The 72,089-nt window shown below is 41.7% G+C and overlaps 1 protein-coding gene and 1 long non-coding RNA gene across 2 annotated transcripts; one reads left to right on the top strand and one right to left on the bottom strand.

The window, feature by feature from the left end:
- Positions 1–15,623: 15,623 nt before the first annotated feature.
- On the bottom strand, positions 15,624–23,085 carry LOC115079375. Its single transcript, XR_003853269.1, has 4 exons — positions 22,977–23,085; positions 21,859–21,904; positions 18,615–19,064; positions 15,624–15,773 (listed from the first exon to the last, which is right to left on the bottom strand). It is a non-coding gene; the product is annotated as an uncharacterized LOC115079375 (long non-coding RNA).
- A 1,677-nt stretch (positions 23,086–24,762) lies between these two features.
- RCN1 (reticulocalbin 1) lies at positions 24,763–44,526 on the top strand. The gene is made up of 6 exons (XM_029582896.1): positions 24,763–25,143; positions 27,702–27,895; positions 28,672–28,850; positions 30,034–30,094; positions 41,939–42,138; positions 43,708–44,526. The coding sequence occupies exons 1-6, from the start codon at positions 24,923–24,925 to the stop codon at positions 43,813–43,815; spliced, it is 963 nt and encodes a 320-aa protein (XP_029438756.1). The 5' UTR covers positions 24,763–24,922; the 3' UTR covers positions 43,816–44,526.
- The last annotated feature ends 27,563 nt before the right edge of the window (positions 44,527–72,089 follow it).

A 72,089-nucleotide genomic window follows, 5' to 3' on the forward strand; every position in this document is an offset into this window, starting at 1 on the left:
TCTGGGTTGAGAGGGACTTTCAGAAGGCTTGACTCCCATTTTGTGGTCAGAGGCAGTACCGCCTCTCTCTCAGCCACTGGAAGTCCTCAAACACTGGAACATTTGGACCTGGAAATTATTTTTTTCATTCAACAAAGAATTACCAGACCTAAGGTTTTGAGAGGATACACAAATCATTATTTATCTCCCTGCAAATTCCAGCTCCTCTATATCTGGAACAGGGAAGCATTCCATGTTCTAGAACGTCCTTCTCCATGTAATCCTTTGCTCTTTAGTTCACAAAGAGGACTTTGTTTCCTGCAAGGTGTAATTCTTGGCAGGTATGAATGAGCTCTCTTCCCTCACAGCTGGCTAATCCTCTACACTACAATGTCCCTCATCCCACACACAGATAGGGCATTTACTTCTCCTGAAAAGTTAATTCAGCTAAAAACTGGAAGAGTTCTGTTTTGCAAAATGATTTGTGCAAGAAAAGTCAAGGCTGGCAACAAAAATGTAAAAAAAAACAAAAAAAAAAACACCTCATAAAAGTTAATACAATAAAGTATCTGCAATCAGATCTCTTAGGAGCTGATGAATGAAAGAATGTGAGCCAGCAGAGAGGAAGAAAAGCAACTGCTGCCTTCGGTTTCTGTCTTTGGGTTCAGCCCGGTGTCAGGTCTCATTACTGTCACCGCAGAACTTGTGGGTGTCTCAGAGCTAGGATCACATCCCATTGCCTCCACCTCTCCCATGAATGGAATGCACTCTAACAGCTGTATAATGCTGCACACCAAACTCCAGTGTGCATCAGCTGACAGCTTGCCATACACTTTGCCTCTGTTCTTAGACACCACCAGCTCTGAGGAGGAGGAGGAAGAAGAGCACCCAGCCCCTCCTGCTGGAGCAGCAGGTGTGCCAGCTGCAGATGTTCAGCAGCCACCACCACCACCACCTCTCCAGTGGCACAACAGCTATACTCCACACACCCCCAACTGGCGACCCCAGGCCTCAGCCTCAACAGGCTCATTTTCCTCTCCCCTTCCTTGTAGGGCCTTATTTCCTTTTTGCCTCTGGACATTTGAAGGCAAATCCTGAGACTGTCAGCCATTGCTGGGTGAGGGAGGCAAGCATCTCACAGGGCAGCTTCCCTCGGATTTAGGCCTGCACCCTATGGCTGCAGAGATGGCCTCTAAGGCTGGAGCACCAGCTCCAAGCCCACAGGCCCAGGACCTAGTGGCTATAGGGTCTGTAGTTCAGAGGAAGGTGGAGGATGTCCATGAGCTGCGCAATGACTTCAAGAGGCTGGTGGATGTGGTAGAGAATGTCGCCCAGGCTCAAGAGGGCTTCTCGGACCTCAGCTTCCTAGGCCTATCAGGAGCTCTCCTGAAAAGTTTCCTGGGCATTTTCATTTATGTAAATAGTTTTGCCCCAAGCTGTTCCCACCCCATTCCATTTTTGTTTTGCATTTGCATTTTTTTTAATCTTCAATATTTTTATAAAAGTTATTTTAAAAATTAACCTTTGTGTGTATCTTCTTATGCCTGCTAAGTACCACGTCATCCCAAAATCTAGCCCCGTTAAGGACAGCCTACTGCTGTCCTCCCTCTGAAACCCCACACATGTAGCTAGGTTTGCAGCTCTTTCCTCTAACCTCCAGGGATGGATTTAGGATTTTATTGTCCCTACTACCCCCCCCCCCCCACCCCCCACTACCTCTAGTAAGGGTCTGTTTTAAGGTAAGAGTGGTTGTTTTCTGTTGAATGAGATTCAGCAGAGCTGGAAGGCAGCAAATCTTAGCCACTCTGTTGCCCCTAAATGTTTGCCACTCTAGGCACAGGCATAATGGGTGCCTATTGAGAAATCTATGGCTGCTAACCTCTGTCCTCCACTCATCTACCCTTACAACTGCCTCAGTTTCTCACCAGGTTATTTGGCTCAGCATTCTATATCTAGCTCCACTGAATGTCCCTGCTGTAATGGGAACAATACATTATAGCTGTAAATCAACACTTAGGTCTTACCTCTTCAAAATGCCAGAGATATGAGTGTGGCCCAACCACAAACAATGTTATAGCCTATAGAAGGAAACTTCTAGCCTGGTTCATTACTACTAACATTACAAAATGAGGAGACAAGGAGCTGAAATGTAGTGGCCCTCTCATCAACAGCAAACCTCCCAGCACAGAAGAGGTGTCATATAGATGTGCAGGTAGGAGCTCCTTTCAACAGAAGCTGTCTGCATCAAGGTCTAATCATACACCTCTATCTTCCAAAAGCTGGTTATGTCAATGAAAGTAATAGGGCACAAATTCAGACTCACCCCATGGCGTTGAAAGCCAACCTGGAGTTCAACAGGTGGCTGATATAACTACACGACTCCTTCTCCGTCCATCACCGTGCCACCACGTATAACTCAGGAAGCCCCACATGCCAATGGAGGACAGATTATCAATACAGAGGCACCCCCCCCCCCCCCCCTATCTTCTGCAAGACATGTAGGAAAAAGGAGTATTTGAGGATTTTCACATTAAAACTCCCAGCTGTGAGCTGTGAGGGACTCCAAGATGTAACCATTACCTCTTCCCCTCACCCATCTATAACCCTTATAATGGAGAAGGACCCACATAAAGCTTCCCTGAAACAGGATCAGAACTGTCAGTTCCCTCAGCTGCTTCCCATCCACACACAAATTACAATAAATGGAGTGTGTAGGGCAGATATAGCAAAGGAGACCCTCTCTAGAAGCAAGCTCCCAGAAGTCTTCTTCTATTTGGGGCTCATACAGTACGAAAGATGAGCATTTAGTAGTGATGGAAGGGCCTCACCCTATTGGACTAAATACCAGCTATAGAGGTGAAAAGCTAAAGCCAATAAAAGATAGGAAAAGGCTTCAGATAATTAATTAATGAATCATCCACAGTTGCCTTGATTATCAGCTAACTATACACACAGATTATCTGGAAAAAATATGCATACACCATTTATAAAAAAGACACTGTACGCGTGCATGTAATATAAATGTACACGTGTACAACTTTCATGCAAAAAAAATACATTCTATAATAGTACATGTGTAAAACCTGCCCCTCTACATGCATTTATGATACCTTTATGTGCAAATGTGGGTATATAAGGGCAGGTCTCATAGCCTATCTTCCTAACTGTACCATATCTTGGAGGAAAGGACCTCTACTTAGGAAGTCTAACCTACATCCATGGGAGGTGGATGTTCTTGTCAAGGAAGGTCCACAGCATCTTGTATGGGAAGGAGTCCAGGAAAATGGGATCCTACTGTAAAGAGTAGTCCTAAGAGAAAATCTGCCATAGACTGAGTGCTGTCTTCCACAATAACAGAAGTGTGCAATACCTTACTCACAAGTGGCGAGTCCTTAAACTCGAGATCTATGACAAACAGGCCAGAATGAGGGCAGAGGGGCCTGCCAGCCAGATAACCAAGCAGAATGCAGGGGCTTGAGCACCATATCAGAAGCTGAAGTGAGCGAGATTGGTGAGCTGGACACCTCACGCTCTCAAAGGCAACAAGGTGAGCAGTCTTTATAAGAAAGGCATATAAGATTCTTGCATATAGTAGCTATTATAAAGTTTCTAACTATATATATAGTAAATATGCTGTATATGTATATAGTCTTACAAAACGACTGAGGGCATAATGTTTCCAGCAGACTTTGCTGGTGTTGAAGAACAGCACAAGAACTAAAGATAATGCATAGAGGCAGTTTAAGAGAAATGTCCTTAGCCAGAATGCAATGAAAAAAAGTGTAATATGGAAAAAGTCTACAAATAATCTTCTGGAATTTACAAACTTGCATCCCACTGAAGAAGCCCGCTTCAGCGGGTGAAACAAGAATGGGACTTTTGATCCGTTTATTAATGTGACTTCAGAACATAACATAACATACAGATATAGAAGCTGATGAGTCTCCAATAATTTACAGACCTTGAAACCTAGGGGCATATGTTTCAATTGTGGTTTTAGAATTTGTTGTGTTTGGCAGTCCATGGGCCTGCCCCGCGGACTGCTGCATTTACCTCCAGCCCCGAGCTCAGGGGAACACACTCTGATGCTGGGGAAAATCCCTGAATGGGTGCCCGGCAGGCCGTCGCATTCAGCCTGCTTACGATGCCGCTGCTCTCCCAGGGTCCTCCTAAAGCACACACGTGCCCAATGCTAACACATTTAAATGCCTCACAGAGACCCCACGGAGGATGATTTCACTAACAAAGGCCTATAAAAGGCCACTGCAGCAGCTCCTCCTTCCCTCAGCAACAGGTCCACTACTGTTAGTAGATTGAGTTGCCTCAGCATTCCTGGTCTTCATCTCATCAGTTCCTGGTCTCCTGCGTTCCTGTCCCAGTGGTCCTTGTTTTTGTCTTATGGCCATTTCTTCTATCTCCTTTCCTGCTCATCTGTTCTGCTCCTCGCCTCCTTGCCTGTCTAGCCGTCCCACCTTCCCTTAAATGGATCTCCAGTTTTGATTTTGGCCTGCCTTGGAATCTGCTTGACCTCCACCTGCCACTGACCACTGCCTGATCCTCGACTACGTTTGAACCACTGCCTGCTCTCCGACTATGTCTGAACTCCACCTGCCTGTTACCTGACCATCTTTTCAGATATCCAGTTCGTCAGCAGAGGCCCCTGCCTAAGACCTGCCAGCCCCAGCACCAGAGGGCTTAACCTAAGGGGAACGAGGGCTGGTATAGATGAAGATCCAGCTGGGCCTCCATCTTATCCAATTCCACCAGCCAACAATGGGGGCCTGCAGGTTGCACCAACTGCACCTCAGTCCAAGGGTCCACACCCACAACAGGTTTCAAGGATGGGATTTTTTTGATCCGCTTATCACTATGATTTCAGCTGCAAGTTCCTTAGAAGATTGTGGTTCATTCCTTCACATTTTTTTCTTTTTAGAGATATTTTTGTAATTTCTGAATATGCATGTAAGCTGCTGAGGTTGTGGTTTTAAGTTTAATCGTAATGTTTAAGGGAAAGGCTGGTTTTATGTGAGTGTATATGTATGGGTATGTTTGTGCATGAATGGTATGATTAAGGGTTTTAGGGGGTTTAAATTGTAAAAAATATTAAAATTAATTGAATAAAGGAATAAGGTGTGTTAAAGAAGTGAATGGGATTCAATTTGTTAATTTTTGTGTCCAAATATATATCTATATTTATCTATCTATAGATATAGATATGTTTACATATTTTCAGATAGTCAATTGATCCAAAAGGCTAATAGCTCTTGCAGCCATGAACAACAACTAGCTGTCAGTTCTCTTTCTGTTCATGCTTGTAGGTAAAAAAAAAATTCCATAAGGGTAGCTTTAACACCCAAAGGAATGCTAGACAAGAAGTTTCTGAAGGCTATAGTCAGTAGTGATACTTTGTGTACTTTACCTTCTTGCAGGCAATGCCACCAAAGAGATTCTGACTGGCCAGGATCTAATGGCATTAGAAGCCAAGGCAGCATGCACAAGTGCTGCAGGACAGTCCTGAGGAATAGAGTGAATTAGAAGAGCAGGGGTCTGCAGAGTCTGCAGCTGATAGATGAAGAGCAAACCCAGGTTTTGTTGCGGGTATGAGCCCTTGCCAACCTGTAGAAAACCATCTACTCTGGATGTTTTGGGACAAAATGTTGATAAGGGGAAAGGAAGAGAAAGGGAACAGGTTGGGTCTTCTATAAGAGCTGATGACGAGGTGCCTTGCACTCCAGTTGAGAGCCACATGCTGCGCCACACTGACAGAGTGACAGACCTGCTGGTAGGCCTGTTAAGACATTCATGGCCTCAAGGAAGTGGTACGGGAAGAGATGCAGGGTGTAATATAGGTGATGCAGGGTATGGCCAGATGCTGTGGGAGGAATTGTAGTCCATGACTTCTGTCTGGAGGGAGATGCTCCAGCAGATGCCTCCACATCAGCTGCAGCCAACATGGAATGTTCCTTGGATGCCACAGAGTCCCTGGATACAGCATCCCTCTGCATTTGCGCCACCACCATCATGATTTGTTCCTGCTCCTATGTGTCCAACACCACCAGTGATCCTGGCTCCTATGGCTTCACCATCTTGAAGGATGCCTCCTCCACCAATGCCTCCACCTCCTCTGAGAAAGGCTACGCCCCCCTTAGATGACACAGGAGGGGACATCCCCCTCTTCTGATATGTCTTCATTATGTACACCAGCTGTGGCCAGGCCTTCACCTTCTGGCCACCCAAACATCAGCTTTTGGGAACCCCTCTCACCTTCATAGCCCTCGTGCAGTTATCACCTCTTGCCGCTGCCTTCAGTGTCTGTAGCCTCCGATGGCAAAGAAGCCCCAGACTTAGGCAGCCCAAGGGACCAGAGCCATCCCCCAAAACAAGAGGATGGCCCAGGAAAATAATAATTTGTTTGCTATGCACATATCACCTTTGTCTTGTAAATAAATGCACCTTCACCTTTGAAAATTTCTATGTATCAGAGTGTTCCTTTCCTCTTTCGCCTGCTGGTGAGTCTGGCAATGTATCCCCAACAATTCCTCCTCACTCAGGTTGTATGCCTCCTCATCCTCTTCTATTTTCATCATTGGGCCCAGTAAAATGATCATCTTGTCCCTCTGGAAGAAGCAGGTCTCAGAATTTGGCCAAGTTATGAACCATGCAGCATGCTAGAATGATCACACAGACCTTTGTTGGGGTTGTAGAGATGACATCCCCCTGTTCTGTCCAGGCAGTGGAAATGTGTTTTGAATACACCAAAAGTACTCTCATTGACTGTCCAGGTCTGCTGGTGGGCCTCAATGTAGTGGATATCTGCTGCAGTCTATGGATATGTCAGCAGGATTTTGAACCAGGGTTTGAATGAATATCCTCTAGCTCCTCTAGGGAAGAAGGCAGAGAAGATCCGAATGAGATATTTCAAGGTGGTGGGCAGTGAGGCTGTCCCTTGGAAGAAGCTGGAGCAGGCTTCCTAGAGACAGAGGGAGAGAAAAAGCAGAAGTTAGTTGCTGAATAGTTGAAGTGAGAGCAGCATACCTACCTAGCAGCCAACCCCAAACGAGGAAACCTTCTTGGAAGTGGTCATGAATTCTTGACTGAGAGAGAACGTAGACATTATGGAAGGATCCTGGAAACCTGGGCAATACATCTATGATGATCCCTTTTGGCATTGCAGATCACCTGCATTTTGAGGGAGTGAATGCCCTTGCGGCTGCATAAATTCACCTCATTTCCCACAGGTTTCCATTATAGAGACACACAAGTGCAATCAATAAGCCCTGTAACTTAGGGGGAAGCATGCACTGGTAGAAAACACTCATAATTTGTTGTTGTTGCTGTCTTCTCTAAGGGAAAGATATATAGTGATGTGTTTTCCTGAGATTTGCAACCAGAAACCGATCAAAAGGTATGGGGATGGCTGACTGGTTTTATTCTAGCTATGACCCCTAGCGGAGTCTGGAAGGTGCTGGTGGCAAAAATATCTAGGACCGTAGTGACCTTGAAGTGTTTTGGCAAGTTCTGGCTTCTCTGAGTGGAAGGGTGCAGGTCCTGCTCTAACTGCTGGCAGAGGTACAATATGATTTCCTTGTTGAACCTGAATCCGCACAAGACTTTCTCCCCATACAGATCCAAAACCTGTGCCCTGGTCTTCAATAGTCTCTGTAAGGGTACCTCCTCCTCCTCTGTTCTCTTTCCCTACTCAAATGTTGCACCATGAGTATCCATAAGTTTATAAAACTCATCTTCATTGTCAGTTCATCTCCCCAGTCAGCCCCACTCATCAGACACACATACACACTCTCTCTCGGAAATGCTGTGCCATTCAGGGCAAGGTTTCCCAAAAGAACAGAAGCAAACCTAGTATCAGACAGAAGTACATACCTGACAACTCCCCCCTTCCCCCCCACCCACTCTCAAGCTTCTCCTAGCTAGCTGCCCTGTCTACTCATCGGGAAAAGTCAGAATGCCGAACACCTGTTCCAAAAAGACAAAGGAAGTTTGAATTCGGCCCGTTAAACAGAAGGTGCAAAAACTCTAGCACATTCTTGACGTTCGCACGTACGTTTTTTTATAAAATAGCAAAGTACATGTGAATATCCAACCGTGCCCTGACATGCCCCAAATATGCCCCTCTTTGTTCACGCATTGTTTCCTGCGTGAATACCTGACTACATGCATTCTTGGCGTGTTTCAAAAAACACTTGTACATGGATATGTCGAACATATGTGCATGCAAGGTATTTTTACATGTGAAATCTCTTTGAAAATGTACTCAGTTGTCTAAGAACATTTTTAACAACCAAATCACAGTTTCAGCTTCCCAGGTCTTAAAAGAAGAGGAAATGACGTTCATATACCTTTTGAAATATAGTTCAAATGCTCAGAGGCCATCAGACTATAGTTTGCTATTCTAAGATTCTAAGTGGGACACTTGAACTCTGTGCAAAATGTACTAAAGTATCTAGAAAAAAGGCCTGGGGAGTAGAAGACAATAAGAGGCACTGAAAACTATCCCCCAGTGTAATAGGCAATGTGTAATAGGAGCTGAGGGTAAAAGCTGTATTATTGAACCTTCACCCTGCCCAGCATTGTCCTTTCATAAGTCACCTAACACAGGGCTCAGCCATAAGTCAGAAATGAGACCTCCATCATATGTTTATAAATACACTAACAATAGCACTTTCCTTCCTCATAAATCTTCACTAAAATATGGAAGAACAAGACAGCGAGGCCTGTAAAACAATAATAAATTCTCCACTTCCAAGCCTTGACTAGTGGCCCGTTCATTTCTAGGGTTGGTTTTCAAACATTGCTTCCTTCACTCATACCCCCTCATTTAAAATCCATTTTAATTTAAAGATGCTCTGCGCAGACCTAGAGGTGCATTTACTCATCCTAGTTATACATCATGGAGCAGGGAAAAGAAAATTGTTTAATCTAGAGATACAGTTCAATATGGTGACCAGCGAAGAGCGGAGTAATTACCAGATCAGCTGCAGTAAAAATGCAGTCAGGCTGCTCTGTGACCTATCAGCTCCTAATCTGCATAGTGAAGTATAGCTTCATAACTATAAATTGCTGACTTAATTAAAACCAGGACCTTTCTGTCATTTAATTACAGGGAGAAAGGTTATTGCTTAAATGCAATTTTCCAAATGTGATTTCTTAACAGTTATTAAGTGCTTCAACATCATTTATTGTTTCAGATTTTTCAATTTGAAAATAGTTCCTGTGACAGAAGTAATGACTTTGTGGAAAACTCAATCTAGATGGAGCCAAGCAGACTCATTTGTTTCTCGTAAGTGGAGCAGACAGAAAACTCGAAAATGTCACAGGAGGGTACCCTGATTGCTCTCACTTTACGGGAGTAATTAAAAACCAAGACGTTTTATTAAAGGTGGAGTGTATAGGGTTATGACAATTTCAAAGCTTTTTTCCTACTGAAATCTTGTGGTTGCATTTTCAACTCTATTAGGAGTGGGATGGACTAATAATTAATAATTTATCCTACGCCAGTACACTGCACAGGGTCCACTCATGTATGAATTCTACAAATCTGATCTTTATCCACAGGGAAAATTTTAATTTAAAGTAAATAGACTCTAAGGTAATTTATCTGTAGAAAATGAATATTTTTACTGTTAGCAATTGCACAAGGTCAAAATTATATTTTAAATGATATTTAAGTATTTTTAATTATCACCATTACCTAAAATCAGAATGTCCGGTTCCCAGAGACATTCAGGAAAGAATGTGAGAATCTCCTGTCACCTGCCTGGAATCTGGAGATCCAAGCTGACTTTTCTCAGATATCCAGAGATAGGTTTGACCTGGTTCAGATCTATTCAATCTCTGTTCAAATACTGATTTAGACAGATTAATTTGGATTTCTACAGACATTCACACATTCAATGTATCTGAAGTAATTGAAGAAAGTCTGAATTTGTGAACATTTGCTTCCAAACGCATGGAAAAAGTCTCTGATCTTGGAAACCAAAAACTGTCTTCTGGTGTTGCTTATTTATACAATAAATATAAGATGATCTTCAGGGTTGCTAAATCATGAAAACGTTTTTTTTTACTGATAGTCTGCCATACTTTTACTGGACAACCAAACTTTTTTACTGATTTGTTTTTCTGTTGCCATTTTGTTCACTGCCGAGTTTACTGTGCCAAGATTCAGTCTTTTATGCACTGAGAGGTAATCCCCAGCTTCCGAGTATGGCGGCCTTGCAGAGAGTGAGCCCACGGCACCAGAGATACGAGCCTCGCTGCGCGTGATATTTTTTACTGACAAGAAATTAATTACATGGATGTGTCATTTTTTTGTGCGGTAATGCTGCTGTGCTTTATGAAGGGCGATACATAAAATTCTCAGCTAGTATTCCAACCCCGTGCAAATGAAACAACTGCCTACATGACTTAGCAAGTTGGTCTCTTTTCATGGCTCTTTGCACTTGTTGTTGCTAAGCGTTCAATGTGATTGGTGTACAGTTCACACTTATCAGAACAAAGTGCAAGAATGGCTGAGGGAAATACACAAGTTGGCCAATTGCTTCAGAATTTGCTCTGATTATTTATAACTTGATGTCTATATGTCTGCAAGGTTCAAAGGTCAACCGAACAGAGCTCTGGTAACATGGACTTGGAATTACAATGAATTCTATTTTTTCTTGCTTTCGCATGAGTAAAATGGTGTCCACAATGTAAATAATGGTCCACTGGTCATAAAACTCACCATACCTCATACATTTTTATGAAATTAACTCTTTTTTTGTATAATTATTTGTAGAACATACCACAATAGGCTTGCAACAATGCCAAAGCCCCTTTAATTGGAAAGTCCACTTTACTTTATTTTATTATTTTTCAAAAACTTGTAAAATCTTTTGTTATGTACTCCTTCAACAGAGCAATCCACAAAATGTCCCAATAATTCAATAGATTTTCTGGTCTTCTAAAGAGCAACACCAACAACAGTATTTATCTTGTCATCAAATATTGATCCATCCCAACATGATATCATGTCTTTGCAACTGTACAACAATCTCTGAATCCAAAAGTTCACCGCAATTTTATTGTATTTCTATTGTAGCCTTAATATGTCATTATTTCTACGTTAAATAGTTTAACTGTATATATAATATTTATTTATTACTATGTTAAATTGTCATTGGTTATATTGTTCCAACTGTTCTATGGTTCCATGTAAAGCCCCTTTCTCTTTTGGGCAGTTCATCGTTTTATGTAAACCGGAGTGATTTGTAGTTCTTACAAGAACTTCAGTCTATAAAAATTAAAAATAAATAAATAAAATAAATGTTTTGATAGCACCATCTGCTTCAGGGGGTATATTCTTATATCTGCTAAAAAAAATTTCGATTTCAAAACAGGATGAGTTCAACTATACTTTAAGGTCATTTCCACATTTGAGATATATATATATATGTATATATATATATATATATATGTAAGTGAAAAGACCCTGGCTTATCTGCAAGTTAGGCCTGCTTCATACACCAAGTGATAGCCTGATTCATAGTCCTAGTGCTGTTGAGGGCCCAGCTTTATCTTTTACGCAAATGTAGAGCAAGAAAAAAAGCAAAACTCCCTTGTGTGTCAGTTTGCTGCACAGTTTTGAAATGAACATCTTTTGTACAAAAATATTAATTTCCCGCAATTTCTGGAAAGGAAAAGCATTCTACAAAAAAATTGTGTAATCACTTTTGCAAAAAAGTGCCATAGAACATTTTCTCAATTCTTAAATGTACCTCTTTTTAATAAAAGTCCTACAGCACTTGCTCTAGAGGTTTTTCTTGCACAAATTTAATTTTATGGGGATTTTGTTTCCTGAATTTGCAGAAAAATAAATCCTTTGGCATAGGATGCACAATTTTCCTCCAACCTAAACCTGGCTTTTTTAGGGCCTGCTTTACTAAATGATATTTCCCATATTGAGGACAGTTTTGAAGTGGATCTGTGTTATAATGGATTAATGTAGCTAGAGGGGCTCATTTGAAAATGTGGAAAAGCAAGCTGTGATTGCTTGAGCCAGAAAAGGGTGGAGTTAGGGCAGGTACAGTAAGCTACACGTAAGTATTTCATTTTTAAATTCCCACATGTACTTTATACTTGCTCTAAAGCAGTTTCAACATCCTTGCGCAGTGCTTGCCAAAACTGAATTTTCAAAGGGAAATGCTGCAGAGATCTGCCTTTGAAAATTAAGCCTACAGATACTTTCATGGAAAAATGCACCATAATTATTTTTACTTCATTTGCAAATGCCAAAGTCAACCAGATGTTGGCTTTCTGCTCATCTATGCAGTCTTCTTAAGAAATAATAGAAATAAAGATGATTTGGGGTGTGCGGATATAATAATACATTGGACTTTAATAAACTGTGGTAGAGTAGGGATTTCCTATTATTTATTGTTATATTCTGGGGGAATATGCCCTTGTTGTTTCTGCAATTGTATTTTGAAAAGTTTAAATGTGAAGAAATGAAAAAAGAAATAAAGGTCACAAGCAAGTCAGAGGAGATACCATTTAAGTGAGTCCTAATCAATTTAATGCTTTCATTCTGAATTAATTTCTGTGTATCTCAGTACACTAACACAACACGGACACTAATCTATATAGAATAAGAAAGGCTAATCTCCATGTCATGGGTAGAAATAACAACTGCTTACTGCTGAGTTCCTTCACTAGTGGAATGTGTCTCAAGAGAGACAAATGACATGCAAGATGAAATTGGGGAGAAGAGTTAAACTGGTGAATGAAAGAAAAAAAAGTAATAAACTAGAGAGAAGAGTTATACTGCTGAGTGACAGAAACACATATAATAAACCCGAGAGAAGAGTAACAATGGTGAGTGACAGAAACAGATATAATAAACTGCAGAAGGATTATACTGGTGAGTGACAGAAACAGATGTAATAAAATGAGGCGAAAAGGGTTACACTAGCAATTGAGAGAAAGAGTTGTAATAAATTGAACAGAAATTGCAACAGTGGTTGCAGAGATAGATGTAATAAACTGCAGAGAAGGTTTACAGTGGTGAATGAAAGAAACAGATGTAATAAACTAGAGAGAATGGTTACACTGGTAAGTGACAAACAGATGTAATAAACTGCAGTGAAGAGTTACAGTGGTGAATGACAGAAACAGATGTAATAAACTAGAGAGAATGGTTAGACTGGAATGTGACAGAAACAGATGTAATAAATTGCAGAGAAGAATTATACTCATGAGTGACAGAAACAGATGTAATAAACTGCAGAGAAGCTTTACAGTGTTGAGTGACAGAAACAGATGTAATAAACTAGAGAGAAGGATTACACTGGTGAGTGACAGAAACAGATGTAATAAACTGCAGAGAAGGTTTACAGTGTTGAGTGACAAAAACAGATATAGTAAACTAGAAAGAAAGATTACACTGGTGAGTGACAGAAATAGATGGAATAAACTGCAGTGAAGGGATATACTGGTGAGTACAGAAACAGATGTAATAAACTAGAGAGAAGAGTTACAGTGGTGAGTGAGAGAAACAGATGTAATAAACTGCAGAGAAAGACTACACTGGTGAGTGACAGAAACTGTTATAATAAGCCAGAGTGAAGGATTACACTGGTGAGGGCCATAAGGAAATTAAATAAACCAGAGAGAAGGGTTACGCTGGTGATTGACAACTGCAGAGAAGGATTACAGAGGTGATCGACAGAAACAGATGTAATAGACCACAGAGAAGGGTTTCACTAGTGAAAGAGAGAAACAGATGTAATACACTGCACAGAAGAGTTATACTGGTGACAGAAACAGATGTAATAAACTAGAAAGAAGGATTACACTGGTGATTGACAGACATAGATGAAATAAACTGCAGAGATGGTTTAACGTGTTGAGTGACAGAAATAGATGTAATAAACTAGAAAGAAGGATTACATTGGTGATTGACAGAAAAAGATGTAAAACTGCAGAGAAGGAGTATACTGATGAGTGACAGAAACAGGTGTAATAAACCAGTGAAGGTTTATTACACCTGTGAATGACAGAAACATATGTAATAAACTGCAGTGAAGGGTTACACTGGTGAGTGACAGAAACAGATGTAATAAACTGCAGAGAGAAGTGTTACCCTGGTGATTGACAACTGCAGAGCATTACAGAGGTGATTGACAGAAACAGATGTAATAAACTAGAAAGAAGGGTTACACTGGTAAGTGACAGAAACAGATGTAATAAACTGCAGTGAAGGGTTACACTGGTGACAGAAACAGATGCAATAAACTAGAAAGAAGGGTTACACTGGTGAGTGAAACAGATGTAATAAACTGCAGAGAAGGGATATACTGGTGAGTGACAGAAACAGATGTAATAAACCACAGAGAAGGACTGCACTGGTGGGCAAGGGAAATAAGATGTAATACACTGCACAGAAGGGTTACACTGGTGAGTGAGAGATACAGATGTAATAAACTGTAGAGAGAAGGATTAGACTGGTGAGTGTGCAAAACAGATGTAATAAACTGCAGAAAGAATGGTTACACTGGTGAGAGAGAAACAGATGACTAAATCAGAGAGAAGGGTACACTGCTAAGTGCTGCTTGATGAAAAAATGTATGGGGTAATTTTCAGACTGTTGGCTTTGGGACCAAGTCTGATGGTATTTTTGACCTGCGGAGTTATCATACATACAAAGTATCCCTGGACACATGGACATCTGTGCCTGCTTTTAAGTGGAGGTGGGTTTTCATAGAAAAGTTGAAAATGTGATCTACATGCACTATTTTCGGATCCTATTCAAAACACTTCCTGTCCATGGGAACGCAACCTACATGCAGTTTATTGCTTCACCTTTCTCATTTTTCAGGAAAGGAAATGTTCATATAGTCAGTTTAAATATAGAAATTGCTATTTATCCATGTAATTTTGAACTTGGCCTCCTGCATATAAATATATTCACTTGGTTCTCCAAAGTTGATATCTGGATGAATGCAGGGCAGAATGACACCAAGAGAGCTGAAAAGATGGATGGAGGAAGCCCTAGCACTTAGAGCAAATAGCCCTGAAATCAGAAAACTTGGGAGCAATACCATCTCAACCTGTCAGAAAGATCTCAACTCTCCCCATGCTCACAGTGGAAGCCTACAAGGGAAGCGGCTTGGCTGCTGCAGCTTCATAAGAGCATAAGACTTTGCCATACTGGGTCAGTACAAAGGTCCATCAAGCCCAGATTCCTGTTTCCAACAGTAGTCAATCCAGGTCACAAGTACCTGGCAGGATTCCTAAGTTCAACAGATTCCATGCTGCTTATCCCAGGTTTATGGACTTTGCAATTTCTGAAAGCATAAACAACCCAGTCACATTTACCCTTTCCAATCCACTCATTATTTTATAGACCTCTATCATATCATACCCTCAGTTGTCTCTTCTCTTTAGCCTTTCCTCATATGGGAATCGTTCCATCCACTCTATCATCTGGGTCACCATTCTCTGTACCTTTCCTAATTCTGCGATATCTTTTTTGAGATGCAGTGACCAGAACTGGACAGTATTCAGAATTTACAGAATGTACATGAAAAACGACACATGTACAATGACCAAAGTTTACAAACTTAATTGCACAAGAAACTTACACTTGTGTTTTCTTGTCGGTGTCACTTTTTTCCTGAATGGCTGGGACCAGGCTGCTTCTGAATAAAGGAAGTTTTCTGATAAAGCAGTTTTGGACAATGGACGTTTTCTAGATAATGCAGCACATGAAGCCAAGCCATGTTCAGATAATAGAAGTTTTTCTGGATAACAAAACACAAAGTCCATTAATTTTTTTTTCAGATAATGAGACTTTATGGATAAATTTAACTTTGTCTATAAGGTGCTCTGCTGTAGGATTCAGTAAATTCAGTTGTTAATGGACTTGCAATTTTAGAGCAGAGCAATGGAAAGATTTCTCTCAGGGGTGGACTGCCCTCCCACTGAAATGACACACACACAGGGATCCTTGTCATGGTCCCTGGAAAGAAAATTATTAGCTCACTTCCCATTGCTCTGTTGGGTGATTTTAGCAGTTTAGACCTTTTCATTTTGGTTAAAGAATAATGTAAAAGTTGATGGCGACTCTGATCTATTTTTGTCTGCAAGATTTTGCTTAGAAACTTTGCAAGCTTAACATTCTTAAGTGCATGTCACTGCCAGCATTGTCTCTTGTCACAATCCTAATTATATGTTCTGATAAGAAAATTTCATTAGTGTCTGCACAGTCCCTTCCTTACCTTTGAAGCATTGTCTCTTACCAAAAGGATTAGCTGTATTTTACGTCATATCACTTGACTGTTTGACAGCCCCTGTGAGTGAGCTAAGCTGTGACAAACAATTCTATTACATTTAAATTGCTCAAAATTAAGGGATATTTATTTTTACAAATATTAAAGGTTGTTTAAAATGTAAACTGACTTCATTTTATTAGTGGATGCCACAATGTGCTAATTTAAAATGACTGCACAACCTTATTTGAATAAATTACCAACTTATTGCCAGTAATGAGGGACATTTTCCTAAGTTTACTCTTGACTGTTTGTGCGAGTATATGAAGAAAAAACACAAACTTCTGAATGTTGTGGAAGACTACAGCATCTCTTTATTTTAATGGGCGCCAGACTGCTGGTTCTTATAACAGGAAACCGGTTTTTATCAAGACAAGATGCACACTGAGAGAAATATTCATTTTAGAATTTGATATGAGCAGTCTGTATGCCAAGAAATTTTTGTATCCCGAGGCGCACTATGGGTAATCACTACTATGACTAGGCTAGTGATTACCTGCTTGCTAAATTTCACAGAAAATCTGGTCCATAGAGAAATTTTGTGACACACGAGCTTCCCTGCTTTTGCAGATGCCATAAACTGACAATTTGGAAAGAAGTACGAGGGGAAGGGAATTTTCAGAGGCAGCTAGCATTTTCCCTTTAAAGATGTACCAGTCAGTGTGGCACAAGGAAAACCAAGAGGAAGGAGGCATGGCATTTCAAAAGTGTCTGCGGACAGTTTGAAAGTTGCCCCTTGAAGGCAGATAAAAGACCAACTGGCTTTATCAGGTCTGCCCAGTTATTCCTGTCACACTGTGCAAAGACCTATACTGGCTGCCAGCCCTAGAGGTAAGCACTTGTCAGGACACTTTCTATTCTCTTCCATCTTGGGGAGATGAGCATATGATTCGCTATTTAGTGCAGACTCAGCACCCTTCCCTTTACAGATTTTCCAACAAATGTTTGTAACAATCTAAACAGCTAGCTTGCACAATAACTTAAGGGCAAAAACATCAATTAATGAGCAAAGACCAAAAAATGTGTGAATAATGAAAATACTCTAAATAAGCCCAAGGTGACTAAATATACACATTTTTGACAAGTTTGAATCATTTAAATCAGTGGTTCCCAAACCTGTCCTGGGGGACTCCCAGCTAGTCAGGTCTTCAGGATATCCACAATGAATATGCATGAGATAAATTTGCATGCACTGCCCCCATAGCTTGGCAAGTTTATTCATTCTGGATTTCCAGAAAATCTGACTGGCTGTGGGTCCTCCAGGACAGGTTAGGGAACCACTGAGAATAATCATATCCCTCAAGAAATTAGTCATTAAATAACTCCAGCCACTGGCGATAACAGCAAGTGAAAAAGGTTTATGTTCATAGAAAGCTCACATCGCACAGCGATAGCTGGGATATGAGTGGACCAAATATTCTAATCGTGATCTTATAAAAAAAAACAAAACACCATGTGCATAGACAGCTCCAGAACACTTTAACAGGAGGCCAAAAAATAGTTAGAAAGGGTCTTTGTATATTGATAGTATATACTGTAACTGTTCTTATTATAATTGGTGTAATGTTTTATTAAATCATGCTCTGCTGAGATCTTATTTAAAACAGTGGAATATAAATGACAATAAATAAATAGTCAAATAGTAATCAAAACTTCATATAATAAAAATGTCCATGAATGACTTAGCTCACAGAAGCTGGCCATATCTCTTGATCAATGTATTTATATTCAAGACAGGGGTAAAAAAATCTGTTTTAGCATTGACCAATGTTTTAAGGCACACGATTATTTAATTATCCAGACTTCTCAAAATGTATATATTTCTTTTTAGTCACTTTGGACCTATTTAATCTAGATAGCTACCAATACTAGTGTGTCTGAACACCCAGTCTCCTGGGTGGCTTTTCGGGACTTTATCCCATCGCCTTTAACCTGTTGTACTGGCCGGACCGGACTCGGGGAGTTGTAGCTTTACTTATATATTTGCAAACCATGGGAACAATTTAAAAACCCCGCACAGGGCTTGCAGTCCAGTGGGTAAGTTAGATCTATGGGACTGCAAATTTGCTTTCGAAGGGAAAACCACCATCTGGCCGTGTGAGTGGAGACTCCATTTTCAGCCCCCCAACATTCACGTCTATCTGCAAAAACTATGCATTTATTTATTTTAAATGACTATCTGCCTTGCCAATGGTTGTATACATGGGAGCTCCACATGTTCTCTGTCTGCCTTGAACTTGCTCCTCCCTGTCTCTGCCTCCTCTTTTGGAATTGTAAACGTGTCCATGCTACGAACAGCAAGAGTACTTTTACCTGCGTATGTGTAGGGAGGGTCCATGGGTAAATTTCCGTTTACCCGCAGGAATCTCTTTAAAAGTTGTCATCTCAATTGGTGATAATAATTGAGTGTCATATTTCATTTCTCCACATGGCAGTCACGACTCCACTCTTAGGGTTTGTTCTGGATTCTGCACAGTCTAAGCGTCTGATTCCCTGAGCTTTCATCTTGTGATGCAGAATGAGGGGAAACATCTTACTAAATCAGGTCCCAAGTCCAGTTAATTATTACCATGCAGACTGCCACATGGACTGAATGCAGTAAATCTCTATTTTTCTCTTCCTGAGTGTCTTCTCCTGAGAATTTTGACAGCTCTCTGGATTGCATTGCAGCGGTGATGGATCCTCCTTTTACCTCGTGTACCTCTGCTGTCAGTATCATGAGTCTGGCGCAGGTCAGTTATAAAGTTACACTTCTTCAGGAAGCTGGAAAAATGAATATAGCCATGTGTTCAGTCTAGTTTCCTGCAGGGAAAGTAGCTTTCTAAGTTCACTGTGTCTGCCTCACCCCATCTGCTCCAAATAAGTTTTGAACTGTTTATTAATAAAATATATTCTGCATCATGGGTAAAACCAATGAAAGCAGTGTACAATAATTTCACTCATAATTAAAATACACAGAACATACAATCGCTTTTGCCCCTTTGTCCTTAATTATTCAGAAATACAGCTTCCAGACCCTAATCGTTTTTTAATGCATAAGACGCCACCACCACTGCCACCACTAGCTACCCAAGAATCCCAGTCCAGCCCATACTGCCAAACTTCACCTTAGGTCCCACATAATGGAGTGTCTAATGACCTCCGTGCCCCCTTCCCTCACACTTTTCATGTGCACTCACTCCCCCAAGAGAGTCTGGGCCACCAGATTAACCTGGTCTTGGGCTTGGGTGAGTCACTGGGTGCAGGCTGATGGATGGGGGGGGGGGTTCAGGGGAGCTGTTAAGGACAGCAGTCAGGCATGCTCATCTCCTTCCCCCCCCCATCCCTGATAGCCCTCATGGGCTTTCAAATAAGGTGGAGGTGGTCCCGGCTGCTGATTCGTGTAGGGAGGGAGGTGGCTGGTCTCCGGAGCATTGTGCCAAGTAGGGGACGCGTAGGCATGCTTCCCCGTTTCCTCCCAGCTTGGCAGGTTTATTTGTTTTGGTGGGTACCCGAGCCAGTATTCATAATTTGGGGCACACCTGTTTCTGTTGGGTAAGGCTACCTGGGTTTCGGGCTGATGTTGGTGCAGGGCCAGCAGATTCTACACCTGGAGGCAGCAGCCAAAAGGGCCGGTTAAGGGAACCCCGTTGGATATTGGGAAGGTGGGGGGGGGGGGGGGGTTCAATTTAGTTCGGTGTGCCAGGAGGTGGCAGCTGAGTGCCATCAAATTCATTTTGAGGATTTTTTTTCGCCAGCTCTGTTTCTAAATAAAGCTGCAGTCTTTTGTTTTTCCCATTCAGTATTTGGTAAATTTATTTGTGCAATGAGGACGCGAGGGCAGGGAAGTGAGGGATCCGTGCGCCTACGTTAATTTTTTCCTATTAGGGAAATAAGCCAGTTCAGTTCAGTTCAATTGGAAGCTCAAGGAGATCAGAGCATTCAGTGATGTCACCCAGCATTTTTAAAGCTGGCCTGCCATCCGTTACTGCCTGTGGCCTCCAGCTGATTCCATTTCTTGACCAGTTTACAAGAGAATTGACTACCTCTGCTGTTTAATGACATAAAGAAATTCACATAATGAAAGTTGCTATAACCTCGTGCATATATAATATCCTCGTTCTGTGCAACTATACCTAGGCATATTTTGCATACAGTAGCCAAAGTTGAAGGATTGATGACTGGCCCTGAGGCTCCCAGATTTCATTGTGCTAATTCAAGCCCTTTGAACATTTGTACCAAAGAAGGAAACTCAGTATCCTGAAACTTTCCCATTCCACTAGCAACAGCGACCTTGTGATATTAAATATGTACTTTTTGCTGACTGTGAGTTCTTGCAGCATTTTTATTGTTAAAAGCGAAAAATGCCCAGCGTTGCTTGGAAGTCTTGGTAGTTGTAATAATATATAATAGAAGGGCTAGGGGGCACTCCATGAAGTTAGCAAGTAGAACATTTAAAAGAAATCAGAGAACATTCTTTTTCACTCAATGAACAATTAAGCTCTGGAATTTGTTGCCAGAGGATGTGGTTAGTGAAGTAGGTGTAGCTTGGTTTAAAAAAGGTTTGGATAAGTTCTCGGAAAAGTCCATTAACTGCTATTAATCAAGCTGACTCAGGGAATAGCCACTATTATTACTGGCATTAATAGCATGGGATCTACTTAATGTTTTGGATACTTGCCAAGTACTTGTAACCTGGATTAGCCACTGTTGGAAACAGGATGCTGGGCTTGATGGTCCCTTGGTCTGACCCAGTATGGTTTGTGTGTGTGACAGTGCTTTATAAACAAAGCATAATGTCTTTACATAGTACACCGTCCAGGCACCATCTGGTGGCCACAGACAGACATGTCAGTGTGAGTGACTGACCGACTCAAGCCTTTTATATATAAAAATAGAAGAATCTCTTAAAATATTTTTTGGTTTTCTCTTTTATTACTTCTGATGAAATGCCCCAACATCAAATCGGAATAAAAGGCTCCAGTCCAGCAGACCCAGTCATATTTCTGATCTGACTCCCACTTTCGTGTATTACGACAAGCTCCTCTGACTGACAGGAACATGATTGTTAAAACAGAAAGAATAGGAAAAAACACAAAATGAAAGAAAGGTGGAACATCAATGTAAACTGCCTTTCAATAGCAGTGGCCAAGCATTATGTTAGACTTTAGGCCTGCAAGCACTAAGCTAAACTTTGTTTCTAATTTATATGCCCAGCAGGTGGAGCTAATGTAATGAAAGCTTCTGTGGAACGAGTACTGCCGAGGTGCATTTACAGCTGCCATCCATGGGCATCATGCATTGGATGCTCGTGGTGCCTGCATTATTGCAAAGGCCTTGGCTGTTTTTCCCTGCGCTGATTTGCAGAGGGGAAGTATGAGTGATTTTCCCTTTCAGACTTGCCTAGGGAAGATTTGCACTTCCTTTTTATGCAGATGCTTTTCCCCTGACAAACAAAGCACATAGCTTGAAAATCCCAAATTATGCACATTGTAGCCTCCTCGAACTAATCCTGCCTCTCATGCCACCTACTTTTCCTGTGAGTGTAATTTGGCACATTGTCGATCTCCATACTTACATTTATCCAGGGAAAGGGTGGTAAATGTTCAGACAGCTGATTTACCCTATGAGCAAAAACGTATCATAGATCAATGCAAAAGACTTTTACATACAAAGATCTGCATCTTTGTCCCTGTAGCACAGAAACATAGAAACATACTACACACTGGCCCATTTAGTCTGCCAAGTTTTTTTTCCTGGGTCACAATTTGAGATCAAAAGCTTTTAAGATACTTTGAGGCTGGATCCATTATTGAAAGTTTATTTTCTCTTTAAACCTCTTAATACATTCTCTTCACCCTGAACTGCATACCCTCCTCTTCCAACCTATTAATGCTCTATGGATTTGATATGCTTATTTCTGATATTGTTCAAATTGTTTTTTATTGTTGCACAACTGCTAAGAAAATGTATAACGTTCACATTGTTTTTTTCTGTTACACAACTGCTAAGAAAAATGTATATTTTTGTAAACCGTTATGATGGCTCTACCGAATTACGGTATATAAAACTCAACAAATAAATAAATAGCACACAAGCTCCCTTTCTCTCTTTCACTCACATACTTACATACACACACGCTCCATCTCTCTCACTCACCCTGCCTAATGATTAAACCACCCCTGAAATAAATACCAACATATCTTCTGCTTTATACGAGGCAGGGATTTATGCATTTAACATCTAGCCTAGCCTTTGATTTCAACTTCTCTCCCATCCCAGGAACGCAAAATTAGAAAAGTACAGCCTAAACACATACTGGCTGGATTGTGCTTCCAAGAAGACATTAGGGCAGGGGTAGGCAATCCCGTCATCAAGGGCCGCAAACCGTTGGGTTTCCAGGATATCTCTAATGAATATGCAAGAGAGAGATTTGAATGCACTCTGCCTCAGTTGTATGCATGTTCATTAGGGATATCCTGCAAAAGCGACGGACTTACAGCCCTCGAGAACCAGAATTGCGCACCCTTGTATTAGGACAACCTGGACAGAGAGACAGTTACAACTCTAAACAGTGGTGAAATCACTGCATCGAGCTTCCATGAAGGCTGGAGTTATCTGCATGGAGGACCCTGGTTGAAACCCAAACTTTAAAAAGCATGAGGAAACTGGAGTTTGTACAGCAGCATCACTAACCTTGTTGGCTGTGAGGGATTGTGACAAAACTTGGTAATAAGACATAGAAGGGGACCTGTGTGCTGGCTTAAGTATTGCTCTTTTAAAAAGCAATGTTGAAGGTGGAAAGGCCTAAAATGGCCTCCTAGTGGAGATGGAGAAAGCCAGTGTTGTATTTATGTCAAATTTACAAAGCATATTTCCAAAATAAAACTCAAAACAGTGTACATAGCAAAATAACAGAGTACAATATAACTTAAGAACGGAAAACCCCCTTAAACCTGCAAGTTTTTTCACCTCACTCAGTGTTCCCTTTTCCAGATCATTTATAAATATGCTAAATAGCACTGATCCCAGTACAAAACCCTGGGAAAATCCACTAACGACTTTCTCAATTTAGAAAACTGACAATTTAGTCTTTTATCCAGTTGCCAATCCACAATTGGACACTGCTACTAATCCCATGACCTCCCAATTTTCAGAGGAATCTTTTATGAGGGACTTTGTCAAATGCCTTTTGAAAATCCAAACACACTATATCAACCGGCTCACCTTTATCCAAATGCTTATTTACACCTTCAAAAAAATCTAGTAAATTTATAAGCAAGACTTCCCTTTGCAAAAATCGGGTTGACTCTCTCTCCTGGAAAATACAAAACAACATTGGAAAGATGGCTGGATATTTGGAGACAGGAGATGACCAGTGGCATACAGAATTAATGTAGTAAATATTTATTTATATCTATATTCTGCCAATTCTAAAACAAGCATGTAACAACTTGAATGCAGCAATCTAGCCATATATAATAATAATGTGCAAACGGCTATCGGTATAGAAGAAACTCTAAAACTCTAATAAAACATCAAAATAACAGGGAGTGATCAAAACAGGTTCTGTACAACCCAGTATTGCTCCATAAAAAAGTTAAACCCAACAAGATCAGAAACAATCCAAATAAATTCAATAAAAGGATTCAATAATACTGCTGGACAAAAAAAAATCATCATCCAATTACCCTAAGAGCAAGGTAAAAGAGTCAGGCTTTATTAGCCTTACAAAAAGGCAAATATTGCATTTATTGCACAGAGCGGCAGTTGCTACCCTTAAGAAAAACATGGGGTAACCTGCGCGGCACGGCAGATACTCTTATCGTAAAACGCTTACTGGGAAGACTGAGTGGTCCATGTGGTCCTTTTCTGTTATCATCACTATCTAACTATGCTCAACATACCCAGGTCCCGAGCCTTCACGTCCAGATCCTAGTGCCAGAAAAAGTCTTGCACCGCTAACAATCTGAAGTCACTCAGATCGGTTCCCAAATAACATTCTGAAAATAAGCGTGGCTATCTTAATCAATAGAAACACGGCTTGCTGCCTCCAATACCACTCGGTGATGGAGGCTCGATAGTATTAGGAGCGTCTATAATACCAAACGGGGCCAAGGGGAGAAGCTGTCTTACAGCGGCTCCGTTTTTATCACACGAGAAACTGTCTTGGGGGCTTAATATTCAAACCCTAGGCACAGCGCGGAAGGGAGCTCTTCAGATGCTAACTTTAGTGCGGAGGGATACATTGGAGCGTGAAGGATGGGCGGGACGTGGTGCGAGAGCAGGGGGCTAGGCGGCTGCAGACTTAGGTCAGGTACTGCCCTCCCTTCTCTATGGGAAGCTGGTGCCACGTGGCGCCGCCTCCCCGCCCCCGTCTGAGCGAGAGGAGCGGCCCGGGCAGCGCTCGGGGCTGGAAGGCAAGGGATTGGTGCGCGGACGCCCCGCCCTCCGCCGGTGCCACGCCGCGTGCGGCGGGGAGTTAAAGGTCCCCCGGGAGGGAGGGAGCGAGGCAGAGCTCAGATGAGCAGGAGGGGCGGGGATCGCAGGCTGTGTCAGACCCCCCCCCCCCGCCCCCTTTTACACGCAGGCTCCGCTTTGCGGCTTGAAGAGTGCCCGTGCCCGGGGTATTGCAGAGGAGAATGGACCCGCAGGCGGTGCTGTGTTTGGTGCTGCTCTGGGCCGGGGGACTCTCCTGCAAGCCCATGCTCCGCAAAGAGAGGGTCCGGCCGGAGTCTGAGCTCAGCCAGAGGCTTCACGACGACAACGGCAGCTTCCTGTACGACCACGAGGCCTTCCTGGGCAAGGAGGAGGCCAAGAGCTTCGAGCAGCTGACGCCGGAGGAGAGCAGAGGGAAGCTGGGGTAAGATCCAGCACCAGCAAAGCCCCAGCGATGCCTTGTGCTGCAGCCTCCTCCTGTCCCTGGGAGCTGAGTCTCTGTGAATGCAACTGCAGGATTTCACGTCTTTGCTGTCTAATCTTAAATCAAAAACCTATCACATTTAGCATGTGACTTTATTCAACTTTGGAGTTCATTACAGTTCATCCAGGACCCAAGTTCTCATTGATACCTTGGAGGTATTTAAAAGTCTGTTTCATTGGTCCCCTATCCAGCCCTTCCTCAAGGGTTCGCATGTTTAGCTCCTCAAGTCTGACCCCATATGCTTTAGAATGAAGACCACTGACCATTTTAGTAACTATCTTCTGGACTGATTCAAACTGGTCTACATCCTTTTGATATTCAGAACTGTAAATTCCTCTCCCTATGTAGCCAAGCTTCTTTCTGGCTTTTGCCATTGCTTTAGCCACCTGTTTGTATCTGCTCATCGTAAGGTGGCCAATCACCCAAAGATCCCGTTCTTTTGTGCTTAAAAAAAGTCATCTCCAATACTGTACCTCTCAATTGGGTTTTTGCAGCCCAAATGCATAACTTCATTTTTTAGTATTAAATCTTAGCTGCCAGACCTTAAACCATTCCTCGAGCTTTGCTAGATCCCTCCTCGTGTTTTCCACTCCACGCTGTTACAGATTTTGGAATCATTGGCAAAATGACAAACCTGACTAGACTTCTGTTATGTCGCTCACAAAAATGTTGAAAAGAACTGATCTGAGGCAAACTGGTAGTAACAACTCCCTTCTCTGAGAAAACTCCATTTACTTCCAATTCAGCCAGTTTCAAACCCTGTCTGTCACTCTAGTTTCCATAACAAGGGCGCACAATTTATTTATAAGTCTTCTGTGCAGAACTGTGTCAGAGGCCTTGCAGAAATCCAAGAGCACTACATCTAATGCTTTCCCTTGCTCCAAGTCTCTGCTCACCCAGTCAAAGAAATTAATCTGATTCATCTGACATAATTTGAGCATATGCACTATATGGGGAGCCATATATAACTCAGTATGCACAAGTACACCCAAGATACAAATATGTTTGAGAAATCATATCACAAGTGTCTGAATACCTTATTTGACTTTGACAGTAGACACCAAAAAAATAAATAAATAAATGAAGAAATACCTAAATTTAAAAATGAAAGAAAAAAAAATCCATACTGTATTGTTTCAGAGATTACCTTCAAACAATGCAGAAGGACTGGCTTGATTGAAATAAATATTTCCCCTTACTACTCCCATAAATAAAAATGTAAAATGCTTTTGTCACTTCTGTGATGATGACACAGATTCACTCCATTACCAGTCACATTGTGAAAGAACACAAAACCCTGCGACAAATTCACGTAGAATCTACATAGAAAACCTATTATACCAAAACAGCACTAACTCCCACAACTCAAATAGCAACAATTACATATAAACTGCACATATCACACCTGGCTCTCAAACTCCTATCTCTCCTAGTGGAAAAAAATAGAATAAGCAGGGCTATCACAAATCCCCACACTGAGCAGTACTGGCTTTCCGAGGCAGCATGTTTGCCACGGGGCTGATCTGCCAGCATCGGAGGTGAGTGAGGTGGCTCACAGGGCCGCTGAGCACAACACTTCCCCCCTGCGAAGACCATCTCTGAACGTGGAGAATTACAAGAAATAAAATTTTGTCTCTACCCACTTGGGAGGGTAATTCTCCGTTAAAACACCCTGCTTTAACTCTGTGTGAGAATTGTACAGGAACAATCTTATCGTGAAGGAGGGTCTCTGGAAGAAATGCTTAAAAATCAGAATGTAGCCAAGGAAAAATCCCTGCCAGGGTGTGTGTGTATGTCTGTGTGTGCAAGCAAGGCCAGCCTCTTCCCCTGACTCCTTCTGCCTGAGGATTTTTGCTAACAAGGGAATAAGGAGCCCCTTCCTACCTGCTGTATATGGAGCAGAAGATACTTTCCATAAGTTGCATCAGGGGGAGGGCTAGCTTCTTAGAATAGCAATGAATGCCACAGAGATAGGGAAGATGCAGCTTCAGCGCCTACCTAGTGCCAGGAAATTCTGCAATGCCCATCCAGCAGTGCCAGTGTGTGTGTGTGACCATTCGCTTATTCCATGCTGGATTTTGTTTTAAGTAAATAAGTTCTTTTCCTTTACTACCAGTGAATACTAGCTATATCTTCTCCAGAAGTAACATTATTATATGTATGTTTTATATTTTTATGATGTCGTGTGTATATTATGTCTCTTTTTTTTTTTGTGCATGTTTACACTGTGCCTTTCCATGATCCTTTGTGAATGTGAGCAGGTTCTACATTTTTAAAAATACTGGGAATATTGTGCAAAAAGAATGTCTCGCGTGTCTCATAGAAAACAAACTAGTGTTTTACACTGAGCTTGTGCGGCACGTTGAAGTCCCTTCTGCTTTCCCTTGCAATCCCCTCTAAAATTGATGCAGATTTTGCCTCCCTTCTCCATCTGGCAGACGAGCAGATATTCCATTCATAGTACTAGAACAGGTTCTTATCCGTATTTCTTATTCCAGGACAATTGTGGACAGGATAGATGATGACGGAGATGGGTTTGTTTCCGTGGAAGAGCTAGCCACCTGGATCAAGCGGGTTCAGAAGCGATACATCTTTGAAAACGTGGTTAAACTCTGGAAAGACTATGATCTCAATAAGGATAATAAAATTTCCTGGGACGAGTACAAAGAATCCACATACGGATATTATCTGGGTGAGATGACTTGTGAGGTTCTGAGGGTTTTTGAACCTTGTGGTGAAGGCCACGAGCTTTGCGCAGTGAAAGCCAAGGGATATCCAGAGAAAGTTGTCAGGAGAGAAGCTGGGGGAGAGGAGAGGGGGGCAGCTGTTGTCACACCTAAAATTAGCGCTCTGCCTGTCCCTCTCATTCTTATTCCTCCTGCCGTCACCCTTGTGTCTGGAGTCGGCAAAGGCTTCTAAAGCAAGCTGGCAGAACCTGAATGTCATCCTTCCCTTCCCAAAACCGTTTCAGGTTTGCATCTTGCTTGGTGCCACGCTGTAACATTGACACCGGGCTGGCACACTAGGTATGCACACTGTAAATAGTGGTACAGTAGTGCCACGTTGTAATATTAAGGCACAAGGCTGTGCACATTGTACTTGGTGGTGCAACAACTGGCACTGGTACTTGGCTGATTGTTCATGCTGCACATTAAACACAACTTACTAGTTTCATCAGCAAGGCCAGAGGAAAACAAATGATGTGTTTTCAAAACGTGAGACACTTGTATGTTCACAGAAAACTTGATTTCAGTTTGTTCCTGTGAATAAGAAACAAACCTGTAAAGTGTTTGTTTTTTCTTCTGCATCTTGGTTGAGGAATATTTGTGTTTCAAGCAGCTCTGTGCTCTGAAGGTGCGTCTGCTCCTGTATCTCTCTTGTATCGCCTGCAGTTTCTCTGTCCTATGAGTGCTTCCCAGAGGTGTGACTCGGATGTGTGACTTAACACACATCTTCTTTTATGTCCAGCCAACCCGGAAGAATTTCAAGATGCTTCTGATCAATTCAGCTTTAAGAAAATGTTACCCCGTGATGAAAGGAGATTTAAAACAGCTGACCTGGATGGAGACCATGCCACGAGCAGAGACGAGTTCACGGCTTTCCTTCACCCAGAGGAATTTGAGCACATGAAAGACATTGTTGTGTTGGTGAGGAAAAGATAAGCTGTTTTGTTTTATTTTACCTAGTGACTCCTAAAATACAGAATGTCGGGGCACCGTTGCCGGTTATATGGGTGATCCCCAGGGCAGGAACGGGCTGTGCAGGACCGGATCTTCTGCCTGACCGGCCACCTCCCTCTTGGTTTGAGCCTTTAAATTCTGGTGGCTTGCAGGACTTCACTGGAAGAGTCAAATGTGTATATATATGCATTCAGTCAGTATTACTCATGAAATGTATTATAAATGCTTACGACCAACCTATAAATGAAATCATAAAGATGTACATATGTGGCCAGTATTTTACACACTAGTATGGTATATAGAAATATATAAATTTACTGCTGAAGACCAGGCTGAAAGCGGTTAACAAAATAAACAAAAATGCTATGAAAATAAAAACAACCAACAGACATACCCTATAAGATCATGGCATGGGTTATTCTCAGCCTAACTATTTTAAGAAAATTCAAAAGCATATTTATGTTCAATTATTGCCCACCAACTCAAATGCCAGCTGAAAAAAGTAAGCTTTTAGCAGTTTCTTGAAGCTCTTAGATCACTCCCATCAGATGCAGTTGCTCTGGAAGGCTTCAGTATCAGGAGACCTGACAGCTTGCATGGATGGCCTTCTGATGGATTTAAAAATACTTGTGCACTACTGTTTAAATGATTGCACTGAGGTGCAATGTGATTCCGGTATATGCAACGTGATATCTGATATATGCAATTAGCATATGGTTTAAAGCTGGGAGGGGTAGGGGGCATAACATCCACATGATAAATCAAATACTACTGGAAGATTTGTTATCTGAGAAATATTGCTTCAATTCTTTGAATTCTTAATAGTCCAGACAAAAGTTCTGGATACGGTGGATAAATCGAATGCCTACGTGTTCTTTGTTTCACCCCGATTATCAGGTCCTGTACGCTCACGGCTAGAGCTATGCATGGATTTAGTGCAACGCTAGCAAGTATTTTTCTTGGGATTAGTGCGGCACTGATGGGGAAGAAATATCTGCGGAGGAGTTTGATGCCGCCGTTGGTAGCTCTGTGATATGGAGGGTGTTCTGTGAAAAGAGCCTTCTTTTCATTTTTAATCTGATTAATCAGGGAATAGTGGGTGGTGGACATGTGAGTATCAATTGAATTTCTGGACATTTTTCTTTTCTAGGAAACCCTGGAAGACATCGATAAGAATGAAGACGGGTTTGTGGATCAAGATGAATATATCGGTCAGTGCTAGCTTCCTTTGGCTACTTCAGTGCAGTGCTGGTCAGGAGATCCTGCCTTCTGACACCATCTCTGACCGGTTAGGTCTAAAATGGGAGAGGGTTCAGGAGGGCCAGGTTTCTCACAGGACCACTTCCACATTCTTTCATGTTTTGTACGTGGTTACTTGCCTTTCTGCCAAAGCTGCACAAGGCAGGGCATGGTAAAAACAAATTACATATAAGGTAACACAGCAAGCATCAGTCAACTAAATTTAAAATCTAAATTAATAGAAAGTCAACTGAACATATCTTAAGCATACATCATAAAAATATTTAAAATTAAAAAAAACTCAACAAATTAAAACTTAATTTAAAAACTACATTACATGAAAATAAAATCTAAAAAACATGGCTAAAATAGAACATAAACTCATCTGGAAGCCTGATCAAATAACTGGGTTTTAATTAATTCCCGCAACGCTGGGTAATTGGCTGTCTGGCAGGCCTCCGGTGGGATTGATTTCCAGTTTACAAGAGACTGCAAGTTGCCTGGTACAGGAAAGTGCACCCTTGGAGGATGAAGGAGAACATAAAACGGGGAATATGGATTTAGTGAACTCCTTCAAATAACAAAGGATAAAATACTGAACTCGATTCTTTGGGAAACTGGCAGCCAATGGAAGCCTTATAAAAGGGAAGCGATACGTCCTTGCAGCTGTATTCTGCGTGAACTTAAGTCAAATACTTCTGACTAATAAGCCATAATATAGGGAACCACAGTAGTCAGTTTTAGAGGTAATCTGAGAATGAAAGACCATTTCTAAATCCCTTCTATGAAGGAGAGGGTGCAACTGTCAAATGATCCTAAGATGGATAGAAAGTAAGGGACGGATTTTAAAAGGGTTACGCGCATAAGTGCCACGCGTAACCCTTAAAAAATCTCCCTGTGCGCTCCGAGCCTATTTTGCATAGGCTCGGCGGCGTGCGCAAGCCCCGGGACGTGTGTAAGTCCCGGGGCTTTGCTAGGGGGGGCGTGTCGGGGGGGGCGGCGCGATGTTCAGGGTGTTCCGGGGGGCGTGGTGCCGGCCCGGGGGTGTTCCGGGGGCGTGGCCGAGGCCTCCGGACCACTCCCCGGGTCGGGTGATGACACGATAAAGGTAGGGGGGGTTTAGATAGGGCTGGGGGAGGGGAAGGTGGGGGGAGGCGGAGGGAACGGGCAGCACGCGCAAGGCTTGGCGCGTCTATGATAAAGGTAGGGGGGGGTTTAGATAGGGCTGGGGGGGGGGGTGGGTTAGGGAGGGGAAGGTGGGGGGAGGGAATGGGCAGCATGCGCAAGGCTTGGCACGTCTACGCGCGTATCTATTGAAATCCGGCGTACTTTTGTTTGCGCCTGGTGTGCGAACAAAAGTACACGCTCATGCTTTTTTTAAAAATGTACCCCTAAGTTTTTAAAAATGAATGCCTGTAATCAGTAGCCAAGTGGCTGCGCTGGAATAAACTTCACTTGAATCCCTCTAAAGTCCAAGCTGTGACAGAAAATTGCATGGTTTTCCCATTACTAGGCGGAGTGAAAATGTGACCTAAGGAGGTAGGTCAAAGTCTACAGAACGCCTAACTTAATGGGGAAAGGAATTATCAGAAGCCATGAAAAATGATTATAATCATCCTCTAGTGAATGTCATTTGCTAAAAAAATAGTATTCTATGCTAAACTAGTTAATAGCTTGTCCCAGGAGCTGGAGATAGATATTAAAAAGAAGCAGGAACAATATTAAGCTCTGTAGATACCCATAAACATTGGGAATGAATCTAAATCTCAAAGAATGCTGTACTGCGTACCATGCAGTATTTCAAGGTTGAGACTGAATTGATTCCCCTTCTGCAATTTGTGACAGGTTGCTTTTATATGCCTATTATTGACTTGATTAATCCACATTATTTCTTTTGCCTCTGGTGGGTAAATATCAAAGCAAATCCAAATAGCTGCTGTTGTAGATATTTGACATCCAAAAAAATATATATACTGAAAAATGATGCTCAAGGCACACAGGATAGAGCCACCATTAATGTCCTCCATTGCACCCAGAGGTGCTAGAGAAGCCGTTCACTCACATATCTGTCCAGGTCTTTTCTTGGACCTCTCATATCCAAATAGCATTACTTCTGCTCCAGGCTGGCATAAGTTCAGACCATTTATGGGAGTGGTTTTTTACATTTTAATGCATTTGGAGAAAATAGAAACACTAGCTACAACAAACCTCATTTACTTTTATTACTTAAAACACTTTTATCCATCTCCCCACCTAGTTTTAAACACTAAACTAAACTTTGCTATGCAAAAGATCTTTTTAGTGGGTCAGTGCCACTTTCTTCTAGGGGGTCACAGTGCTATCCCTTTTTATAAACTGCTATAGCCTGCCCTAACTCCCAGAGTCCCCTACACAACATATTCTCATTGTCTTTTATCCCATTCTTATTACAACTTTATTACCTCTCACTTGTACCTCCTGAATGTTCTACGTGCATATATGCAAATCCTTTTTCACACACTATAGAAATCCATGGCAATACAGATGTGTAGAAGCAGAGAGAGATCTGGACACGTAGACACTAAAGTCATACAGTAGTTCTTCATTAGCAAGCATAGATCACTCCCTATGACTTCTGGTAGACCTGCTTAGTCTTATCAATTTGTGATCACACAGGTTAATGTAGCTTTAGATCAGTTACACCCCTCTTCCACACAGCAGAAGCAAGCTCACGTACAATTAAGCATTCATTATTTTTCAGTGGGGGAGTGGCCTGGCAGAAGCAGCAAGCTGAGAACCAGGGCAGCCAGATCCCACTGCTGCTGCTTCTGACCTACAGTAGCTCACCAGCCATGAAAGGTGGAATATAAATATTAAATTAAATGATACACAACATTTTATAAAGGAATTGACACTTGCATGGTAGAAGTAGTTTAAACATAAAACATGTCTTTTATAGAGGTAAAATAAAAAACATCCTTAGCTGCTTCATGGCTATAAGTGAAGGTAGGGAGCCGAGAGTGTGGCTTGGATGCTCTCCTCCCTTCCATATTCTTCTGGAGCCGGGGAAGTGAAGCTGGTGGGGTCCTCTTCTCTTGCTGCTATTCCTGTATGTGGTGTGATGGCACAGAAAGAGAAATTGCATTCAGTAAGAGGAATGTGTTTAAAACTTTCCTTAACCCTTACATAAGCATGTGCAATACTCATCTTTAATACCCCAATCTTCAGATAAAGCCGAAAAGCAGACAGGGCAAAGGAGTAGCTGAGAGAAGGGAAAAGGCAACACGAGAGATTCGAGAAATGAAAGCAGACCATGGCATCATTGTAATCACGCATGCCTGTCACAATAGATAAAATGAAAGCTACCTATTTTTTTACGCAACTCACAATTAAGCTCTGGAATTCGTTGCCTGAGGATATGGTGAAAGCTATTTAGTATAGCTGCATTTAAAAAAATTCCTGGATGAAAAGTCCATTAACAATTATTAAGGTAGAGTTGCAGAAATCCACTTCTTATTCTTGGGATAAGCAGCTTGGAACCTATCTACCTCTTGGGATCCTGCCAAGTACTTGTGACCTGGCTTGCCGACTGCTGGAAACAGGATATTGGGTTTGATGGACCTTTTGGTCTGACCCAGTATGGCAAGCCTTATGTTCTTATGACACCTTGAAGAGAGCATGACGCTGAATAACTGTTTCATAACTCCATCTTCCCCTCCCTCCACAATAACACACACACAATAACCAACCTTCTACAATCTACATGTATCACAGAAGGCGTGGACAGCCCCTCAGACTGTGTGACAGGTCGGATATCTGAAGTCACACTTGCATGCATGCAAACAAATCTGCGAGGAAACAGAAAATGCTATGCCATGCTATTGAGTACGTCACCCATGCCTGATGGTTTCCTCCTTCTGTATTGACGAGGACCCCCTATCATCCAGACCCGGCCCTACAACCTTCCAAGTTCTGCAGAACAAAAGCAAGGGAAAATGTATCAGCTAACAAAAAGGGCACATGAAACATGACTGTATGTAATTCAGTATCTCTTTATACTGCAGTCCGACGATAGCCACGTGCATGTAAGACACATTCAGAGACTGTGGTTCCCTCCCCCTTACAGTACCTTCACTTTTAGATAGAAACAAACATAATTAAAGGAGTTGCCAGAATACCTTGCTGCCCGACCATAGCAGCTGGAATCAAGGGGGCGGCACTCCTGATGGCCAGGACCTCAGGCAAGCCAGCCCTACAGATGCCATCTTGCAAGTGAAGCAATTAAAAAAAAAAAAAAGTCACCTGTGGGTGTAGCATGAGAGCCCTGTACACAATCACAAGTAGATGTGGCAGAGGAATTTTAAAGGGGCCTTGCCCATGTCGAACTACCAATAGTGACGGTGGTGGATTCTCTGATTTAAATAACTAGACAGGTGCGAGGCTGACTCCAGTTCACTAGTCCTGTCAGAGATAGAAATGTTCTCTGCCATGGTCATTTGTGCAATGTCTTTCATTAAGCAGGAGATTTTGTTACACTGCTTTCCTCCTTGAGGACTGGAAACCAGGTCTGGTTCTCATGATATCCATCAGCTGTATTGGGTTATTTTACATATTTTTTGTTGCCCTAAAACCAGACCGGTGTAGCCATCGTGAACCAGAGTTGTGCATTCATGGAGCACTCATGGAAACTGTTCTGTACTGGCTCCTGTGGAAAGGGTGAGTTGGGACACTAGTTTGTCCCACGCTTACTAGTTAAATTCTAGTGTGTAGAAATGCATCCTTCCTTTCTGTATGGCTTAGTGAGCAGCTGTCCCACTGAACATCATTGTGACAAGATGTGCTAGAGGATGGCTATTTATTTATTTAGAAACTTTTATATACTGGCATTAGTGGGTACATCATACCGGTGCCCTCTTCAGATATCTGATCTTTCCAAGTCACTTAATCCTAATCCCCTTCTTGATTGATTTTTTTTCTGTAGTTCTTACTTGAAGAAATCAGAATATTCCTTGCATGCAGTAAGATAAAACCTGGCCTGGCTTAGTCTGTCTCATGTACCATGACGTGACTTGGTAATCTTAGAGGAAAGAAGTCCCCAAAACTGCTAGAAGCAGACTAGAATCCCAAAGCTTGTATGGTTTCAGATTAATGGATATGAAATAGCTGAAGCAGTAGTTCTGGGGAAGCACAGATGTAGATCAATATTTAAGCAGTGGTACATGGCATGAAGCAGCATGCTGAGATGGGAGGTGTGTAATGAGGATCTATGGTAAATTTGAAGGGGCCTCATTGACAAGTCATTTTGAGAAAATTAGATAACATTGTCCATATGCAATTATTCTCTGACTTTGAAGTTGTATATGCTCATTACAGGATTTAAAATTAACTTAGGACAGAAAAAACATGGAACTCGAGGATTCTATCAGGCAGTGACTTCCTGCCTTTCAATGATGTCACTTCCTGAAAGAATCATCCAGAGCTTTGCATTCTGTTGCAGTAACAGTTTTTTTTTACTAGAGGGAGCCCTTAGTCTCTGATTTAACTTGAAAGAACAGTTTTGGATTTTGATAAATCTGGAAACTGGCCGAGCATGTTTGAAGCAAGGTCCATGAGAATAATTAGGGAGTCAGAATAGAGAAGGAGGTTGCAGTCAGGTTCTTAGTCTAGGATTTTCACAAAGTGCAGTTTTTAGCCGTTGAAGGGTATACATTGTCTGCTACAAACTTATTTTTATAATGGTATTTATTTTTATTTATTTATTTATTTATTTAAAAATGTTTATATACCGCTTTAATAATTCAAAGAATTAATCAAAACTGTTTACAATAAACATACATAAGATAGCAAATTAAAAAACTAAATAAAAAAATAAATTAATTTAAAAATTTAACTAATACACTTATAACAACTAAAAAAGACTTAACAATAGACAGGTATGGTTATGTTCTATATTATGTAACTGGTCTCTGATTAATGAATTAATGTGAGTAATGTAGGGATGTTGAAAAGAAGTTAATTGTTATTTTGTTTAAGAGGAGGTCAATGAGCTATAGGCTTTCTGAAATAGGTATGTTTTTAATGATTTCTTAAATTGTTGTGCAGAAGATATGAGACGGAGTGAATCGGGAAGAGCATTCCAAAGTATTGGGCCGGCTACTAAAAAAACTCTTTCAAGTTATTTCCAGTCTAGCCAGCTTAATAGTGGGTACTTCTAAGAGGCTCTTTGAAAGCGATCTGAGTTGTCTGGCCGGTGTATAAATGTGTAGATTAGCACAAAGCCAGGTTGAAGATGTGTTATAAATGAGCGCATGGATAATGGCCTCCAGATCCATATTTTAAATATTAAAAAATAATTTTATATTTTCTTGAAATACTTTTCTAGTTTTTTTTATTTTATGTTTAATTGAAATTTTATAGCGCTAAGTTCCATTAAAAATGCACATGACTGGAAAAACATTGTTCCTGGCCTCATACCTCCCATCTCAGCCAGGCACCATGGCTTAAATATCATCTGTGCCTCCCCCAGAAGCAGAGCTACCGCTCAAGCTATTTCATATCCATTCATTTGAAATCATACAAGCAAACCCAAAATAGATTCATAATTGAGTCCTTTTGTGTGTGATGACACGAAGTAGAAAAAAAAGGGTTCTGTAAGAAATGCGGGATCTTTTTAATCGTCTCTTGGCGGTCTCGATATGCGTCTTTGGTCAGACTTGTGTCACCGGAGGCGTTTATCAGTGTTCCTGCTGTCAGCTCCACAAAGGTGAAGTGGAAGAGAGTGTGTGTGTGTGTGTAATATCGCAGTGCTACAGGAGACAGCTTCCCACGCTGCTTTTCCCTCATAATGACAGGTTCTTGTGCTCTTTGAGTGGCTTTGCTAGTGCTGAAATGAAAAGTAATTTGATTTAGCGGTTGATTATGAATGTTCTTTGCACAGCAGTAGGAGAAAAAAAAATAACATTCCAACGTTGAAAGTATAAGCTTTTTGATTTTGGGGAGTGTGTTCTGATTGCTAAAGGGCCCAGTGCCTGCATGAGATAAGCAGGTGCACAGGAAGCCTCTCGGTCTGGTGTAGCTTCTGCTACCTTGAGATCACAGCCAGGAAGAACATGCACACATTAATGAGAGAGTCTGTCTGATCATTAGGCTCAGAGACTGAATACTTTTCATGTATGAGTGAAAGAATACAGACGTACAATTTCCACAGTAATTAAAGTTCATTCCATGACACTACCTACAGATAATTACAAGGTGGCTGTCAGCATTTGTTACTGTGGGAATGGTGCTTCTGCATGTCCTACCCAGAGCAGAATACAAGGTTCAACTGTTGAATACATTACTTTGACAATTATGATAAAATCAAATTGACAGAACATGCCAACTTATTAAAATAAACAATGTAATGGTTTGGATTAAATTAAATTCATGCCTGAAAAAAGAATCGCCTTATTGAGCTTTTGCCCTAACAGGTGCTATAAGAAAGGTGCTTCAATTAGAATAAATATAATATTCTATGCAATTTAGAGAAGCATTTTACTTTTAATGTTTTAGGAATGTTGTTGTAAATTGTGTACATAAGCAATATGGCTTCAAGTAAGGTAGAAAACAGGTCCGAACCCCCTCTTCTTTGCCTGAAGGGCAACCAAAATGATAAAGGGGATGGAACAGCTCCCCTATGAGGAAAGGCTGAAGAGGTTAGGAATGTTCAGCTTGGAGAAGAGACGGCTGAGGGGGGATATCACAGAGGTCTCTAAGATCATGAGAGGTCTTGAACAAGTAGATGTGATTCGGTTATTTACACTTTCGAATAATAGAAGGACTAGGGGGCACTCCATGAAGTTAGCAAGTAGCACATTTAAGACTAATCGGAGAAAATTCTTTTTCACTCAACGCACAATAAAGCTCTGGAATTTGTTGTCAGAGGATGTGGTTAGTGCAGTTAGTGTAGATGTGTTTAAAAAAGGTTTGGGTAAGTTTTTGGAGAAGTCCATTAACGGCTATTTATCAAGTTTATTAATTGCATCAGTAGAATGGGATCTTCTTGGTGTTTGGGTAATTGCCAGGTTCTTATGGCCTGGTTTGGCCTCTGTTGGAAACAGGATGCTGGGCTTGATGGACCCTTAGTCTGACCCATTTCTTATGTTCTTATTGAAAGCCTCAGACTAGTTAGGTCCCCATTCTAAGAGCCAGCTTTAGGTGCAGTATATGGGCTAAAATGCATTTAGCACCACGGGGCCTTGGTTTCTGCCTGGCCCACAAGCTCCCACTTGGAAATTGCACAAAGGGGACTACACCAAGTTGCTGCCTTTTATTGTTTTTTTCTGTTTTGGATTTGGAGCAGACTAAAAATAAGGCAGTTTGCAGATCCTCCCACAGAGTCAGTCCAGCCTGGGCCTTTTACTTTTCACCAAAAAAGGTGGAGAGAAGCAGCAGAATTTTTGTTTTGTTTGTTTTCAGGACTTGTAGACAGAAAAGAAGAAAGCAGGGTATGGGTGGTGGGGTGTCTGGAAGGTCAGACTCGAGATCGTCAATGGCAACCCTTTGTCACCTTGCAGCAAAGAAATTCATATCCCAGGCCACCCTTACAAAGACACATGGATATTAAAAAATGCTATCAAATCCTGACAGAGACATGTAAAACATGTTTTGTTAGAAAAGATAGCAATGAAAAAAAAAAGAACATGTATATGTTAATGACATTGTATGTAGAAGGGGCCAACTTCTACACCAGCTTTCATGATTCTTCTCTCTCTCTTGGGGACTGTTAGCGCTCACCCTGCCAGGAGGGCGGAGTTAGCAATCTGTTAGCGCTCACCCCACCAGGAGGGCGGAGTTAGCAATCTGGTATCAATCATCACCTCCCAAGGGGAGGAGTTGGCAATCTGATAGGCTGGGCTCCTATAGGAGGAGAGGTTAGCAATCTGTTAGTGCTCTGTTCCCCCAGAAGGGAGGCATTGGCAAAGTGTTATGCTTTGTTCCTGTAGAAAGAGGAGCCAGCAACCTGTATGATCCTCACAGGGAGTTAGCTATCTGATATGGTCTGATGTGGGTTGGCTCCCACAGAGTGGCAGATGATGATACCGCTCTTAGTGTAAGGAGTAATAACTTAGTAGAAATAGTGAATCCCTGGGCCGATGGCAGATGACAGTGCCCTCAAGTGGAGATCCTGAGAGGGACCACCGGCTAGGCTGGAGTATTGAGACAAACACAGATAGTTTTTTATTAGACTGGAAGTAGAACCACCAGAGGTGGCATTAGTGAGCTGATGTGCCCGGCAGGGCTGAAGTCCTTTAGATACTGGAATTACGATCTCTGAGTTGCTGAGCTGTAAGGAGAGACTAGGTAGTGAGTAGACAGGAAATGCTGGACATATAACCAGTGATAGATGATACACTCACACTTGTTGATATCTGTAATGTCTTCTTATGCAACAGAGAGTCTTCAGTATTCAGGAACAGGAGTCACAGGCGAATACTGGTTCTTGTAGGCAGTCTGAAATAGAACTCACAATAACTGTGTATGGGATGGCTTCTGGAATAGAAGAGAGGCTAGGAGAGATTTAGGAACATAGGTCCTCATGGAGCGAGTGCCGGCTCCTATCTGTAATAGTAATCCATAAGATATAGGTATGCGATATCTTCTGAGGAAGAAGAGAGTCTGAGAAAGGTATTAGGAATATAGGTCCTCGTGGAGCGAGTACCGGCTCCTATCTGCAATAGTAACTCACGATCTCCGTACCTAAGATAACATCTTAGACTGAAGGGAGTCTTAGAGATTAGGAACATGGGCCCTCGTGGAGCGAGTACCGGTTCCTGTCTGTAATAGGACTCACTGTGTTCACGTCTGCAATCGCCTCCAGGCAATAGGAGTCTTCTGAGTATTCGGGAACGTAGGCCCTCGAGGAGCGAGTACCGGATCCCGTCCAACAATCTGAAATCAAGAAGAGAGAGCGGGGCCCCCGAGGAGCGGGTACCCCTAGGTGAGTCTGTAGAGGCAGAGCAGCGGAGAAAGGATTCCCCGAGAGTTGCGAGGAAGGGGTTCCTACCCTTATCCTTGCTAACTCGAATTGAATTAGCAATGTTGGAAGCGGATGACGTCACTATGGGGGGACGCCCCCAAGGTTCGCGCCCTTGCTGGTACAAAGTCTGGAGAGCGCGCGCCCTTACGTCATCAGGAACATGGCGGATCCGCAGCGTCATGCCAGCCCGGGAATTCCAGGAAGAAAATGGCGAGGAGAAGCCGCGACGGCATCTGTCCGTCACACCCGAAGGGAGTCTCCACAAGGTAGAGAGGGTGGAGCGGGGGCAAGAATAGGCACGAACGCAACAGGGACCCCGTGTTGCAGGATGATTAGCTTACTCTTCAGTACTTCGAAGGTGAGTTCTTATAAAACCATATGCAACGAAGGCCGCTTTCAACAAAGTGAAACATTATATAGCAGCAGTATTGCAGAATCCAAAAACTGTCACCTAACTACCCTCTGTGCAGAATGCTGAGCCATGGTGTCCACTTTTTGACCTTTTTTTCCTCTTTGCTTGCTGGAGTCAGTTGTGGATGGTGTGCAGGGTTTCTTGGTGAGGGGTAATAGAGACCCACTCCCCTATGTCACTTTTCTTATCCTGCCACTTGCATTACATAATGAGCTTGAGTAAAAGACCCATATGGTAATGAGGAGGAAACAGCCATTGCAGTACAAACCGGTCTTGCCTATACTAAATTATCACATAAGGCCATGGCTTTGATCTAAAATGCTGCACTCCATCAGTGTGCAGAAAAACAAACTTTCCAGTGTATCATTGCTATCATTTCAATATACTACTTAAAAATAATCCAAAAAAATCGACTCAAAGGTTAACAAAGCAAGTGCTTAGAAAAAAAAAAAAAAGACTATTTCCCATTTTGTTGTAAAAGCTGTTCAGAAGTTGGAGGAAGAAGGGAATGTAAGGGTATAATTTTCAAAGTGCCCGACAGTGCAGAGTCCACAGGTACTTCTCAGCCATGGGCTTTGCACTAAAATTCAGAGAAAAAACATATGGCATACCCGCAATCTTCTGCACCTGCTTTGTGTAGGATAAAATAACTTGCATGGATTTTCAAACGCATTATTTTAAGACCACCTCCAGGTCAAATCCTTCACTTGACCTTCATTCCTCCAACCAAGGCGTATTGGATTGTTCCATCACCTAGGGTAGCACATCTGGACGAGACCTGGGAGATGACCTTCTCAATAGCCAAGCCCACCCTATGGAACTTCCTTCCGGCCAATATTCAGCACATATGAGAGCAAGGCGTTTAAAACCTTCCTATGTAAGAGTGCCTTTGACCTGGCTGCTTTAACTGGTCCCTTAGGTGTTTTGCAGTATTCGCTCAGATTGTCTACTTGTTTTGTTACTTTTATCCATATCTCTTATTTTTATGTATGTTATGATGTAACCCACCGCGAACTTTTGGAGGGCGTGGGGAAATAAGTATTTTAAATAAACAAATAAAATAAATAGTGGCACATCAGCTTAGTAATTCTGAGGTGAGGGAGCAGTTTGGCAGAGTAAATGGCTTTGATAATTGCCCTCTGAAACTGCAGTGAACTGGTGCATGTGCCTTCTTCCTCTGTTCCTCTCATATGTGTCAAATCCCTGCTAGCTGTCTTGCTGATTAAATGCCTAACTCTCTATGGGTTTTGTTGGTGTCCACTCCTCGGAGTCTGACTGCCCTTTGTTACATTGTGTTCATTCTGTTCCTGATATAATCAACCCTAGTAAACATAAATCATAGTGGGAGAAACCCCATGGCCAAGCGGGTGTCAATAATCAAAATATCAAACCTTTGTACCTCTGTAGCGGATATGTTTGCGCATGAGGATGGTGGACCAGAACCTGACTGGGTCGCAAATGAACGTGAACAGTTTTCAGATTTCCGTGATTTAAACAAGGATGGAAAGATGAATAAAGAAGAAATTCGACACTGGATTCTCCCTAAGGATTATGACCATGCACAGGCTGAAGCCAAACATCTCGTCTATGAGTCCGACGTAAACAAGGTACCACCTGCTGTGCACCTAAATAAGTTTAATTACATTAATTGATTTCTGCCAGCAAGATTTGTGGCTCTCTGATCACTCGTCAGGTATTAATGGAACTTGGGAAGTTGTAAGATTGTCATTTAGCATGTCGGACGTTGGTAATACTGTAGATCCAAATAAGTATTCATAAGAGGATGTAAACAGAGCCAAACTAAGTGAATCTTCCTTTTAAAAATCTTTGCAGGGCCTTGCAGAAATTAACTCATCTCTTTTAATGCCCTCTTAATGGCGGAGACCATGAAGAGATTGGACAAACTGAAACCAGAATTAGCAAAGCAAATAAGTCAGAATAAAAATGCTTTCATGTTGCAAGCTCTGGCAGAGATGAGTGCAACAAAACTTTTGTATTCAGGAAAGAGTAAAGACATTTGTCCTTAATGTAAAGGTGTCATCGGCAGGAAAAGTGTTCACAGCCCTCTGACATTTGACACCCCTGGTCTGCAGCTCATGTCTATATAGGAACAAATATGTATTTATTTAAAAAATATTTCTAGACCACAAATCACCATTTCTTGGCAGTTTACAATAGAATGTTCAAAATTATGAAACACAAACATACATAAATTCAAATACCACACAGTTTCTGTAAAATTCATCATCTGCTATTCCTAAGGAACTTTCTACTCCTGAATTGGTTTTTATAGCATTCACTGCTACACAAGAACTGTGTGTAAGTCAATCAATACTGTTTACTAAAATTTACTGTCATAATTTTATTTACTGTCATAAAATTATTACATTTTCCAACTATCTGCATATTTTTCCCCTCCTGTCTTTGGTTCTGTTACCTCTTGTCTGCCCACTTTATTGTCTCTATTTGTTAATTTTGTTTTTTGACTTCCATCTATATTTTCCTTTTTTGGTTACTATCATATATCTTCCCATCTACAACATTCTTTACCCCCTCTGCTCTCCTTAGTCCTGCTTGTGTCCTCCCTCTGTCTCTACTCTCACTACTTTCCAGGATAGTGTGGAGTTAAACCTTAGCGAGTGTTTTATGCAAGAACTGGCTCAGAAGTGAGATAGTAAGGGCTTCTTCTGGCTTCACTGGCTGATCTTCTCTTCCTCCAGTGCCATCTGCTGGCAGGAAGACTGCATTGCCTGGCATCTAAGATTTTCAGGGCAGTGCTCTTTTCCTGCCACCAGATGGTACCAGCCGGAAAGAGGAAGAAGTTGACTTTGGCCTTGCCTTACCTGATAAAAGGGTGGTTTCTCATTTTGCTTGCAAGGTGATACCAGGTAAATTCCTCTGTTAGTTGTTGATACTTGCTTCCATTTATTCTTCAGAAGCAGGCCAGTAATGGTCACCTTCTCAATTGAGATTCTTTGATAGAATAACCTCCCTTCCTGCTCACCCCCATAGTTCTATGTCCCAGGATTTGGTGAGAAAACCAAAACCTCATCACCCCCTTTCCTCCTATTCTGGTGTGTAACTCCATGTCTCCCTTTACTATTTCCATTTTCATGATGTACCATTTGTACCAGAGTCATTGCAAAAATAAAAAAAATACCTCTCTTCTATTTTAGGATAAAAAATTAACCAGAGATGAGATTCTAGAGAACTGGAGGATGTTTGTTGGGAGCCAGGCCACCAATTATGGAGAGGATCTCACAAGAAAACATACTGAACTGTGATAGTGGCAGTATGTGCCAGAGATTGTAACTCAGACCCCAGTGTACGAGCAAAGTCTTGGAAACAACGAACAATCAAGCTATGGAATCTGTTGCCAGAGGATGTGGTCAAGGGTTAAAGAAACTTGGACATGTACTTGGAGCAAAAGTACATAAAACATAGTTAGCCAGGTAGACTTAGGAAAGCCATTGCTATCCCTGGGAATGTTTTAACAAATCTACTCTTTGGGGTGCACAGGCTGCGTCCTAATGCCCTGCATTGGCTGAGACAGGCTGCTAGGCTCAATGGACCTAAGATGTGCCATGCTAGATGAAATCATGTGCTATTTGCACCAAACTTTTCCTCCACTCCATATATATATATACACGATGTACTTACTATACCTCAACAAATGGGTAGAAATGCCCCAATGCTGTCTTTGCACCATTAATTTTCATCTCATCAATTACAGATGAAGGATGGGTGCATTTTGCTTTTTAGAATCCTAAGAAATTTCACATTTTTGTGTACATAATTTAATGGCAATGCCAGCAACATCCACCACATGAGGTGCTAAAATTAACAAAAGGAATTCTGAATGTTTTGAGGATTTGTTCTTTTTACTGGTATTGTTATGAGAGAATGTAGGGTTGTTTCTACCTACTGAATTATCTCACTATTTCTTTATTAATAGTTTTATATTGACAAATGGATTAAACACATTTCATACTGTACAAATTTAGTTTCTGTGTAATATCAGCAAGCGTAAAGATTTTATCCAGTGTAACTTCAGTACATTTTCTTCTGTGTGGCTCTGAGAATAGGCACATTAAAATCCTTTGCCTTTTGCAGTGTAAGAAAAGAATGCATTTAGTGTTTGATTTCAGGAGACTGGTGCGTGAAAACACATTAGCAAGTGGACAGTTTGGTGAAGGCACAACATGCAGTGAGCCTGTACTACTTCTCTCTGAAATCTTTATTACCCTAATTTGGATCTTTCCAAGTAAAAGCAGGGATAGACCTGAATTAGGCAATCTCTTTTCCTGACACCTTTAACCAAGTCTACCTATTTCTGATCATATAGAATGAAACTCTATGTAGAAGCTACTTGGTATAGAACTGTAACAGTCAATAAAGCAAAGCTGCTGGTGCCATCCCACACAGGGGTTTGTTTTTTCACACACAGTTTCATTAGAGTTGTCACTTTTATTTAAGTCACTCTCTGTTGCTGCCTTTCCTATTGGTTTTATTTAACAAAGATGTGGTTGAGCTGTTCAATAATTTTACACAGCTCGAAAGCAAGCTGAGTTATTTGGGCAAACCAGGAACTAAAAATAGTTGCTCTTCAAAGCCAGGGGGTGTGTGAAATGCTGAGGCGGGCAATGACAATATGAAATGTATGTATGTTGGGGCTGCTGTACTTTGTCACAAAATGAATTAGTTGCCTTATTTCTTTATGCCTCAGCCTTGTCGTTTTTTATCAGACAAGCAAAGTCACCCTAGTGCATGCAATCCCCTATATAAAATTGCAGGCCTATGCCCAGGCCATGATGTCAATGTGATCTAAATGCAAGAAACCAAAATCAACTGCTTACTCATTTCTCCACGTTTCTTTCCTTGCACTTATTCCCCCCTTAGCTCCACAGGAATCAAAGAGGGGAAAACCCCCAGCATCATGAGGGCAACAAAGCACAGCAGTACCAGAATCTGGCACCACCTAGCTCTCCTCAATTTTAGGAGCAGAATTGCTAAGGGAAATAGATCAAACAACATTGTTGTACAATGTTCCACCCCCGAGGCTGGCTCTAATTAAGAACCTTGTAAAAATACAGCTCTAAGAATTAATTTCAAGCAGTAGTTAAGTTCTCATATTCAGTACTGAGGTTCGCACTACACCACTTGTTTCTCATGAGCCAATTAATACATGTCCACAAATACTTGCTGTCTATATATGAGGAACCTCCACCTTTTTCTTGATGCATTATGGGAAGGGTAGTAAAACAGAATGGTGCAAATAGAGACCCTCCATATCAAGAGAAACTGAGCAGGCTTTGTGAACATCATTACTTCAAGAAGGGCTCATTGCTGGCAGCAGGGCCTGGGGCACAAGTGAGCTGGTGATGGGCATGGAACCCCCTCCCCAAAAATCTCATAACAGAAATGTTGGGAGATGGGCAGGATAATGCAGGCATTGGAGCTGCTTATCTCCTTGGCTTCACTGGCTCACAGTTTCCAAGGCCCGGCAGTTCTTGTGTGGGCTGCATCAGAGGCAGGTGACAGCACTGGTTTTTTATTTATTTATTCATTTTGGGGCCCTGCAGCTACATGAGAAGGAATGTGGGAACCTGATGCCATTTCCTCCTGCCTCCTTCCAGCACTGTGCAGTGGGCACTTAGTTGCAAGATTATGGCTACTGTGATGGTGCAGAAAGTCCAGGGTGATTTCCCTGATTAGCCAAATTTTGGGATTGGAAAATTTCACTGATCTAACCTCCCCTGACAGCCAAATAAGATTTTAGCCAGACTTCAGCCCCATGTAGGCTGTTATAAAATTACCCTTCTCTATGTGTAAATACAAGTTAGCACATAAAATTGAATTTTATGCACATTAAATGGTATTTACATACCTAACTTTCAAAAACAAATGGGGCTTTTTGAATGAAAGTTCCCAAAAATTTCTAAAATGAACTACCCCAAATGTTTGTGTCTGCATAGCCCTTATGAGTAGGATCAACCATGGATAATATTGCATCTTCAAAAAAACATTATCCAAACTCTGTTTCCCAGTGCAGATTTAAATTTCCTAATACCTCTTCTACACCTAGTTCAAGAGCAGTAGAAGAAACTTGTCTCAAATAAGGCTTCCAGTGCAGACATCCTAAAAGAAGGGGGACAATGGAAAAGCAAAAGGGGAAGTCTTAACAGGGTTCTCTAAAACAAGCACAGGCTTCAGTACCTATGGATTGGCCTAAGATGCCATGCCTGAGTTGCAACGAGCCATGATACACCACTGCTATACCTATAGTAACGACGGCAGATAAAGACCAAATGGTCAATCCAATCTGCCCAACAATTTGCTTATGGTAGTAACTGCCACTCCATGCAGGTTACTACTACCTTTCTTTTCTGTCCTCCTATAACAGCACATGAAGAAACCCAGGAGACAAATCAAGCCAGGACTTAAAAGAATTATGTAGCTCGGTCAATGTCTCTGAGACATTATGTAATATTCCAAAATTCAGCTCTTAAACGAGGCAGAAAGTATTTCCAATATCCAGTCTTTGAAACACTGATATTCACAGAGTTCATAAAGATAGGTTTGTCCCCCGACACGTACATGTTTCATGGACACTGTAGATAGATTGATGTATATGTACAGTTTGCTGACAGAAGCAGTGACCTGTCCCTCCCAATGCATGTACATGTCAGGGGACAAACCTATCTTTATGAACTCTGTGAATATCAGTGTTTCAAAGACTGAATAAACCACTTTGGATATTGGAAATACTTTCTGCCTTGTTTAAGAGCATACTTCTGAATTTTGGAATATGATATATTCATTTATGGCTGCTGCACCACTATTTGTTTCATTTTTGTAAATTATTGTACATTTGTAACCGAGCTGTCTAGTACTAATCATATGCTTGACATTATGCCAGCTGCAGGTTTTCAGTGTCTGGAGTTGCTATGTATCATTTTGACTAGGATCTGGTTTATTTATTTGCTAATCTGCACTCGGCGTGAAGACAGGATCGGGGAAGGCTTTGGAGACTCACTAGTTGCCCTTGAAATCCAAACCAAGCATAGTCCTCCTAAGAGGAATCAGCAAGTCTATAGTTAAAGATGCAAATGTAATTAAGAGGATAGTCTCTCTCTTAATATTAGAATTAAGAAAGCTTATTGTCTGTTAATTCAGTTCAATTGTCCTTTACATTCATATGCTCTTCTTGGCATTGTAACCATGTTAGATGGTGCATGGAATGAGCAAGTTACCTTTCCACCAAAGACACAAACATCATCCTTATTGTTGTTGTTTTTCTTGGCTTCTTTCTACCCATTCTGGTGGGGGGGGGGGGGGTGGTTAAGGATTGGGTGATCACAGCCCCACCATGAAGCCTGTGACCTTTATCATGGCAGAATACTGCAGGGGCCTGCCAATGCTTGCTGCAGCCCACAGCACCTCTTCTCTTGTGAGCCTCGTTCAGGTACTAGCCAGGCCTGACCTTGCTCAGCTTCTGAGATCTAGAGTTTGGGCTCTTCCAGGCCAGTGTTATTAGGAAGGCCTCCTGGCTTACTGTGCAAAACGAACTCTGCACAATTAAAGCCATGGCCAAGCCTCTTGAGTCCAGTCGCTTTAAAAATGAGCTTCCCCCTTCAGTGCCACATCCTCTGTCCTTCTAGTGATCTCCAGGTGTGATCTGCGCCTGCCATGGCAGAATCACTAATGCAAACATTTTAGACTCAGAGTGCTAATGGTGACTTTGACATCATTGGTTTGAAAAACTTTTTCTGTCACTTTGCAAATAATAAAAAAAATAAACCTGCAATGTAAAAGCTTTCAAAATGAAAATGAAAATCATTTACTTAGATTAAAAGGAACTTGATGTAACAATTCATTTGGAATCGATTAAATCAAGTGTAGAAAGGACATAAGAGAAAAAAAAAATCTCCTGAAGCCATCTCACTGACTTCAGATGAGATTTACATATTTTGGTTTCTCAGAGTAAGGGACAAAGCACTTTCACTTTGACAACCAGAGAGCTGCTTTAGAAAATCCCAGTAGCACAGGATGGCTGATTATTTTTAGAAGACTTGTCTCAATCTTCAGGTGAACTGCTTGATCTCTCTATAACATGCAAGAGTCTCAAACAATGCCAGCCCCTCAGTCTGAGCATGTTATAACTAGGTTAGGTAGAAGACATAGAGCTGGTTGCTGTGGATACTTGACCATCCCATCATCTCAAGGCAACCAGAAGACAGGAGCATGGAAAGGATGCTGATGGGTCAGACTAAGTTTCATCACAGATGAGGTTCGCACTTTTCTTTTAAGTGGATGAGTAGCCTAGTGGCTAGAGCTAGTGGCGGGCGAACCAGGGTCCAAAACTCATCCCTGCTCCTTATAACCTTGAGCAAGTCACTTTGCCCTTCATTGCCTCAGGTACAAACTTAAAGGTAAATTTTTAAAAAGATGCACACTCCAAAATCGGGAGATAGGCACATATCCACCCAATTTTATAAAGTGGGCAACTTAAAAAAAAATACAGACTTCCCTGAGAGATCTGGGGTAACTGGGGGGAATGCAGGCTAAAGCAGAGTAGAGTGGAAGAGTAGTCTAGTAGTTAGAGTAGCAGATTTTCAAGGACCTAGCTCTAGACTGGATGAACTGGTGAACAAACTGGTGAAACCTGACTTTACATGGCTGTGGATGCCCATTTGCAAAATTAGGCACACACATATATGCTCGCCTAGGCTATTTTATAACATCTCTGGGGTGCACTGGCACTCGTGTACGTGTGCCCATGCACCTGTTTGAAAGTTACTCTCTTATGGCCTCAATTACTTAAGCATTTTTTTCCATAGACAGATTGGGAGAAAAGCCTCAGCAAATCAGGCCCTTAGATTGTAAGCCCTCTGGGGACAGAGAAATACCTACAGTATCTGAATGTAATCCACTTTAAAGTGCAGAATGTAAAGCAACCTAAAAGAAAGAAAGAAAGACCAGAGCACATGCAGAATAAAACAGAGTGGTGTAAAATATTATGCCTTGAGGTTCTAACAGCAAACACAATTTTTTTTGTTTGCTTACTAAGGGGCCGATGCAACATCATGCACTCAGGCGCACAGATTAGCCAGTAATTGGACGCATGTTTTGGGCCTGCTAGGCTAACACCTGATGGGAAAAGGGGATTAACGCATCCAAAGTGTGTTCAAACACATGCACATTTTTTGCACTTGGTATTGCATTGGCCTGTAAGAAAATAAAATAAACAGAAGTATAATGTGCAACAGCTGAAACATTAGAGACAGCAAAGCAAAGCAATTCTCTCCATCCAGCATGTGCAGACAGCATTACATGTTCTTAAAGCGTACAGGCCATGATTTACTCAGCTTTATTCTCAAAGGCACAGACTGTACGAATCAGACCCAGAATGGGAGAAAACCTCTCATGCGTAGGCCCCCTCGGCATCTTTTCAAATTTGTCTAGATAGACTTCTCTGTTCATTTTTACTTTGGAGAAAAGAGAACAAAAGAGATACCAAAAGAGCCTCCATGTAAATCAGCTGGTTTAGTTAATTCCAGGTGGATATCAGTTTATTCAACCCAGACAAATTTAATGACGGTGGACAGGTCGTGCTATGAATGTTCCAGTAAATCATCTGTAATTGCAAACATAAAAATTAAAATTCCATCTGAAAAGCCAGATAAGGTAGGTATTACTGATGAAGTGCCGCAGCCTCCAGATAAGAGGGAGTCTTCCGTTTTAATCAAGCGCTTTCGTATGACAGGCCACCTTGCTCCCTGGGGAATGTGCTGGAACATGTGTCTGCTGTGAATCAGCTGACAGCACTTCCAAATAGCGTACACGTGCACTTATCTTAACATTTGGAATAGGAGGTTTTACAAGTGCGAACTCAGCTTCTCAGGGTTAAAAGCGTTTCTCCTAATTTCTGTTATGGCCCTCATTAACGGATGAACATTGGGTTGTGGAACTTCCAGTCAGCAGCCATTGGCTGAGAAGAAAGGGCACTTACTACTTTTGTAAATAAAATATTGTATTAAAATAGGGATTTACAGGAAACAAAAGAAATGCCCCCTTTAAACCAAGAGACATTTGTTATGATTTAGAGACAATTGAGAGAACATTTTAATCCAATATCTGGTTCATTTAAATGTTTTCTGTATTTCATCTATGTAAAATATTTGCACATTTTACTTGTCAGATTAAAGAAGGTGTAGATATATGTGAGATGTGGTGTGCTTTCTGTGGTTTGTGTGTGATTGGTTTTTATGGAAAAAGTGTTTTTGGCACAATTCTTTAATTTTTAGAGTTTTGTTATTGTATAGTCATGTAATTTTATAGGCAAATTTGACATTTAATAATATAGAGCATGCTGTATGGAGTTTTTGGTATCTTAATTTTATTAGGAAGTAGCAAAAAATTGATAATAAAGATTTTATGATAATGTTTTTTCCCCCTTTTTTGCATATTTCTGGTTTTCATTTTTTGGGGAATTTTTTCCTGAACTTTTTTTTTTGTTTGTTTAAAATAGGCATTGACATGAGCGCAGCTGTCCAGGGTCCTTCCATATTGTGCACAGAGCAGGTGGGTCCTTATACCCTATGTATTGCCTGTTTGATCACAGAGAACGTGTACACGATTAATAAATCAGATCAGGACATGTCCTGGATATTAGCTGGTCCTTGACTGGATGGCTGTAATGGGGGGGGATTTACAGTAGCGAAAACACACATTCTGCTCTGATAATACAAAAGCTTTGCAGGAAATTGCACTCCTTAAAGCGAAGCACATGCATAGCTTAGCTTCATTGTTTTTAGTTATTTAAAGCATTTCTTGCCCACCTTGTTTTTTCAATTCTAAGCGGGAAAATACCAGTCATAAAAAAAAAATACCGTGGATGTGGATTTCCAGCCTCTAAAACCAGGTAGGCAAGCTCATCAGGTGCGTAAAACGAAGAGCTGTAGATCGATGCCTTGAACCAACACACCTTGTGCATTTATTTATTTATTTATTTATTTAAGTTCTTTTAATATACCGTTGCTCAAGACAAGTCTTATCGTACCGGTTTACAATGAACTAGGGGAGAACCAATTAACACAGCATAAAAAGCGTACCCTGTGAAGCGAGGGTGTCCTTCGCAGAGCTCTTTTTTTTTTGTATATGTACAGTTTGTTACGCTGTGTTAATTTGAAACACTGATATTCACAGAGTTCATAAAGATAGGTTTGTCCCCCGACATGTACATGTTTCATGGACACTGTAGATAGATTGATGTATATGTACAGTTTGCTGACAGAAGCCGTGACCTGTCCCTCCCAATGCATGTACAGTGTTTCAAATTAACACAGCGTAACAAACTGTACATATACAAAAAAAAGAGCTCTGCGAAGGACACCCTCGCTTCACAGGGTACAATTGTGGTACTCCAGAGAGCCCTTAAAGTAAGTACATAAAGATTGCATTCATAAAAACAGAAAATGATAGCAGAAAGAGACCATGCAGTCTATCCAGTCCGTCATCTCTACAATCCACTCTCTACCACTCACTCAAGAGATTCCCTATGCTTGTCCCATGCTTTCCTGAATTCAGATACTGTCTTTGTCTCCACCACCTTCACTGGGAAGTGCTTGATACATTGTTCAATTGAATAAATGCTTAAAATTGCCTTAATGTTTTTTCTTATAAATACCAAAAAATAAGAAATCCAGTATCGCTGAAAATATTTAAATATCAAAAATGCAAGAGATTCAGCTCGAAAAGACAAAGCAAGGGAATGTTTGTTAAATCTCTAGGGAAACCTCATATAGTGCCACTAAGGGCTACAACCTGTTATGCCCAGCTCTAGAAGTGCTAGGGCTTTTTAATCATTGGAATCCCAGAGAAAATGATTCTTTGAAAACTATCATAAGCATAGGTGCAAAAAGCCCAGTTGGGACCTTGTAATATTTGAGTTACCGGTCCTGTAGAATTACAGTGAGACCATGCGGGGTTATTTCATAGAATATCTCATGCAATCTGCACGCAGTCCGACATTGCAATGTTTCGGGAGATCCTTCTTCAGGGAAACAAGAACTGCTAGATGCCGGCAGATGTGACTGATGTGTGACTTGATTTAATGCAGGAAGGTCAATGTGTCGGCTTGGCCGCGATTTGAAACATGGTGCGGGATGAAAATCTGCTGCATCCGATGTGTTTATCTGCTGCATCCGATGTGCTGTGTCAGAGCCAATACTGCCAGGGAAGGATGCACTGTGCTGTGTCAGAGCCAATGCTGCCAGGGAAGGGAGCACCGTGCTGTGTCAGAGCCAATGCTGCCAGGGAAGGGAGCGCCGTGCTGTGTCAGTGCCAATGCTGCTAGTGAAGGGAGCGCCATGCTGCGGCAGAGCCAATACTGCCAGGGAAGGGAGTGACATGCTGTGTCAGAGCCAAAGCTGCCAGGGAAGGATGCGCCGTGCTGCATCAGAACCAATGCTGCCAGGGAAGGGAGCGCCATGCTGCGTCAGAGCCAATGCTGCCAGGGAAGGGAGCGCTGTGCTGCGTCAGAGCCAATGCTGCCAGGGAAGGGAGCGCCGTGCTGCTTCAGAGCCAATGCTGCCAGGGAAGGGAGCGCTGTGCTGGAGCTGCTGCCCATAGGGAGGGGGTACATGACTGAATATTCATTTAGGGGACCAAATACTCTTGTACTAGCCATGAGAGGGACACGCATCACACGTGCAGTGTAAAATGGTGCTCATATTGTATCCACACTGGGGGGAGGCAATTCTATTTTCAACAGGTGTTTATCTGCATCAAAACCTTTCAAACCTGTTCCCACAGAGACGGAGTACTAAAGGACACCTGAAATCAGATTGCAACTTCTCTAACTCAAAAGTGCGTCCTCTAACCTTGAAGTATATCACAGAACTACAGAAGTGCAAATGTGCATTTCTAGAGTTACATGTGGTTTTCTCTGTATGATTACCTAGCGTTTCAGTGTCAGTCCTGCTGAAATTCACATTCTTGCTGTCATTCTCTTTTTGGGTGGGGTGGGGTGGGTACTATTGCTTTGTGGCCCTTCGGCTGTCCTAAGGATCATGGGGATGTATATTCACTCAAAAGTTATGGGGAAAGTTTTTGTGTCATTTTCACGTTTCCCATAATTAGGATGGCACAGCAAAGGACAACAGTGCACACCAATGTCCATCAGCATTTATTGACCGGCAATAGTGAGCAGGAAAGGCTAAAAGCGACATTCGAATGTCACTGCAGTGAAATGGAGCCCGAGGAAAGCGGACATGTCCTGTGTGAGCATCCTCTAGTGTGTGCCACTCAGTCTGTATGGCACGTAGAGTGACAGTGTGCTGGTGAGGGAGTGTGCAAGAGTCAGTGTCTGGAACACAGAGTCTGAGGACCTTGGCCCAGTGAGTCCAGGGCATTTTGGCTTGTAATTTCTGACGGGGCCTACAGTTGAACTCTAGTGGAATCTGCATAGGCTCTGTTAACTTTATTTGGACCAAACAGATGCTGCAATTCGGAAGCTTTCACTTCCATATAGATCACTGCATTTTACTTTGATAGATACAGCATATATATTCGGAGAGCTCCAATGTACTTTGCTGGTATGCTTTAATTACTTATAAGGGCTGCAAAAGGAAGGCCTGCTTGAAAAGGAAGGTCTTTAGGTCATTCTTAAAAAATTTTGTTTGCATGACATCATCCACATGGATCCTGGCATTAAATTCCTGTGAATTGAACCTGCCACAGAGAACGCTCTTTTGCTAGTGATAGTAAGTCATATGAGCTTTATTGAGGGAACCTCAAGCAAGTTTTTTTTTCTGCCTATCTAAGTGAGCGTGCAGGTCTATATATTCTTAAGATTGAGCTGACCCAGCAATCAGTATCCTGGTGGATTAATTTGATAATAATGGAAGCAAGCTGGTACAAGATGTGCCATTTAATTGAAAGCCAATAAAGTTTATAGAGAATAGGTGATACATGCTCATGCATTTTATCCCAACACACGAGCTGCAGCATTTTTGTAAAAGATGCAATGGGTGTGATGCAGAGGCTGGGAGTCCAATGTATAAAGTATTTCCATAGACCAGACCACTGAGAATTAGAACCTAAAGAATCGTATGAAAGTCCATAGGGTCCTAGAACAGGGCATAACCTTTTCAACATGTGTAATTTATAAAAAGATGATTTAACAACCTTCTTTATCTGTGGTTCAAGTGACAAGCTCTGATCGATAACTCCAAGGCTGCGAAACTGTGAGCTCACTGGGATACAAACATCTTTAAAACTGGAATGCTATGCAGTGGGAATCTACTCAGAATGGTAATCTCAGTTTTCACTGCAGAGAGTCACGAAATGAAAAGTATTGGTTCATGACAATGAGTAAGGGATAAAAAGATTGGATGTCATTAGCATAAATTCTATAATCTACACCTAGATAGGAGAAAATTTTACAGAGCGGGGCCAAGTAATGCGTACCCCGGAGGTAACCCCGGTCTGCATAATGTTTCATTCAGAAAACTGTCTTCCTAATCTGACTTGCTGCAATCTGTTTGATAAAAAAGGAGAACAGAACCAGAAATACCGAAAGATTGTAGTGTGGACAATAGAATCATGGAATCAAGATACCAAATTTAAGGCTTTGACGTGAAGATCTGCAGAATCGGACTCACTTACACATGTGACCTTTGATCTGGTCATAAAACTGAAAAAAAAAAGGTACTGCGCAAGTGCTTTCCTAGGGAGCAGGACTATTCTGTTCAGTCGTGTTAGAAAGTCCGCCACAGTCATCGCACCACAAAGGGGACTTGCCAGGTTATTTTTCTGAAAAGTTTGAGGATGGAGAGAATGCAATCAAGGCCTCTAACTTCCCACAGCTCAGTCATGGGAAGCGAGTGAACTCCACCTGTCGTCCCACTGTGAACGAGTGATGTGCTCGGCCACTGTTAATTATAGAGCGACAGTCAATGGTTGTTTGCCTTTATTGATTGAGAGTTGGTGTCATCATTCAAGCTACTCTAAGCACAAACACCCATAACTCTAAAATGACAGAATATCTGTAAAACAAAATCAGGAAGCTTTAGTAAATAACAAAAAAAAAAATGAAGAGGCTTGAAGCAGGAAATGTTGGTCTTATTCTTAACACTGCTGTGAAACACTATAGTCCCTTAGCCCACAGATTAAAGAGATCCTGCAAGGGGACTACGGTTCCATTTGTGGCTACCTTCTGCCCTCTAGTGGACGACTGTGGCCTGTGCTTGCACTTGACTGACGGTAGGGTTCACGGTTGTACTTGTCAGCCCCAACAAACGCTCCTTATTACATCATGAATTTTGATAAGCCCATTAGCCAGCCAAGCAGCCAAGAGGAGAATGCCTTTCTCACTTGATGACTACACAATGAGGAGTAATATATTTTAATTTAAACACCATAAACCTATTGAGTGCTTAATTAACTTTAACTGTCTTTAGGGGAATGAAGCCAATTTGAGGGGGTCAAAAGGAGTTGTTTCAATATCAAACAGTTTTACATAGTCAATCCATTCATTCGGCCTACAGCTACTGATTAACACACAAAATTAACATGTTAGTAAAAATTCATATGCAGGTCTCCAGGGAAATTAAAATGCTCGTGCATAGAGCATGATTAGCACAAGTATTGTTTTCTTCCAACAATATCATTTAATGGGTTTTTAGAATCACAGAAAGAGAGAGCCTCAGTGCTGGCTTGAATTGATTATTTACCACCAAGCTTAGAAGAAGAAAAATGATTTGAAAGGCAGTCGGGTTAAATGGTCCCCAGAATGTATAATCTCACCCGTATTTTTCCAGAATAGGTCCTTTGATCTGAACATTTATGATGGCTGTGGGCTTTTTAGTGTGACTTGCTCTGTAGAAATCACTGATCCTGTGGGCGATTCTTACAAATATCACACACACACACACACACAAATCTGCTTATTTTAGCTGTGATTGTTATCAAGGTCCATTCTACTAACAGAGCTAAGTGAAAATAGTCAACTGATTTCAGGCGAAGTTTCACAAAACTTTATGAGCTAAGCTGCAGAAAATTCAAATGAAAACATTTTCTTTCCTTTATTTTTCGTTTCAAATTATAGTCAGAGTGTGAATTCCAGATAGAAATTTGGCAACCACACTGCAAAAATGTCTGGCAGAGCAAGCTATAAATTAGCAGGGAGCGCTGGTTTTCTGGGTGACGGAATAAATTGGCGGTGCTGTGATATTCTTTCGTGCACTTTTCTTTTATCTGCAAATGTTTGGAGGGTCTGAGCGGGGCTCCTGCTATTGTGCTCTGTTCGAGTAGAACAAGGAAAGGGCTCTTGACAAGTTCACTCCGTTTCTGCGATGTTAACCAACACGAGCACCATAATTGTCACTTAATGGGTCAGAAAACAAAAGCAAAACTGTCTGCTGGTGGTGTCTGCTCTCCAGAGATCGCACATACTCCTCTTTCATATTTAGTAAATGTAATTAAGCCAGGGAAGGGGAGGAAAGACTGCACTCCACACTCACATTCTTCTTTGTTTGTTGGTTTTTGTTTTTTCTTATGTACACATTTTTTTTTTTTAATTTAGCCAAGAAATACAGTCTTGACAGGATCTAACTGAGCATGTTGTCCAAATAATCAAAATCACAAATAACAATTAGAAGAACTCTGAAGACAATAGCATTCAAATCAAGCTCTCAAAATAAAAAAAAAAAAAAGGCAGGGAGGAGCCTAAAAATAAAATGAATTATTGAAGCATACCACTGAACACCGAGTTTTATAGCAATTAGAATTTCTCTGCCTATCCCAAGAAATGTCACTGCCTCTCTCAGCTGGGATGAGCACAGAGCATATACTTGACAATACGTTTTGCAGGAAAATTAAGAAATCTGCTTAGAACTGTACAGCTTGTGCTTTTTAAATCTATGGAAGCTTTCCGTTTAGGTAGGCAGGGTAATTTTACATAGGTCTGGGAAGACCCAGATCTTGGGACTATAACACAGAGTTCTTATCAATGCCCAGTTTCTGTCAGGTACCAGTGTCACCAGGCCCAGATCTAGGTCTAGGCAATTGCCTAGGGCTTAACAGGAGTTCCCAGGCCCGGTGCAAGGGTACCGGGCAAACAGAGGCACCGCTCGTGGCCTGCCGAGACTCTGCTTCTCTTGGCAGTGAGCAGGATGGGCGCTGCTCACGGCCCCACCGAGTCTCTTCTCCTCTCGGCTGCTCTTTGCCGCCCCCAATGGCTGGCACCCTAGGCAACTGCCTCATTCACCTACTGGGAAGTGCAGACTCTGGGAGTTCCCATCTCATGTAGGGCCCTAGGTCAGCACCACTTCAAAGGGGCGATACCATGTTATGATGCCTCCCTCCTGCTCTCCAGGGAGGACCCTTTCCCTTGCTTTCTGGTCCTGCCTGGAGAGGTGGTTCTGAGAGTTGCCCAAAGTACATTCTCCTCTTGTGATTGTGCAACTATGGCAGAAATATCCAAACTAGGAGCTGAAACCAAAATATCTTGGCCCCACCTTCTGCTTCATTCATTTACATCCTGTGGCCAGGCAAGTAATAAACCCTTGGAAAAGATGGAACAGATTCTTGAGGATAATTAAGGACTTCTACGAAGTATTTTTTTTGAGCATATCATGTGGCCAGGTACGAGTAACCCTGGAAGTGGTCGGGATCGCATTGGACTGTGATCCCAGCATACAAGCAGGGGGGTCCTGAATCAGATACCAGGTGGGTGGAAGGGCTTCCGGGGCAAGATGCCGGCATGGGTTTTGGAGGGGGGAGAGCAGGAGGGCTGGGCACCGTGGCACTGTTTTTTCTTTATTTTAAACATATCAAGGAGTTGGGGGTTTCCTGGCCAGTGGGTGGGTTGAGACTTTTGGGGGGGGGGGGGGGGGGGGAGGAAATCGGGCAAGGAGGCCTGCAACTTGTATTCTTTTTTATTTATTTATTTATTTATTTATTTGGGAGCGTTACTTACCTGTAAATCTTTTGAAAATATCTGGCCAGATAACTTTAGGCCTACTCCGAAGCAGGTTTCAAATGATCCAACTTACTTAGGGCCTGATTCATCGCGGCATTTTCCCACAGACACAGAATGGAAGAGATCCTTTACTGAATCAGGCCCTTAACCGGTTATAGTTTAAAATCTGCTAAGTTAGCCGGATAACTTAACTCCTCCCCGAAACGCCTCTTTTTTATCTGGCTACATTTTAGCTGAATAAGGGGTTGGATATACGAAAGACCTTAAGTTATCTGTGTAAATGGTTTTTGAATGTTGATCTCACTATTTGTTAAGGGCCACATCCATTGCTAATAGAGCAGAAAGCTGATTTTCACAATGCTACAAGTGTGCTCTGCACTATCTTCATCAACATCTTGAGTCTTGAATTTCACAACAGCTTGTTCAGAGGAAATCCATAGTTCATGTATGCAGCTAGTCATGAAAGCTTTGGTCTTAGAGGCGAGAGGCCAAATTTGCTGTAAAGAAACAGTTGGATGTAACTGCTGGCAGGGGATAAAACAAACTTTTCTAGGGCAGGCATTGAAACAGACCCCAGTTCTGCCTGCTCAGAAGTAATATTTGTGCTGTGAAGAAATAATCCACTGCCTCCTGTCTGCAGTGGGCTCCAGATAGGATCAGATGGCAGGATTATATCGGAAATCATATGCCATTATAATCCCAAATCAATGGTGCAAAAATCACTTATGTCCTCCTTGTAAAATCACTTCAGATCACGGTGCTCAAATTACTGAGCCTTATAACTGGAAACAAAGTTTGTCAGGGGCACAAGCTAGCAAATTTCTGTCTGGCAGTATCAGCTAAATTGTAAGGGGAAGACAGATTGCTCGATAGGAGAATAACAGCTTCGTTTCTTCTATGCAGTTCACTGGTGCAAGGGCCATCACGTGGCTTGGCTTCTGTCTTGTGTTGCTCAGGACTGAATGCAGTTTGGTTCAGTTGCACACTCCTTTTTAGGGTGACTGGCTTATGCCTACAGCCCAGTCAGTGTTAGAATAATCATCTACAGGTATAAAAGCAGGTTTTATGCATAGAATGGCTTTGAAAATTATTACCCCCATATGTATATTAACTGATTCATTTTTTTTAACCAGTCATTTTAACGATATATTGACCCTAACTCTTTAGGGTATATATGTATATGGAACTGGTTCACACTCATTATCTAGATGATGTAAATGGTCTAAAACCTGACCTTTTCTGTAGATACTTTTCATCTCTTGGGTTTATAACATAGACCATTGAAAACTCAGCTGTATGGCAGAAGGATGCAAGATGCATGACTGTATCACACCAGTTCTATACAGATTACATTGGTTTCCAGTCCACTGCAGATCAAATTAAAAACTCTGACACTAATTTTCAAGGCTCTAAGAGGAGACAGACCAAATTACCACTAAGGTCCTTCATTGCTGCCTATAGGTAAAGAGGTAGTATCTTTAATATATAGTTCTGGGGCAATCCTGCAGATTTCTGCCACTGTGAGCGCTATCACATGGAAGACAGCACAGAGAGAGAGAGAGAGAGAACTGTATAAGGGAGAACATGATTCCATATATATATATATATATATATATATATATATATATATATAACCACTGTAAGAGGGGCACTTTCATTTCAGGGTGGGTTGGGCAGGGGGGTGATGTTACATTTGTCTCCTAGGGGCACTACAGACCCTTGCTAAGTGAGAAAAATGTGAAGGCTGCTTGTTTTCTGTACTATTATTTAAATGAAAATACTGGATTGAACTGAAATGCAGAATGATAATTTGTAAAAAAAATATTGGGTTATTTTGACAAATAAATGTGCAGAATTTTGCAGAATTTAGAAAATGTGTGCACAGAATGTTTAATTTTTTGGTGCAGAATTTTCAACTTTTTTTTGCACAGAATTCCCCCGGGAGTAAATATACAGGATAGCAGGAGTGAGTATGTGTTTACATTTTTTGTATATTGGCTACTTATTAGTATTGTTGTCATTGAGTTTTTATTTGTACATTGCCTTGAGTGGCCATTGTTGGGATCAGGAAGATCATTTAACATTTTTTTTTAAAATAAATAAATGGTGCCTCCATTACAATGCCAGCAACAAAAGAAATCAAAAGAGTAGCCATACCAGGATGATTCTTCTCAGGAATAGCACCTGCCTTATGGAACTCCCTTCCGGAAGAGCTCTGCCAAATAAATGACTTGCTCCCATTTCAGGAAGAAAGCAAAAGCATGGCTTTTCTGCCAGGTCATTAATGCCAGACTCTCCAGCTGTGGAAACTGAGCTAAACTGCCAGTGCACTACGTTGAACGCTTGAACATGTTGCTAAAAATGGTCCCTGAATATCTCTCCAACTTTACTGTTGCTATGTCAGGATTTTTATATTTAGGGATTAACACCTCTACTAACATTGTGGATCTCTAGAGGTTAAACTACCCTCCAGGTTACAAAAAATAAAAGTCAATATGGATAGATGGGTCTCAATACCAACTTCTTTTACTTGGGCGGATCAATATGATTAGAATGATGATGTTTCCTAAGCTCTTGTACTTATTTCAACAAAGTTCATGCAGTATTTCAAAGAAAGTGTTTACTTCACTGAGGGGATAGATTCTGTCCTATATTTGGAACAAAAATGTGCCATGCATTAAAAAGTGAATTTTCAAAAGATACGCGCATAAAAAATAGCATGTGTTTACCTAGAATAGCATATACATGAGTATGTGGTATTTAAAAAAATGATACATATGCAAGTAAATAAATAAATAAAGTTGCACATGCAAAAAAAGGACAGGCCAGGGATGTTCTGGGGGGAGGGCAACATTTATGCGAATAAGTTGCTATTTTATAGCTTGTCAAAGGGATGCGTGTAAGATAATATGACCAGATGTAAATATATTTGCGTATATTTACATCTGTCATTAATATTGCATATATTTACATCTGTCATTACATCTGTAAATTATCTGGCATAAGTGCTCGTAAACATCTTGAAAGTGAAAAATGACTGGGTGGGGGGTTTGGGTGAAATGGGGGGCGTCAAGGCTGAAGAGCCAGGAGGACCTTCATGAGCTGCAGGGCAAACTGGTAGACTAATTGGTAAAACTGGTTATTTCATCATTAGAAAATCCCCTGATTTATGCATGTAAAAGCCGACTTATGGGGGTAAATGTGTCTAAATAGCATGAGTAAAATCTACTCGCATATCTCTTTAAAATTTAAAGTATAAATACGTGGGTATATCATTTGCACACACTTATCTGGCTACATTCTAACTTATCTGGCTAAGTAGCACCTTTGCTGCTGCTTAGATGGACATATTTGAACTTATCCAGATAAGTTCAGCTTTTTTTTTAGAATTATCCAGCTATTTTACATATCCAGATAAGTCCAGAAAGTGTTACTTAGAAGTAACTAGCATTTTTCGGACTTATCCGGCTAACTGCCGCTACTTAGCTGGATAAATCAGAACTTATCCGGATAAGTGCTGCTACTTTTCAGGATAAATCTGAACTTGTGCAGCTCATGATTTTTACATGAGCCACACTCGTATGTACACATATTTTATAATCTGCACATATCGTATCCATATAGGTTATAAAATACAGTAACAATTTTGCATACACTCATATACACGCGTAAATGGGTGCACGTGAGTGGTTTTGAAAATTATCCTCCCTGTATGACACATGCAATTGCCAAGAGATATTGAGGGACTTGAACTTCCTTTTATAACTTTCACTTGTTTACGAGGATGGATGGGCATGAATGAAGGTATATGTTGGTGCATTCTTGAAAGCGCCCAGGCAAAAGGACATAGTTTGGCTGCAATGTTGCCTTACTCATGACTCAGTTGCAATTAGCAAACTTAGCAGAGCCAGCTCTATCATTTTGCACAGTTTGAAAATGTGGCAGCTTCTGTGCAAATAAATTGATATAGAACAGTGGCATAATGGGGGATTGAAATTTTAAGGGCAATTATGGAGGGGTAGTCTGTTTAAGTCCTTTGAAGACTTGAAGTCAGAATTTAACACTCCAGCTTATATACAACTAGCCGTTAAGCCCATAACAACGGGCTCGGTCCGTTTCCTTCCCACTCCCTCCCCCTCATTCTCCCTCCTCCTTCACGCATCTCTCTCCTCCCCCCTCACTCTCACCTTCCCTCCCCTGCCCTCCCTCTCACCCCCTCCCCCCTCTCTTCATCTCTCACACCTCCTCCCCTCTCCATCACCTCCCTCCCCCTCTCATCTCCCTCCCCTCTCTCTTCACCTCCCTCTCTCACACCTGCCCTCCTCCCCTCTCTCTCACCTCCCTCCCCCCTCTCTCACCTCCCTTTCTCACACCTCCCTCTCTCTCTCTCTCACCTTCCCTCTCTCTCTCTCTCACCTCCCTCCCTCTCTCTCACCTTCCCCTCCCTCTCCTCAGTCACTCCCCCTCTCTCAATCCCCTCCCCTCTCTGATCATCCACAACCGGCAGATCTCGGGGGGGGTGTGTCCCTCCCGCGCGTGCGGCGCCGCTACTTCTCCTCCCGCTCCTGCCGGCAGATATCGGGGGGGGGGGGGAGCTGTCACTCCCGCACGTGCGCGCGGCGCCGCTGCTTCTCCTCCCGCTCCTGCTCGTCTTCGCTACTGCTCCTCCCACTCCTGCTTCGCAGCTGCCGCCGCTCCAGCTTTTCACCTTCGCCGCCGCTCCTGCGGCCCCACCGCCATTTTTTTTTTCGGGCACGCACGGCTCTGACCGACGTGCTCGCCCGCACATGCGCGGTAGAGCTGCTCTCTACTGCGCATTTGCGGGCCGTCGGTCAGAGCCCATTTATAAGGTAGATATGGGGTAGATTTTAAAAGGGTTACGCGCATAAGTTATGCGCGTAACCCTTTAAAAAAAACCCTGCGCACGCCGAGCCTATTTTGCATAGACGTTCACTGGTGTACAGCTAGATGTGACAGCACAGATATGCTTATGGGATACACAAGTATCCCAAAAAGAACTAAACCTCTGTCTCATATTCAGCTAGGGCTGGCTGGATTTCTTTTATTAGTTAGTTATAATAATATCTTTCCTAGCTATTTTTAAAATTCTTGTATATTGATTTCAATTATCTTTGTTGTTAGCCTACTTTTAAGTATGTTTTCATTTATGAACCACTTGGGTAAAAACAATTTTTATAGGCAGTATACAAAATGTAAATAAATGACAAAAATAATAATACATGCAGGCTGTCTAACCATTGTATTTTCGGGGAGGTAGTAGCTCACCTTGAATTCTGATACAAACCAGTGGCAAAGATTGAGGTGCTAGAAAGGATAACCTATTTATTGAAGGGCAGGTTGGAAGAATATGATAAGGTAAATGGTGCTCATTGGGACTGACACAGAACTAGCTTGCATCAATAATGTATTGGCATATTTAAGAATTGTCAGACTGAACTGAGGGTTTGGCATTATGGATCGATATGTTCTAAATAAGCCAGAAAGAACTATTTATTCACTTCTAATTTGCAAAGTTTGTACTATATTCCCTAAGGTGTACTTGCTCCTATAATTTTGTTCACCTGTTGTGTGTTTTGAATGAAAAATGAAGAGTTATAAAAAGAAAAAACATGTTGCTAAAACATGGAAATTGGTCTGAAATGCTTATATATTTAGTTTAATTTAAGTCTATTATGTTATTACATCTTTATTTAAAGTAGACAATAGGCAATAATGATTTAAAGTTTTGTAATAAGGTTCTTCACCTTATTCTATGTCAAACTATCAATAATCCTGGATTATAACTGCCTTATACTTCTTGTACCTGCCTTGAGTTAATTTCTTATTCTAAAAGGCAGGAAATAGATCCAAGTGATACATACATACATACATACATACATAAATAAATAAATGTCTATGTCAGTTTTTATAACTTCCTCTGAGATCAGACTGTGCTACGAAAAGACCACAGCATCAGGGCAAGATGACTGCAAACTGCACTTCCATGAAACTGCAGTGGGTGAAGGAAGGACAGGAATCCCAGGCTGCAGCTGTGCAGAGTTGAAGGATAAACTGCAATGTGTAGAAAGGGCAGGAATCCCAGGCTGCAGCTGTGCAGAGCTGAGGGATAAAAGAATGAAAACAGAAGGCCTGCGAGCACACAAGTGAATCCCTGCAATACTGCTATGTATGCACAGTTTAAGTTCCAAAGTGATGCCCATAGGCGGTGATTTATTAGCTGTGTATCAGTCACTAGCGACTGACTGATGATGCAGATCCATGTAAGTGGCAGTGTGCCTATGTCTTGTATATACATGCCATGTCTGTATACATAGTACAACAGCTTCTGCAACATTAATTCTATTTAACTGTATTGACTGACTATCCTGAATCCAGATTATGGCTGATTCATGTTCTGTTTGTATAAAATACTCTAAGTCGGCTACATAAAAAAATCCACCAATAATGTTATATTATATATGGTATGTTATTCATTCTAATATTATCATGTTTAAAGCATAAATGAGTCCTAGAAATGTTATTAATGTCCCAGCTCCTTTGAGCTTCCAGAGCCCTCCCTGGGGTCTGGCGCTATGAGCCTTCATTCTCAACTTCCCAGGAATTATCCCCCTGTTTTATTCCTCTCCCCCAGCCAGGGGTTATGCTCCTTTCAGAATCTGAAATAACAAGCCCTAATCCGACCACTAGGGATCGCTGTTGCACCAGGACAATGACTCCTCTCCCCCTTCGAGGGTCATACATGCTGCTCCGCACCAACTCCAGCCCTGGATGACCCAAGCAGCAGGAAACTTTACCCCAGATCCTCTGCATGGCAATGCAGCCACCGTTTCGGCCACATTCCTAGATATCTTATGACCAAATTCATGATTTAAAAAATTGAATACATTTCCCCCCCCAGATCCAAGCTTAACGCATCCAGCATCTGCAAGTTTTTTAGGCATGAGAAAATGATAAATGATGAGTAGCGCACATCTGTCTCTCACCAGAGGACTCAGCAGCGACAAGCACAAAGCCCCACAGTTACTTCTTCTGGCAGCAGTCTGGTCTCCTGGAAGTCCCTGAAGTCATTGCATTCAGAGATTTAGAGCTGCTTGTTGTTCCCTTAATTCACTACTGATATCGATACACTTTTATATGAGAATGAGGGTCATATCAGATGGATCATCACAGTGTGGTTTGGTACAAAGGATGCAATGACCCAAATGCATTCTTTTATATTCTATGATAATTCATGATTTGTTCAGTAAACATCCATGTTCAAGTATGAGACCTACTTGGTTTACAAAATTCTCTTTATAAACTGCAGAGAAATGCAACATCAGGAGCATGTTTTTTAAAATGTTCTATCGTGACAATTTTCAAAGCCATTTACCCACATTAAGGAGAGGCCCAGCTGGGTAGGCCCATGCGACAGGTTAAATTTTGGCAGGGTGGGAAGATGTGTGAGGGCTGTTAGAGGCCTGATTTTATTTTATTTTTCAAACAATGAATACCAAAATACCCCAAAGTTTTCTGGTATTTTCATTGGAGGCTATTTCCAGTTCCATCTGGAATGAACCACAAATAGCCTCATTTGTTGTGGTTTTTGCATTCGTTTTAAATGAATACACATCCCCAACATCAGCATGCAGCCTAAACCAAAGAATGGCTGCCTTAAGGAATGTAAATCTACAGTATAAATCGGGTCTTCCAACATCTGTCGTGGGGACCCCCTAGCCAAGTAGGTTTTCAGGATATCCACAATGAATATTCATGAGATAAATTTGCATATAATGGAGACTCGGTACATGCAGATTTATTTCATGCATATTTATTGTGGGTATCCTGAAAACCTGACTGGCTGTGAGGTCCCCAGGACAGGTTTGGGAAGTCCTGGCATAAGTATTTGCACAGGTTGATAAAACTTACCATTGCATTCTGAATGCTGAACAAAACTTTCCATGAGCTGTGACTCGTTTACTGTGTATCTAAGCTATCTACTGAACTTATGATCTACCTAGCATACACATGTCATGATGTTCTGCTGTAGCTGTACCAACAAGCAATATAATGCATTGATGTAACTGCACTAGGAAGCGCATGGGACTGGATACAGTTAATACAGAGCATGCCTCAGAAACCTAACACATAAATGCTTACAATTGTCACTGCATGCACTTCTCAGCAGATGTCTCTTTGCCTGTGTATACTCTGTGAGCTTGTGCTAGGAGCAGAATACTTTTGTATCCATATTTACATATATCACAAACATGAATAACTGAAGCAAAGAGTGAGCTGTATGAGAGCCAGGCTAAGATGGTGCCACTTCTTCAGAATACAACAGGAAAAAAGCATGCAAATGGAGATGAATGGAACACAAGCCACTCAGGTAATTAAAAATGTATTTTCCATCTCCTAGTAATTGAATTGTGTACAAGCTGCAAGTTAATGAGGTCATCTACCCTCGAGCACTGACAGGAAAGCAGGAATAATTATCTTTCAGTTTTTTCTTATGTAGCAATTAATTTTAACCATTCACCTACATCCCACTCCCACTTCCCTTATTCCAGTCAGTCAAAGTCACAGCTAAGCCGAATTGACAAGCAATTGATATGGTGGTGGCAGAGAATTGCCGAGGCGGGTAAAGGTAATCAAGGGGCTGCAGCTGTTGAGGGATAAGTGCTACCAGGTGAACGTCACCTGAGATTTCGCATTCTGCCATCCAGAGGCTGTGGGACACACAATGGTGGCAGACAGCACATCTGGTGCCAGGCGGGCAGGGAGGGCACAGTGCTGAATCGGGAAGAGAACAGAAGGATGGGCGAGGATTGATGAATGGACAACACTTTGAAAGAAAGTATCTTCTTTTAAGACTCGCCTGCTAATATCATGCCATACACAAGTTTTCGGAAGAGAGTAGTTTGCTAAGTGTTTGCATTGAAAAAGTTTACTATTTCTGCATTGCCAATTTTACCTTGTAGTGTGCTGGTTTGAGGTAGCTACACACAGAAGATTTGATTGGAATGGGGAGTGATGGTCCGGTCCAGTCCAGTTCAGTACTATCTATAGTAAAAAGGTGAGCAGAGATACTTGCAATAGTCATTTTCAGATAGAAGCAGAAACCATCTCGTTGTACAGCATGCACACAATTTCCATCTGAACAATACCATCAACCTGTTTTTTTCATAAACATCTTCACATTTTCTCCTTAACCCTTTGATGTCAGCATGATCAGAGTTTGTCTTATTCAATGTGAACAGACTTGAAAATCAAATCCAGAAGTTTCAGCTTTAGCTGGGAAGTTACAACTGGGACTAGGACAAAAACTAGCAAATCATTTTCTTGCATCAGGAATGTTCTTCAAGCAGGCTAATTCCACCATGGCCAAACTATACAACACCAAAGGGCTATAACACAGAAAGCATATAGTACTGCAAGCTATATATCCAACTCACAGGTCATGTAATACTGCACGCTATATATCCAACACACAGGCCATATAATATTGCAGTGCTATATATCCAACACACAAACCATATAATACTGTAGGGTTATATCTAGTAAACATAAAACCATCAATAATGTCACTCAAGAAAGAACGCTTCCTTTTTCTAGTTTTCCTGACAAAGCAACCCTTTCCTTGCTTCCATATTTGCTCTTCACACAGAGTTCCATGCGGAAAGGTGACAATCTGTTCCCCTTTTCTCTCGGGTCCATGTTCAAACAATCTAGCTACCTAAATTTGAGAGTTAGGTGGCCTCATTAAAAAATGAGTGGGCTGTACAGAAGGTCCCCACATTAGGTCTTCTGTTCCCAGGTCAGCTAGGGCTAGCAATGCTGCGGAGAGAGTGTCCACAGCTTCTGTGGGATGGGAGGGGGAGATAGTTGTGGTCATAAATAAGGGCAACATCTAAGGGCCGGATTCAGAGCCCAAGATGATATAGGGTACCTGAAGGAGTCCTGATACACGGCTCCCAGCCTCAGGACCTTTGCTTCAAAGACCACCCTAGGGAGGGAATGCCCTAGTTGCTGTGAATGAAGGGTCATGGTGCCAAAATCCCAGTACTGGTTCAATTGAGCCAAAAGAAGGAGAAAAGAGGATCTGCCAGTCTGAAAACACTAAGGGTTGCATAAGCTCTCAACACTGCAGAAAAACCTAAGCAACTAATTCCTTCATGTTTCATCTGTAGGATAAACTTCAGTCACAAAACCTGCAACATCACAACCCAAATCAACCCACAGAGATGCCGCTCACCAAAAGGGATCGAGAAGGAATCCTATCTGTGCTTTTAAATATTAATTATGCATAATGTTATGAACTTAAATATACACCTAAATACAGTAATTGCTTCCTAGCTGAAGGTGTCTCACTGGACTCATCAGAGCTAAATGGTTAATTGCTGCAGTTTTAAAACTGCACTGTTTGCTGAAATCACTTTACATAAAGCACCCCCCAATGTATGTTCACAGATATCTCTGAGCTGTTCCATCGTGCCTCATGCAACCCTGAAAGAAAATCATTGGACGGGGAGAGGATTTCACATCTGCAGAGCTCTGAATAGTTTGCATGTGCTGTGCAGGAAGGCAGAACTTGGGTCTTCCTTGATTTCTTACTAATTGCAGGGTGACTGCGCAGGGTCCTCCCCGCGCCCCTACCGGTAGAAACATGGAAGTGAAATGTCTTCTAACGCTTTCTCTATGTTTCTTGGGGGTATCCAAACTGCATGAAATGCCTCACCAGACAGGAGCTGAACTTGTGTCTCCTCCATAACTCTCAGCATGGTCACCAAGTCCAAAAGGCAATGTTTTCATGCTGAGAAAATATTTTCCCTTCCGGTCTTGCTGCAAGCACAAACATTATTGTTAGCTTCATTCTCTACACCTCACTATTTATTTATTATTTTATTTATTTCATAATGTTTATATACCGCCTTTACAATTCAAAACGGTTTACAATAAACATACATAAATAACATAAAAGTAACATAAAATTTTGACATAAAATTTAAATTGTGCTAAGCAGGTAGGAAATCCAAGAGTCCCAAATTAAGGGCCTTATGCACTAAATGATTGTCCCCATATTGTGTTTATGGGAAAAAGAACATCAGGTCCAAAGTTTGTAGTAAAGGTGGTGGAGAACCAGAGAGACCCTCAAGCCTCTCCAGGTGGCCTCTCTTTCCTACTCTAAACCTGCAGTCCCTATTGTATACCCTTCCTTTTCCAGGCCCCCCCACATCCCGAATCATTTTGTCCTCTAACTCTTCAAATTCACATAAGTATATGGGGGTAATTTTGTGACTATCTGTACTGCTGGAAAGCCTGAGGTGTAACTTCACTTTGAAAATGAGCTCAGCAAAATCCACCTGCAGACATTTACAACTGCAGACTTCCATGGAAACATCTGGAGGAAAAACGCTGCACACATTTTTTCAAAAAGCACAAGTATGAACACAGTTCCAAAGTTCTCCCCAGCCCTGCCCCGGCCTCAGCAAACACCTCTCGTCTTTGCTGGTGAAAATACTCAAGTGCCCTACTGGGCCGACCACGGACACAGCGCCACAGCCAGCCTGAACTCACTCAGTACCCCATCGCCACTTCCAGCTCCACACTGCCCTCACTGAGGTCCTCGCTAGGCCTGCGCAATTAACTTCCCTTGGTAGGCCCCATGGTGGGGAAACTCCTTGCGGCGCTGGTGGCTGATGTCAGCAGAGGCTGGTCATTTAAATGCCAGCTGATTCCTCACTCAGCGCCTCAGCAATAGGTCCCTTGCGGTCCTGTGCAGTGCTTGTTGCTCTGTGGGTCCTGCCTTTGTTCCTTCTCCTCCAGCCTGCCTTCGCCTTGCCTGTCTTGCTTGCTCCAGCCTGCCTCTGCCTAGCCTCGCTCCCGCCTCGTCCTTGCCTTGGACTGATGTTCGTGTCTTTCACCTGTGCCTGTCTGCCGCTTGCCTTGACCATGCCTATCTGCCGCCCGCCACCTGACGTCACCTGGCCACCTTCTTTGGAACCTTGCCTGAGTCCTGCTAGTCCCCCAACCCAAGGGTTCAACCTGTGGGGAAATGAGCTTGGTAAGACGAAGCTCGACCTGGTCCCAGCCTGTGCGGTTCCACCTATGAGGCTGCGTCAATCACGCCACAGCCAGAAGGGCTCATGCTCCGTGGCAGAGGTCCCTGTGCACGCACTTTCTATCCGCATATTGGGCTGCAAAGTTTCTAAAAATTGGTTCTACCGAATGACGGTATATAAAACTCAACAACTAAATAAATAAATAAATAAAAACCTGTCTTCCTGGTTAAATCATGGTTTCCCCCTTTACCACCAATCTTATATCTTTATATCCTCTCTTTCATATATCCTTGTGTCAGTTGTAAATGGAATTTAGTTAATTTTGATTGTAATTCACTTGGAGACTATCTAGGAAAAGGTGGATAATAAACAAACTTCCTTTCTGCCAAAAACTGTTTCCTTTTCATACATCAGAAATCAACACAGAGTATTAGAATGTCTCAACCATATCGCCTCCTCTCCTTCAAAGTATAGGTCTTGTCTCACTTTATGGCATAACCTCTGTACTACTTTGATAGCATCTTCCAAAATATCTCTACTGTATACAATATCTCTATGGTATATATTCTATTATACCCCTCCCTATTGAACAGTTTTGCCTAGCACAGCATACAAAATTAAAAACTATATTTCATTCAATACATACATTTAAAAATACAAATTACAAATACCACTAAATAAGCAAAATGTAATTCAATATGATACTGTAATACAATATTATATTGTAATATAATATTACAATAATACAATACAATAATACAGTGCAATAATAAGAAAGCATATCCTCGATTACCACTGAACATTCACCCCCCACTCTTTCTAGGGAAAAGGTCAGTGGTAACCTAGGAATTCCACAACATAACTTGATTTAGTTTTGTGTAAAATCCCTTTGAGGATTCCCTGGAGGCCCCACCATTGGTTTTGTATATTTCTGCCAAACTCTATACAAAAGTAAAAAGTAAAATTTGTAGTAAACTGTAATCAGCAGAAAGCAGTTGGAGACTTCCTCTTTCATTAACCTTATCAGATCTGCATGCAAACTGATAAAAGAGGTTACAGTCCAGGACCAAAAACCCAAGATATCTGAGTGATCGAGATACATTGATAATAAGCCTTTAACAAATCAGTGTTTAGCATTTGCTTCTCTATTTCAATATTCATTAAATTCCTGTAATTTATCCTAAATTCCTGTAAATACTTATGCATAAGCTTACATCTTGCCTACATGATCTAATGGTCAACTTAAACAGTAAGCAACTTTCTTATTTCTATATAAGGTAAACGTTCGCCTCTAATGATTATTTATTTATTTCCTAGCATGCTCTAGCTATATGTCATCTTTGGTCTTGTTGCCTAACACTATAGCACAGTCTCAGATCTTATGAAAGCTGTTAGGCTCACCTACAAAGAGATTCTAAGCTGTATTTCCTGAAATTTACCACAGTTCCCAAACACCCCCCTCAAAACCATCTTACCAACCCATCTCTCTGTAGATGCATCCCCCAAAACT

The sequence above is a fragment of the Rhinatrema bivittatum genome, chromosome 17 (assembly GCF_901001135.1).
Source record: "Rhinatrema bivittatum chromosome 17, aRhiBiv1.1, whole genome shotgun sequence".
NCBI classification, from domain to species: Eukaryota; Metazoa; Chordata; class Amphibia; order Gymnophiona; family Rhinatrematidae; genus Rhinatrema; species Rhinatrema bivittatum.

Bases quoted from the DNA above. Each gene is read 5' to 3' on its own strand.
- RCN1 (XM_029582896.1), top strand. From the start codon at position 24,923: ATGGACCCGCAGGCGGTGCTGTGTTTGGTGCTGCTCTGGGCCGGGGGA. The intron at 28,851-30,033 runs GTGAGGAAAAGA...TTTCTTTTCTAG, and splicing joins TGAAAGACATTGTTGTGTTG to GAAACCCTGGAAGACATCGA. The intron at 30,095-41,938 runs GTCAGTGCTAGC...GTACCTCTGTAG, and splicing joins GGATCAAGATGAATATATCG to CGGATATGTTTGCGCATGAG.